Here is a 70,636-nt window from a genome sequence, read left to right as displayed (position 1 = left end):
GGTAGGCTAGGAATGTTATGATGAGATTAGCATTAAGATGGCCATGAACTCACTTTTTTTGTAGGTTACTGTGATGGATCTTCTAATATTTGTCTTTAATTTCACAAAATTATGGAATCAATTATCCAGGCCCCATTAACATTTGTTGCCAGGTCTGATGGTTCAGGCTCTAATCTCAGCTTGGGAGCCTGATAGAGGAAGATCACAAGTTCAAGGCTTGCCTGGACTACTCTGAGTTCAAGACCAGCTCGTAAGCAGTCCGTTTCCCTGTTGGTCATTCTAATTACTAGAAATTAAGCTGAGCCAAATTCTGCCTCCTTGTCAGTTTTACAATTAGCTTCTAGTTCTGTCTTTCCAAGCAACACAACATAATTTTTTATCAAATACAAATTTAGAGAACATTTTTTTTAAAGATTTATTTATTTATTATATGTAAGTACACCATAGCTGTCTTCAGACACTCCAGAAGATGGAGTCAGATCTTGTTACAGAGGGATTTGAACTCAGGACCTTTGGAAGAGCAGTCGGTGCTCTTACCCACTGAGCCATCTCTCCAGCCCCCTAGAGAACATTTTTCACTCATAGCAAAATCAGCTCTGTTATTTCCCCTCTGATGAAGATTAAACCCAGTGTCTCATGCTGGCTGGGAAAAATTATGTTCCTCAGCCCCATTGTTTTTCGGTGTGTGTATTCATGCATGCACACACATAGTTGGTTCTCTTGCTACGTGGGTTTAAGGAATGAAGCTGAGGTCACCAGGCCTGGCAGGGGCAAGAGTCTTTGAGCCATGTGTCTGACCCACGAGGGATTTTTGTTTTTTTTTTGTTTTGTTTTGTTTTTTGGACAAAGTTTCTATGAAGCCCTGGCTGTCCTAGAACTCACTTTGTAGACCAGGCTGGTCTTGAACTCAGAGGTCTGCCTGCCTCTGCCTCCTGAGTGCTGGGATTGGGTGCACCACCACCAACTGGCTGGATTGTTTCTTTTTAGCAAACAATACAAAACAAAAACAAAAAGAAGGAAAAAAAGTTGTTTTGCTTTTATTTGTGTTTGAGGTGGAACCCTGCTATGTAGCTCAGGCTAGCCTTGAGCTCAATCCTACTGCAACCTTTCCAAATTCTGGAATTACAGGTTAACCCATCATGACCAGTTAAAGATAGTTTTAAAAAGTTCTCCAAGGAACTATTTATGTAACTCATTTAGACAGCTGGGTTTTCCCCCTCAATTTAAAAAAAGAAAAAGAAAAAGAAAAAGAAAAAGAAAGAAAGAAAGAAAGGCCCAAAGGCCAGAGATGTAGCTCAGTCTGTAGAGTACTCGCCGCACTCGCTAAAGCCCTAGATTTGAGCTCCAGCACTGTGCTAATTGGGCATGGCTTAATTCTAACACTTAGGAAGGTCAGGAATTCAAGGTTATCCTCAGTTACATGTGTTTGTAGCTAACCAGAGCTACAAACCCCTCCCCAATAAACCATAGATTTTAGATAGGTACACTATTTAAAATGTCAGTGATGAATGGGAAATTGTATAGACTATCCACACAAAAAACGACTAGAATAGTTTGTCCTAAGATAACAGTTGTTTTGCTTTTTCTTCAGATTTTATTTTTATTTATCTTTTGAATTATGGGCCCGAGGAAGCTGTTCAAGGGCACTCGATCCCATGGAGCTGGAGTTACAGCTGTATCTCACATGGGCTCCCAAATGCCAAACTTGGATCTTGCAGAACAGTATTTTAGTAATTGTTCTATGCTACACCGTGGCGAAAGCAACTGTTATAAAAGAGAGCACTTAATTGGGGTTTTACTTATAGTTTTAGAGGGTTAGACCATGACCATCATGGCAGGAAACAGACAAGCATAGCACTGGAACAGCAGCTGAGAGCTTTGTATCTTGATCTCTAGGCAGCAGCCAGGGACAGGGGTTGGGGAGTACTGTGACAGAGAGAAAGGAGAGACAGGTCTTGGCATGGGCTTTTGAAACTTCAAAGCCCATTTCCGGTGACACCTCCAACAAGGCCACACCTAATCCTTCCTAAGAATTCCCTGGGGACTATGCATGCACGTATATGAGCCTCTGAGTGAGCCACTCTCATTCACAGTCACCTGATGGCCTCCTGTCCAGCCTAAGGATGATAATTAGGACTGACTACCCACTGAGGCAGGTGGCAAACACGGGAGTTAGTCCAAGTGTATTGTGTGATTCCTCCTCATCCCTACAGCTTCTCAGTCAACATCTGATCCACGCCTTCTTCCATATTCTCATGACTCCTAACTTGGCCTTGGCCTTTGGTTCCAGCCTCACAGTGAATCTCTGCAGTCTCTTTTCTCCGTACACTCTTCCTACCTACATGTATTAGTTACTGTATTGTCATGGCCAAATAACTGACATGGATAAAACATCATCCATGGGTAAGCATTAATGTTGGCTCACAGTCTCACAGATTATAGTACACACTTTCCCCTTCTCCAGGTTATTCGTTTATTGTACAAATTGAGTATGACACAATGAATTGACACTTCTTCTACAGATGTGGAACTTAACAGATGAAGTCAGACGTTTTAGAATCCTGTTGTTGCTTTTATAGCTGGAGAGTTTTTAGACTTTAAATAGACGTATAAGTAAGACCTTCAAAGTATTTCCTTGTCTGTGGTCAATACACAATTCTACCTGTGAGACTCTAAGAACTGGATGAAATACAGGGCGGGGGGGGGGGGGGTGAGATGGCTCAGTGACTCAGAGTGCTTGCTGTTCTTCCATAGGACTTGAGTTTGGTTACCAGTACCCATTGTTGGGCAGTTCACAGTCACCTCTAACTCTAGCTGCGGGGGATCTGATGTCCTCTTCTGGCCTCTGTTGGTACCTGCACACACATGGTGTACACATACACAAATAAATTTTAAAAGTTGAAATACCTTTTAAGAATTGGACTTGGGTATCTGTTTCTGGCTCTGCCATGACTTCAATGACTTAAGGCTTCCACAGGAGGTGGTAGAGGAGATCATTTACTGAGTGGAGTTGATGTTAGTCCCTGGTGAGCTTTGTAATGCTAGAGTCTACTTCTTATATCTGAACAGATAAGATTTGAATAAACAGTAAAACCAAAAAAGTCCTTTACCTAAACAAACCACAGATCCACAGCTAATGTCCTCAACAAACCCAATTACCTGCTCAACCTTTCCAGAAACCAATCAAGGCTGAACATCATGGTTGTGGGAATGTGTGGAGAAGGCTGTTAGCTTCGTGACAACCATGAAAAAGACACAAAGGGTCCGGGACTAGGTATCTTCTAGGGATGGACCCTACCACCCATTTCCTCCAGCTAGGTTTTAGCTCCAAGTAGCCCCACCAAGAGGAGACCAAACATCGCACCACACGAGCCCATGGGTAGTTTTCACACTCACTGTAACATTGTTCATGACTGGATGTGTATGTCAGCATATTTCTGTGTCTCCTTCCCTGGGAGAAAAACACAAATTACTTTAAATTTATTTATATTTATTTCTTACATGTATCATAGGAGGTCCCATGTAGAGGCGAGAGGACAAGTTTCAGAAGTATTGGTTTGAGGGACCAAACTTGAGGTTGCTCTATTTGGAAATTAAGTGCCTTCACCTGCTGAGTCCCTCACTGCTCAGAAGTCTAAATTTATCATGCTACAGGGTAGTTTATTTTCCTTCACTTCACAGTCCTACCTACGTCCCTGCTCTCTTTTTTTCTCCTCTGTGTAGCTCTGGCTGTCCTTTGTAGAGCAAGTTGGCAAGAGATTGGACTGCTACTGCCTCTGCCTCTGCCTCCACCTCCCACATTCTGGGACTAAAGGCATGTGCCACCGCACCTCTGCCTAGCTCTACTTCCCTGTTCTTACTCTCTTGGCCCCCCTTCTCACTTCCTCACAGCCTTTCTCTCTCCCATCTCTCCCCTCCACATTGCTTTGATGATACAAAAGCAGCGTCGTTACAAGACCACCATGTAACGCCTCTTCCTGGGTGTCCTTCCACTCTACCTACCCAAGGAACCCCTGGGAGAGTCTGACCATGCTTGTTTGTTTGTCTATGGAGACTGAACCCAGCCTCATGAATGCTAGGCAAAGAGGCTTCTACCTAGCAATAGAGCTTTCACCAGCCCCTTAGAGTTGAGACAGGGTTTCTGGAATGGACTGGCTTTGAATTGTGTAGATGACCTTGAACTGATCGCTCCTGCCTCTGGCTGGGCAAGCATTGCTAGGTCCTTCAATTGCTAGGCAGGTCCTCTTACCACCTGAGCCATGGAACTGTCACTCCCACCTCACATTTCTGTGCAACTTTTCCCAATTCACTGTGCACACCAGTCTCCATTGCTACCAAGTTAATAATGTCTCCCAAGGTGGTTCCGCAGTCACTGAGTGACAGCGTATGTCCTCGTACTTACCCAAAGAATGCCCACCCTGCAACCATGAAACCAGGGTTCTATATGTCTGAGTCAGTCACTGTGCTGGGGTAATTTCCCCTTTAATCTCCATCTATCCTACCACGACTATGTATTACTCTCACAATTGGAAATAAGTAGTGGTAATGTGTGCTTAGGATATGCATGACTCTGGGTTTGCCTCCCTGCCAAAATTACGTATTAAGAAGAACAGGGGCCGAGGAGTGGGTAAAGGCACTTGCCACACGGTTTGTAGTTCAGTTCCATGAACCTGTGTCAAAGGTGCATAAAGGCAGTGTACATTTGGGACCTGGCAAGTGAGGCAGTGGTAACAGGGAGAACCGCCTGCAAGCTCACAGTCTGGAATCGAGACCCTGCCTTAATGTAAGGTGCAAGACTGGAACTGACTCCTGAAAGTTGTCCTCTGCCTGCCTGACAAGTGCAAACCCGTAGTCAGACATTATACAACCTTACAGGAAAGAGCTGAGTCTGTAGCTCAGTTCACAGTGCTTGCCTTGCAACCATGAAACCAGGCTTCTGTCTGTCTCTAGCATAAACTAGGTGTGCTGGTTCATGCCTGTAATCCCAGCACTTAGGAGCTGAAGGCAAGAACTTTTAGTCACCTTTGAACGTAAGTTCAAGGCCAGCTTGGGCTATTTAAGGTGCTGCCAAGAAAAATGGACTTTAATAACCCAGGTAGACATTAGTTTGTGAATTCTACATTTCTGTATTATATAATGTTTATCAACCAGTTTCTGCACAAAGTATAATACATACTACCACAATTATGGATGTTTCCCTCTTAGTTATCCTTTCATTTTTTATTATATATATTATTATATATATATCTATTCCAGACTGTGAGCTTGCAGGCAGTTTTCCCTGTTACCACTGCCTCACTTGCCATAAGAGTATTGGGGTCCCAAATGTACACTGCCTTATGCACCTTTGACACAGACAGGTTCATGGAACTGAACTTACAAACCGCATGGCAAGTGCCTTTACCCACTCCGAGGCCCCTGTTCTTCTTAATATATAATTTTGGCGCAGGGAGTCAAATATATATATAATATATATATTACATATATATATTTTTTGTTTGTTTGTTTGTTTTTCGAGACAGGGTTTCTCTGTATAGCCCTGGCTATTCTGGAACTCACTCTGTAGACCAGACTGGCCTCGAACTCAGAAATCCGCCTGCCTCTGCCTCCAGAGTGCTGGGATTAAAGGCATGCGCCACCATGCCTGGCTACATATATATATGTGTGTGTGTGTGTGTGTGTGTGTGCACTGCCACTCACGTCTGCATTGTCCATTTAAGCCACAAGAGGGCATCAGATTCTTTAGATCTGGACTTACATGCTGTATAAGTGTTAGGAACCTAACTCAGATCCTTTGAAAAAGCAAGGAGTGGTCTTAATCCTCTAGCCATTCAGGACCTTAATTTTATTTTTTAAATCATTGTATGTTGGTGGACACATATATCCTATGTGGAGGTCACAGTACAGCTTTTGGGAGTCAGTTTTCTCCTTCCGTCATGTGAGTCCCAGGGATTGAATTTAAGTTGAGCCACCTTACTGGCCTTCTGCCCATCTTTCTAGCTTTTGAATACGCACTCTTTTGTGTGTGTGCGCATGAGTGACGGCTGTGTGTAGGTCAGAGGATAGGCTTTGGAAGCCAGTTCTTGCCACCTTGTGGAGACCCCAGTGCCCACCCCCACCTCCTTTAACGTGAGATCTCTTCTGTTTCTGCTCTCAACTAGCTTGCATGTGAGCTTCTGGACACTGTCTCTGTCTGCCCTCTTGCTATACTGCATATGCTGAGGTTGCAGATGGGCGCTTCCCCATTGGACTCCACCCAGGGTTCTGGCTGTGGATGGTACAGTGATTGTTTTTACCCAGAGTCAACTTCACCATGTCTTTCTTATCTTTTGAGGCCAGCCTCCTAGATATGTGCTGCTCTAAGACTGGCATTTTCCTGGTACACTGACTTTGTCTTTGACATTGTCTTCTGATCATTTTGTGAGGTATTAATAGACCTGCACCAGCTTCCTTTGGCTAGTATTTATTGTATACACACCACACACATGACCACTGCTTGAAGTCCAATTCCTCTGTGGGCCTCTTTTATCAGGAAATACAAACAAGAAAGGTCATTATTCAGTGTGCTGAGTTTAAGGTTCTGGGAGGACACCCAAATACACTTCTCCCAAGTTACTGTAACAATAAGAAAAAAATAGTTTTTATTTTCAGTGACCCACTCCCCTTATTTGGCTGGTACATGACTTAGTGAGTGTGATTTAACCTACTCCTTGATTCAGAAATAAAAGATGCCACGTTCAGAGATTGGAATCTGGGAGCTCTCCTTCTAAAGAGCCTTATCAGGAGAGTGGTCATGGTACTGGGGTGGGGTGGGGGTGTTGTGGGAAATATTAAAAAGAACAGCAAGTTCCATTGCTACACTGGGCATCATCGGCAGGCCACATGGCTCCGGCAGGGTTGTTCTCATCTCAGCAGACTCTCTGGCCTGGAGCTCCAGAGATGTCTCCACCCGACTTGCTAAATTCCCTTGACAGGTCAGTCAGCCCCATGCAATGACTGCCTACCTCGCAGTTAGCTATTACAATTCCCAGTAACCCGGTAGAGCCAAAACTCTAAAAGCTTATAATTAATCAGTCAGATTTATATATAAATAAATTCTCAATACACAAATGCCCACACAATAAATTCAGAGCCAATTGATACGGGTACAAGCTGCCCACCTAGATTAAACAAGTTACCCACAATACTCTATCACTATAAGATATATATATACCTGTGGCTTTTCAAAACCACACGGTGCCCGGCAGTGGTGGCGCATGCCTTTAATCCCAGCACTTGGGAGGCAGAGGCAGGTGAATTTATGAGTTTGAGGCCAGCCTGGTTTACAGAGTGAGTTCTAGGACAGCCAGGGCTACACAGAGAAACCCTGTCTCAAAAAACCGGAAAAAAAAAAAAAAAAAAAACACAACCCAAAAAACCAAAACAAAACCCCGAGGAATCTGAGTCATCCTGTTCGTCTTCCATCTTGCTTCCTTCTCCCGTCTCTCCCTGTCTCTGCAACTCTTAGTGCCACCTCCCCTTTCCCTCTTGCTGCACTCTAAATTAATTGGACAGGGAAAATCCTGCCACAGAGGGGTGGGAGTGAATGAAGAGCCTTCCATTCTGCAGGACAAAGGGAATATTACAGACTTCTGGGGGAAGGAGGGCCATAGCCTGCTGGCATGACTTAGCCTACATACCAGGAGTCACAAGGGTGAAAGGCATTAGTTTAATTATTTAGAGAAAAGTTAAGGGCTGAGGAGATGACTTAGTGATCAAGAACATGTGCTGCGCTCGACAGAATACCCAAGTTTGGTTCCCAGAATCTACATCAGGCAGCTCCTAACTGCCTGTTAATTCTATTTCCAGGGTATCCCACACCTTTGGCTTCTATAAACACCTGCTCTCATATGCACATGGATACACACATACACATAATTTAGAATGAAATCCTAAGAACAAAGTAATGTTGGACAGGGTATGGTGGTGCACACCTTCAATCTCTCAGAATTCAAGATGCAGAGGCAGGGGGATCTCAGAGTTCAAAGGTAGCTATGGTTCAAAGCTATGGTTTAAATAAGTTCCAGGTCAACTGGAGCTGCATAGATCCTGTCTCAAGCTGGACGTGGTGGCGCATGCCTTTAATCCCAGCACTTGGGGGGCAGAGGCAGGCAGATTTCTGAGTTCGAGGTCAACCTGGTCTACAGAGTGAGTTCCAGGACAACCAGGACTAGAGAGAAACCCTGTCTTGAAAAAACCAAAAAAAATAAAAAATAAAATAAAATAAAAAATACTGTTCTTAGAGAGGACCTGAGTTCAGTTCCCAGCACTCATGTCAGGGGGTTCAGAGCCATCTGTAACTTAAGAAAAAAAAAAAAGATTTATTTATTTATGTATATGGGTGCTCTATCTGCATGTACACTTGCATGTCAGAAGAGAGCATCAGATCCCATTATAGAGATGTGAGCCACAATGTGATTGCTGGGAATTGAGCTTAGAATCTCTGGAAGAGCAACCAGTGCTCTTAACTACTGAGTCATCTCTCCAGCCCCCATCTGTAACTTTAATTCCATGGGGAATCTGATACCTGTAGCCTGCATAAGCAACTGCACACAAGTATGCATATCTGTGCGTGTTTACACACATTAAAAATTTAATTGTCTTGGGCCTGGGTATAGAAGTTTGGAGGGGGCTGGTGCCAAGGCCACAGCAAGCTTATCAACCCTCTTGTCCACAGGTGATGGGAGGAGGCGTGGCTTGGTTGCTGGGATGTAAGTAGAGGTGTGTACTAATCCTCAGGTCTGGCACTCCACAGGAAACTCTTACTACCCAGTTCTTAGCATAGCAAGGTCATCAATAGGTACAAGCACTCAATTAAAGAGAAAATCTTCACAATATGAAGATCAGCAAGTGGCGGAAGGAAGGCGAGCAGACAGGTTTCCAGGAAGTGCTACGCTCTCCGGTCGGTCGAGTCAGCTGGACAAGCCGAGAGGCTTAAAAGTCACTCATGAGGCAAGAGTTTCAAGGAAGCTCTCCTCCTGGAGTCTAGCGTTCCCTACTCATACAGTAATTTTTCACTCCCGAGTTAGTCTAGTATATGGATCCACGTGCCCTCCTTCAATATTTTCCTATCATAAGTGCCTTTTAAGATTGAATTCTGACATAGCTAAAGCCGTCCGCCAGTGTTCCAACAGTCCTAGTTCGTCCTTAGCAAGACCTTGGGCTTGGAATTCAGTACTGCCCCTGGTATTACACTATCTCTTTGAGTAAAAGTTAGGTCACTGCCCTTCACAGGAATCTACCATCACCTAGGAAGAAAGAAGTTTCTGACTGTAGGAGAAACCAGAATAGATGCTTAGAATTATAGCTGAGTTACACCTATATACAGGAATTTACAATGGTTTAGGAAGCAGATCGGGCTGTGGTTTTAGAGTATTGCATTATTCATGAGATGGTTAGCTAGAACAGAACTCCCTAGTTAGAACCATGACTTGGGTGTGAAAGCCCTTGCCCTAGGAGTGAAAAGTTCTCACACCTGGCTTCTAAGACTATAGCTGACCTTAGATAGGGCTGACTTTGTCTCAGTTATTTTATTGCCCAGTTCCTGCCAGTCTTTGCATTTTCATTCCTCTGTTCTGTGTAAGAGTCATTAAGCATCCCGTTACCTCATTTGTACCTTGTGGCTATGTCACCCAACTTCTTTATTGTCTTCTGTATAAAAAGTCTGATGCTCGAGTTGTAAAATTACATTCAGATTCTACACACAACCTCTCCTGTGTGCATCTGTCATTCATCCACGCTTTGCCCACCCGCGTTGAGAGACCCCGTTCCACGCAGACACAGGGACCCAGAGGGTCTGTGGCAAGGTAGCAGTGGGCAGAAGAGCCAGGACATGTCTTACTACTGAAGAGGCCACATTCAGATGCTGCCAGGAAAGATTTAAGGTAATCCTGTTGGGTTTCAATTTCTGGAGTTTTCAGAAGAAAGCTGATTGCAGAGAACTGATTTTCATACAGGATTAACAAAATCACAGGCTGACATATGGTCAGAATAATGAAAATGCGTGCTCCTTATGTCAAGACACAGCACAGTGCAACCATTAGGCACCTGCTGCCACACTCTTCCATGCCTTTCTCACACATACTCACAAATGCCAGGCTGGACAGTTGCTCTTTCCTTCTCTCCCCTGCCCTCCCCTCCCTTTTCTTTCTTTGAGACCTCTGGGTAGCCTGGAACTTATGATCCTCTCTCAAGTGTTGGGAGTATGAGAGTGTACCTCCACGCCTGGCCAATGCTTTACCCAAAAGAATGTTCAATAACTCTGGCCAGGGACAGCTTCAGTAGGTACGCCCCGAGTTTGATCCCTGGGATCTACACACTGGGTGGAAGGAGAGTCTGCATCTTCAAAGCTTTAAATCTTGGGGGTGGAAGAAAGCTGTCCTCTGGCCTTCTTCACACATGTGCCAGGGATATACACATCATCCACTCACCCAATAAAATACATAAACAAGTTTTATAGCAACATCATTTATCAAAATAATAGTTCTGAGACGCTACATGATGCTACACGTTTATTCTGAATCAGACTGTTCAAGGTGGCTCAATTCTTTACAAACTACAACTGTGAGATACATGTTAAAACAGTTAAACAATTTTAATGTTTCTTCCTTAACTATACTGGACACACAGTACACTGGGGCCTGGAGTGTGTGGAGCTCCCTGCTCCTCTGTAGACCTCCTGTCTGCTCTATCACTGTGTCACTGTCCCTCCAAGGCACCCTTGATGGCTACAGCAAAACCTACTATCAAACATCAAATGCATTACAGAGCTTCTTCCTAGCATTCACATTCTAACGTTTACAACGAGAACAACAGACGAGAATAGACAGTTACTGGACTTCTCCCTCTGCAGTGTGGACTCTCTGATGCTTGGAGAGATTTGACTTGCTACAGAAGGTTTTCCCACAGTGGCTACACCAATAGGGCTTTTCGCCAGTATGAATTCTGTGATGCTTATTAAAATTTGAACTATGGTTGAAGGCTTTGCCACACTCCTTACACTTATAGGGCTTCTCCCCTGTGTGCAGGCGTTGATGAGAACTGAGACCTGCATGCTGACTGAAGCTCTTGCCACACTCATTACACTGATAGGGCTTCTCCCCTGTATGGATGCGATAGTGTCGAATGAGGCTGCCCTTCCCACTAAAGGCTTTCCCACAGTCTTTACACTGATAGGGCGCCTCTTCCGTGTGCATCCTTTGATGTTTAAGGAGGTCTGAGCTCTGCCCAAACGCTTTCCCACACTTACAGTCATAGGGTCGGTCCACCAGGTGTGTTCGGTAATGAAGGGTAAGGTTGGAGCTGTGGCTGAAAGCCTTCCCACACTTTGTACACACATAAGGCTTCTCCCCAGTGTGTGTTCTCCGGTGTTTAGTGAGGTTTGAGCTATTGCTAAAGGCCTTCCCACACTCTGCACATATGTAACGTTTCTCTCCTGGGGCAGGCCTAGTAGACGCTGGTTCTGCCCCTTTCCTGGAGCCTGTGTCTTGAAGAGAGGCTTTTGTCCCTCTCTCCCTCTCCAGGTTGTTGGCCCACTGCCTTTCTGACCTCGATCCATACTTATTGGCAGGAATCATGGGGATGACGGTTCTTTTGAGTCCGTCTGCATGAGACTCTTCTTCAGAGCTTCTCTGCTCGTCTGCTGAGTTCTCCTTCTGGGGATTCGATTTAAAACCTGGAGACAGGTGGGTTAAGGGTGGTTAGTTATCCTCTTCTGAGGAAGCAGCTGTTGCAGGGACGCAGGATCGCCAGGTGAGGCAGTAGATGGGTTTGAAGGAATGCTGACCCTTGTGACATGTGAGTGTGAATGGCTCTAACAGCAATAAAACCATTGTCCCATCTAGTTTATGGTCTCATTCACATGAGACCTCTGCCTCCAATGTCAATCACCTGATTATTTTACAATTCACAGTTTCTAGAAAGGCTGTTTCTACTCTCTCCTCCTGTATGCTTGAAACAGTCTAAATTACACTGTGGTATTCTGTCTGTGGCTTCACATACGCTTCTGCAACATACTCAGAGCCAACAGTTATGTGAAGAATTTCTGGTTTGAAGGGTTTCTCAGTCATGCAGATAAAAAAGAAAGTCGGAGCTCAAGTTCTAGCAGGGTAAATACCAGGTTTCAATGCCTTAGGGATGACTGAGTTCCACTCAGAGCTCATGCAGATTGGCCAACTTCCCCCTGTACTTTGTGCTAACGGCTCACTCTTCCGGTCCAGCATACCTTCTTAGGGTATATAAGTTTCTTTGAGATTTTAAGCAAGGCTATCATTGCCAACTCCTCTCTCTCTTTTTTCTTTTCTTAATTTTTTATTAGGTATTTTCTTCATTTACATTTCAAATGCTATCGTGAAAGTCCCCTATACCCTCCCCCTGCCCTGCTCGCCTACCCACCCACTCCCACTTCTTGGCCCTGGTATTCCCCTGTACTGGGACATATAAAGTTTGCAAGACCAAGGGGCCTCTCTTCCCAATGATGGCCAACTAGATCATCTTCGGCTACATATGCAGCTAGAAACAGGAGCTCTGGAGGTACTGGTTAGTTCACATTGTTGTTCCACCTATTGGGTTGCAGATCCCCTCAGCTCCTTGGGTGCTTTCTCTAGCTCCTCCATTGGGGGCCCTGTGTTCTCCTCTCTCTTAAGAGAACTTAAAAGCCTTTTTTCCAAACTGGGCACTAAAACTTTAGTGGCGCACACCTTTTATCCCAGCACTGGAGAGCCAGAGGCAGGCGGAGCTCTGTCTTTTAAGGCAGCCTAGTTTACATAGTTCCAGGCCAGATAAAGTAGAGAACAAAACAAAAAACAAAAGACAAAAACAATCAAAATCAAGCCAAAACCAACTCACAAACACAAAACAATAACCAAAACAACCCCATAACAACCCCAGCCTATTTCCAGATCTGGTAATACTTCTTCTTGGCTCTCCACTTTGTGTAGAACTGACAAATGACTATGAAAAGGGCAATGAATGAAAGAGGAGACAACTTATCCTATTTTAATTGTTTTTCTTCCAACTGTCACAATTTTACTCCTAAGCCTTTACAGTTGAATATAATTCCACTGTGTGTGTATACATTTTCTTTATCTGTTGACTCGTAGCCTGGTTCCATATTTTGGATAAATTTTTGGGAATAGAGCTGCAGAAAAATTAGCCCAAGTCTCTGTGATACACTGATTTACAATCCTCCAGAAGCACTTGGGAGGAAGTGGAAGCAGGATCAGAAGTTCAAGGTCACTTTCTCTTACAAAGCACTTTTAAGGCCGGTATTGGTCTTTGTTTATTTGTTTGTTTTTCAAGACAGGGTTTCTCTGTGTAGCCCTGGCTGTCCTGGAACTCACTCTGTAGACCAGGCTGACCTCGAACTCAGAAATCTGCCTGCCTCTGCCTCCTGAGTGCTGGGATTAAAGGCATGCGCCACCACACCCGGCTCAGTATTCTTCCTTAATTAAGAAGTTTTTTGTATCGCTGGGCGGTGATGGCACACACCTTTAATCCCAGCACTTGGAAGGCAGAGGCAGGCAGATTTCTAAGTTCGAGGCCAGCCTGGTCTACAAAGTGAGTGCCAGGACAACCAGGGCTACCAGGGCTATACAGAGAAACCCTGCCTTGAAAAAAAAAAAAAAAAAAAAAAAAAGGATGTTAAACATTTGCCGGGCGTGGTGGCGCACGCCTTTAATCCCAGCACTTGGGAGGCAGAGGCAGGCGGATTTCTGAGTTCGAGGCCAGCCTGGTCTACAAAGTGAGTGCCAGGACAGCCAGGGCTACACAGAGAAACCCTGTCTCGAAAAACCGAAAAACCAAAAAAAAAAAAAGAAGTTTTTTGTGTGTGGGTGTTTTGTCTACACATGTAAGCATGCTGCGTGCACGCCTGGTGCTTGTGGAAGCCAGAAAAGGGTGCTAGATTACCTGGAACTGCAGTTCTGGATTGTTTTAAGCTGCCGTGTGGGTGCTGGGAACTGAATATGGTTCCTCTGCAAAAGGAGCAAGTGACTGTAACTGCAACGCCATCTTTCCAGGCACATTTATCCCAGTCTTTAAAAAGATTTACTTTTATGTGTGTGTCTCATTTACTATTATGCCCATTTATCTGCCACACATGTGGGTACTTGCAGAGGCCAAAAGAGACCAGTAGGTCTCTTAAAGTGGGAGTCACAGACAGTTGTGAGCAGCCTAATGTAGGTACTGGACTGAAACTTTTGTCCTCTGTAAGAGCAGCAATTGTTTATCTACTGAGCCATCTCTCCATGAAGGAGAAAGGAGAAGCCACCACGGGTTAGGAGTCACAAGAAAACGTGGCCCTGAGGGCTGGCCAAATGGAGTTAAGAGCAGCCCAAATGAAACATAGTAATAACTCGGGGTTATCTACAGGAAAGTAGATTTTAATAGCACAGAGGGTGGATATCTGCCCAGCTCTTCTGCTGTTAAAAACTTATTGTAAATAATAAAAGTTGTGTGTTTTTTACCTGGGAACTAAATGGTCAAAAGTAGGGTAGAAACCCCTGGATTGGGATTAAAAATTTCTACAACAATCCAGTCTCTAATTCCTATCTACAAATGTGAAAAAGTACCGTAGGTCCAAAATCTATTGATAATGGTTCAAGGTGTCAGGAGTATATATATGCCTATCAACGATCTCTATTTTGCACTCACTCCTGTGGTGCTGGCAAGAGCAGGGGTTTGAGTTGGGAATGATTATATTCTAAATAAAACTGGGGACTGTGGAGGAATGTTTTAACATGCAAGAGGGAGGGTATCTTAGAGTTTCATTGTTGTGAAGAGACACGATGACCAAGGCAAATCTTATAAAGGCAAACATTTAATTGGGGCTGGCTTACAGTTTCAGAGTTTCAGTCCATTTTTCATCATGGTGGGAAGCCTGGCAGTGTGAAGGCAGACATGGTACTAGAAGAGCCACAAGTTCTACATCTTGATCAGCTGGCAGCAGAAGGGGACTGTCTTCTGGAGGAGGCTCTGATTCCACACTGGGTGGGACTTAGGCATAGGAGACCTCAAAGCCCACCTGTGACATACTTCCTCCAATAAGGCCACACCTACTTAAACAAGGCCACACCTTTTAATAGTGCCATTCCCTGGGCCAAGCATTCAAACACATGAGCCCATGGGGGCCTAATCTACTCAAGCTACCAGAGGGTCTTCCTTTTTTTGGGGGAGACAAGGTCTTACTCTGAAGACTCTCCTGGAACATACTAGGAACACAACAGTTCCCCAGGCCTTAGCATAGCTGAAGCCATGATGGAAATGCCATTCAGGCTTTAGAACTCAACATGCAGGCAAAATACCTGCCGAAACAAGAACAAGCATGCACTCCATTACAGTCTGGAGTTCTGAGAAGTTCCCCTTGCTTTTTGGCTGGCTAATGTTCTCTTCTTGCTAACTGAGGGGTCAACCCAGGATGTGTTTTTATGCTTAAAAGCGCACCATGAGAAAGGCTAGGGCTGCACCTCAACATAAAGACTTGCTCTTGGTTTGAACCCATTTCTCAGTGCTCTTCTCTGGTGGAGAAGGTAGGCCTAGGGTGGCTTTAAACTCATGGCAGTCCTCCTGCTTCAGACTTCTAAGAGTTATCAGCAGTTATGTTTTTAGTTTTCTTCATGTATAATTATAGCCCAGGGAAGATGGCATTAACAATTTTAAACAATGAAAACAGTTTAGGTTTTGTTTTTTTTTCTTTCGAGACAGGGTTTCTCTGTATAGCCCTGGCTGTCCTGGAACTCACTCTGTAGACCAGGCTAGCTTTGAACTCAGAAATCCACCTGCCTCTGCCTCCCGAGTGCTGGGATTAAAGTTGTGCGCCACCATGCCTGGCTGTTTTTTTTTTTAAACAGTTTAGTTTTTATGTTTATCAGAGTATATGATTTCTTTCTCTGAGTTTGAGGCCAGCTTGGTCTATGTAGTGAGTTCTAGGCCAGCCAAGATCACACAGTGGGACCCTGCCCAAATGAATAAGTTAATTAATAAATAGAAATAATTATTGTGTGTATGAAGGCATTCCTGCAACTGAGCATGTGGAGGTCAGTTCTCTCCTTCCATCATCTATGTTTCAGGGATGGAACTCAGTTCACCAGGCTTTTAGACCAAGCATTTTAACCGCTGAGCCATCCTGTCAGTCCCTAAGATGTACATTTTTTTTTATAAGATTTATTTATTTTATGTGTATGAGTATGTTGCAGCTGTCAGACACACCTGAAAATGCCATCAAGTCCCATTACAGATGGTTGTGAGCAACCATGTGGGTGCTGGGAATTGAGCTCAGGACTCTGGAAGAACAGTCAGTGCTCTTAACCTCTGAGCCCTCTCTCCAGCCCAAGATGCTCATTTGTTTTAAGTAATCTTTTTGATTTATGGGCCTGCCTGTCTGAATGTGCATCACATATGTGCAGATGTCTTTGGAGACTAGAAGGGGTGCTGGAATCGTAGGAACTACAGTTAAAGGCAGCTAGCTGTTAGTCACTCAAGGTGGATGCTAGAAAGAAAACCAGTGAACCAGGGTCTTCTGTGAGAGAGGCTACTGCTCCTAACTGCTAAGCCACATCTCCAGCCCTAAGAATAGCTTTTTGTTTGTTTTGTTCTTTTTGAGACACTACACATCACGGGATGTTTTGAAACACACTCTATAGACCAGGCTGGCCTGCATAGAGGTCATACCTGCCTCTCCTGAGTGCTGGAACTAAAGGTATGTGCCATCATGTCTGGCACGAGAATGTATTTTCAACAGGGCTCAAAACTCAAGTGTCTAGGAAATTGTAAGTAACTCAGGCAATTTCTCAGGGCTATGGCTCTGCTCATGAACATACTGTATCCACGAAAAATGGTAATAACAAGATTTGGAACAATGTGCTATATTTTCAACAACATGTAAATGTGATTATTCTTTGCAGGTATTTTTATTCCAGGTAAATGAAGGTATTTAAGAGCAGAAACTAAGCCGGGCAGTGGTGGGGCACGCCTTTAATTCCAGCAATTGAGAGGCAGAGGCAGGTGGATTTCTGAGTTCGAGGCCAGCCTGGTCTACAGAGTGAGTTCCAGGACAGCCAGGACTACACAGAGAAACCCTGTCTCGAAAAAAAAAAAAAAAAACAAAAAACAAAACAAAACAAAAAAAAGAGCAGAAACTACTAGTATATAATAAGGCTGTTAGCAAATCATGATTTGTGGAGATCTGAGCTGGGGAACAGCTCGTTGTCCTAATGTACTTTTTTTGAGTCTCAAGAAACCCAGACTAGCCTTGAATTCTCCATGTAGCTAAGGCTGACCCTGAATTTGAGTGCTAGGGTTGCAGGTGTGCACCACCACATATGGTTTAATTGGTCCAGGGCATGGAAGCCAGGGCCTTCTGCATGCTACTCCAGCACTCTACAAAGTGAACTGCATTTCCAGTCCCTACCCTAGCTTTTGACTTCTGAAGTCTGCAGAGGTTCGAAAAGGTCCCAACGTTTCCAGATCTAGTCTGTCCGTCCTGCTCTGTATCCCAGGAAAGTACCCTCAAGCCTACACACTTTTCATGTTGTCTAGCTGTGCTTGAGTCTGCTGCCCGTGGGTACACCAAATGATGTAAGGGCAGGGACAGTGTAACAATGAGGCTATTCTATTCTCTCTCTCTCTCTCTCTCTTTTTTTTTCCTTCGAGACAGGGTTTCTCTGTGTAGCCCTGACTGTCCTGGAACTCACTCTGTAGACCAGGCTGGCCTTGAGCTCAGAAATCCGCCTGCCTCTGCCTCCCAAATGCTGGGATTAAAGGCGTGCGTCACCACGTCTTACCTGGAGCAGGGCTCCTGGCATGTGACTCTTTCCTTCCCTACCAAGGCTCAGCTCTTATCTGGTTCTGGTAATAACAGGTCTTCCTTCTTGGTCTTTCAGGCTCATAGGCAGCCATACCTTGCCACTGTCATCCAGCTTAGTGCTACATTGGCTCATCCAACCTGTCCATCTCTCTGAATCAGTCTCACTCCTTTTAAAAACTGAGCTCTTTCCACTCAACCCTCTGCAAGCATGTTGCCTGGCCTAGTGCTGGGTAACTGTCCAAGGCAATAGGGTTTGGGAGAGGAAAGTGCATGCCTTCTGCCTAGTCTACTCTACCAGTCAGGTCAATCAGAGGTAAGTTACCTCTCAACTGGAGCTATATATTTCTCTGAACACTGAAAGGGGTCCTTACCTTGGCGCTTTCTTGGATCCTGAGTAAAAACCTCCTCCTCACCAGTCTCTTGGATGTACAGGGGCCCCCAAAACTCATATTTAGGGCTGGCATCCACGGGTTGGGTCTCAGTACTGCTTAAGGACTCCATTGCCATTCCTGAAGTTGACATTTTCTCCCAAGACTGCTTCTGTTCATTTGGAGGAGATGAGACCTAGAGACAATAAGAAATGGCTAGGTGTGTGCACAGCTGACTCAAGAATGAGAAAAATCTCAGGAGCACTATGCAGAACTTTTAGAAGGGAAGGAAAACACCCATCCCACTTGGTTCCCAAGGTTATTTCAAGATAAGAGCAGACAATAGGGAGAAACATATCCAGGTCCCTAGAAACTTCTGTCTGGTCGGTTAATCTTGTTGGACAGCGTTGAATAACAGTTTCTGCCTTCCATCCTATAGAAAGGTAAACAACTTAAACTAGTTTCAGGAAGTCCCTAAAACTGACCAGATTCACTAGGCTCCTTCCTACCAGAAGAAGCAATAACAGCTAGAATTCCTCTGAGACTAGGAACAGAGCTGCAAAGGAGATGCAGACCAGTTGAGCCACCTGAAACAGAATACTCGCCAACTCTCTCCCTGTTGAGCAGTGAGTATGCTCCAGATATCCAGCTGATCTGTGATCTGTCACAAATGCTGGGGTGGGCTATGGTGATGCAGCTTTGAGTCATTTCTGCTCCTGTTAAGTAATCACCTACCCATATTCCTGTAAGTAATCCAAATAAAACCCCAATCAAAGTCCAAGCTTACCAAGTTGGACTTTAGTGGTATCTGTACAGTCTGCCATAGATTCCCTATCTGGGGTGAGTTGATGTGTGTATTATATCTCCCCATGGACAATTTGCATACAACAGAAGGACAAGCCTCAATTCCTGCCTAGGATTTTATATTCCGGGTCTCCTAGCATCTGATGGCCTCCCGCCCACCTGCAGTCCTGGCTCATCAAGTTCTTGCTCCAGGTCTTCCAGGAGAGTGACGGCCTCCTCTGCGCTTTCAGGGCAGTGCTGCTGTACCCAGGTCTGGAGCTCTCGGGGCAGGATGGTCAGGAACTGCTCCAGAACCAGTAGCTCTAGAATCTGCTCTTTGGTGTGGATCTCGGGCTGTAGCCACTCACAGCAGAGCACCCGAAGCTGGCTCAGTGCCTCTCGGGGCCCAGGAGTGTCATGGTACCCAAATTGCCTGAAGCGCTGTCGGGACATCTCTGGGCTAGGGTGGCCCTTATCCTTCTCTTCATCTTCTTCAGCTTTAATGGTCGAAGGTCCCAACTGCTCAAGAGTGTCTTGGTACCCAAACTGCTTGAAGCTCTTACGGGATATCTCTAGGTTAGGGCGGCACTTGTCCTTGCTTTCATCCTCTTCAGCTTTAATGGTCGAAGGTCCCATTGGCTCAAGGGTATCTTGGTTCCCAGACTGTCTGAAGTGCTTATGGGATAGCTCTAGGGTAGGGCGGCACTTGTCTTTCTCTTCATCCTCTTCTACTTTAATGGGCGAAGGTCCCATAGATTCCTGAGGTGGCCTGGGGCCCAGAACTGTGGCCATGCCCACCACCTTAGTCATCACACAGATTCCCGAGCCAGCAGGACTCTTAGGAGTAGACCTGGTACCTTTGGGTTGCTGGTTCTTAAAGTGCCACTCTTCAAACCTACAAAAACATAGTTGCCATAAAATTATCAAAAAATGAAAATATATGTTTCTGGTTTTTATCACAGGGGCCACCAGACAACCACCATATAAAAAGTATCGTTCAGAGGTGGTAGGATGGCTCAGTGGATCAAAGTGCTTGCTGGTAGGCCTGGTTTGGCCCTTGTGGCCCACACAGTGGTATATGGAAAGACCTAACTTGTGCAAATTGTCCTCTGACCATATGTGCACCTCACACACACAAATACATATAAAAACAGTTGTTCAGAAACGTGTTTTATAGGAAAATGGAGGGACATGGAGATGATCATGCCAAGCAAGATAATCCAAACTCACCAGAATAAGCGCATTCTCTCTCCTACGCAGAATGTGAGGAATGGGACTAGACATCAAAGTCCAGGGCGTATGAGGGGGACAAGAAAGGAACTAAGGACTGAGTATGATGGAAACAGTTCTATGTGTTGTGACTGTATGAGTAAGAATGGCCCTCTAGAGACTCGGAGGCTGGACTATTTACAAGAATTAGAAGGATTAGGAGGTGTGGTCTCATTGGCAGAAATGTGTTATGGGGGCGTGGACTTTGGGGTTTCAAAAGCCCACACTAGACCCAGTGTTGCTCTCTCTGCCTACAGATTAGAATGCAGCTCCCAAGCTACTTCTCCAGTGTCTGCCTGCATGCCACCATGCTTCCTGCCATGATGATAATGGACCTAACCTCTAAAACAGTAAACCAGCTTTTAGTTAAGTACTTTCTTTTGTAAGAGTTGGCTTAGTCATGGTGTCTCTTAGAGCAATACAAGAGACTAAGAAGGTATACACGGAAGTATCATAATGAAGCCTATTACGTTGTATAAGTAATACACACAAAATACTATTAGTAAAGTATATATTGTTTGAAATCACTCTGGAGTCAGCTTAGACCCTACTTTCACTTGACTGAGATATGTCTATTTTCCCTAAGAATGGCATAATTTTTTTTTTTTCGAGACAGGGTTTCTCTATATAGCCCTGGCTGTCCTGGAACTCACTTTGTAGACCAGGCTGACCTCAAACTCAGAAATCCACCTGCCTCTGCCTCCCGAGTGCTGGGACTAAAGGTGTGCGCCACTATGCCCGGCTAAAGTGGCATAATTTTAAAACTAGATCTTTGCTACAAAAACTGTTTCACATCTTATGACTATAGGTATCTTAGTTTCTATGACTTCAGCAATTTATCTAATACTGTCTGAACATAAAAAAAGTAGAGTAGTCAAATGACTGTGTTTGTCGGCATGAGCATGTATGTTCCAGGCTGGAGTTATCTAGCTTGTTAAAAATAATGGAGTATAAGAGTTAGGAAGATAGTTCAAAAGTTTGCCTTGTAGATACAAAGCTTTGGGTTCCACCCCTAGCACCAAATAAATAGATGAACAAAAATTTAAAAACAAAAATAGTGAAAACCTAATTAGGATGCACACTGAATCTTACCTGACTTACTTTAAGGAGAACATATTCAATTTTTTTTTCTTTTTGGGTTTGGGTTTGTGTGACTGTGTGAGGGGTGTGTGTGTGTGTGTGTGTGTGTACATATATACAGGTGAGCGTGTCTGTGCATGCAGGTCCTCCTCTATCACTACTCATGTCATTGTTTTGAGACAAGGTCTCTCATTGAACCTGGAGTGCATGAACCAGCCAGGCTGGCTGACTGGCCAGGGAACTCAAGTCTCTGCCAGTCTCTGCCCTTCCATTACTGAGACTTTAGGTACAGGCAGACAGAACTGGGCTTTTTACCTGTGGGCTCAGGTACTCACACCTGTACAGACCACACTTTACCGACTGAGTCACTTCCCAAATCGCATATTCAAGTTTCTTTTATGTGTCTTTAGGTGAAAGTGGAAATTAAAAAAAAAAAAACCAACAAAACTTGTATGTGTGTGTATATGTGTGCATGCATGTTGTATGTGTGCATGTACGCACAGCACACACCCTCGTGCATTTGAAGAGGTCAGCGTGGGAAAACCGAGAGATACAGGCTTTTGTGACCTGCCCACCATGGGTGTTGGGAACCAAATGTGAGGCCTCTGCCAAGAGCAATCCATATTCTTAACCACGGAATCATCTCTCCAGTTTCTTCCCTTCAATTGTGTGTGTGTGGAGGGGAGGGGAGGGGAGGGGAGGGGAGGAGGTATATATGGCATAGTATGTACAGAGGTTAGAGGTCAGAGCTCTCAGTTCTCTCCTTCCACCATGTGGGTTCCAGGGTCAAACTCAGGCCAGCATGCCTGAGAACAGCCTGTTTATGGGCTGACCCATCTTTTGTGGCCCTGCAGCTACATTTTATTTTATTTTAATTTTATTTTTTTTTATCTATAAGAGTACACTGTAGGACTGGTGAGATGGCTCAGCAGGTAAGAATACTGACTGATCTTCCAAAGGTCATCCCAGAAACCACATGGTGGCTCACAACTATCTGTAATGGGATCTGTTGCCCTCTTCCGGAGTGTCTGAAGACAGCTACAGTGTACTTACATATAATTATAAATAAATCTTTGAAAAAAAACAAAAGAGTACACTGTATTTGTCTTCAGACACACCAGAAGAGGGCAAAAGACTCCATTACAGATAGTGGTGAGCCATCATGTGGTTGCTGGAATTGAACTCAGGATCTCAGGAAGAGCAGTCAGTACTCCTAACCACTGAGCCATCTCTCCAGCACCCCCTAGATTTTTTTTTTTTTTTTTTTAATAGAAGAGTGGATGGGAAAACAAGGTCTCACTGCATAGCCTTGGCTGGCCTGGAAGGCATAAGAGACTGGCCTACCTCTCCTCCTGAGTGATGGGATTAAAGCTGTGTCACTAAGCCCAACATACAGTTATTTAGTCCGACAAAGATACATATCACTGAAAAAAATTTCATAGAAAACTTCAATCAAAATATGTGATACAAACAAAAATGTTTAAAAATATTTTTCTTCTAAGTTGTGAACATTTGGTATTTCCCAGTTGATTCCTTAGAATACCTTCTGACTAACTGACAGCTGCCACTTGACCACTGGGTGTACCCTGCCTTCCTGCAGCTTTCTACTTAGTGGGAGATGAGAAGCAGAGAAAGGTGGGTTTCTTCCTCTCACTCTTGGAGTATAGTTAGTAAGTGAACGCAGACGTGAAATCTTTTATGCTTGCAATGGGACAGCTGGCTGCCATCCTAGCATTCTGAGACAGGTCAAAGCCAGAACCTTAGCTGCATGGTGAGATGCATGGCAGTACCCTCTCTCTAAAACAAACAAACAAACAAACAAACAAAAGAAAATAAAAAAATAAAAAGGAGGTGGGGAGAAGAACAGGGTGGAAGATAGGCTAAGAAGTAGGAAAAAAGAAAAACTTCTACATGACTGACATGTTGTGTTTTGCTTTGTTTTTGTTTTGGCAAGATTTAAGAAAAAATCTGGCCGGGTGTGGTGGTGCACACCTTTAATCCCAGCACTCGGGAGGCAGAGGCAGGGGGATTTCTGAGTTCGAGGCCAGCCTGGTCTACAGAGTGAGTTCCAGGACAGCCTACACAGAGAAACCCTGTCTCGAAAAAAAAACCAAAAAAAAAAAAAAAAAAAGAAGAAGAAAAGAAAAAAAATCTGGTACTAAAGCATCTTGGCATCCTACTCCCTGCACACAAAGAAAGCCAATGTTTCACATTTGGTAATGCTGAGCTTGCCATGGGAAGAGGCCCTCCAGGTCTTGGTTTCTGAAAATTCCTTAAATAGTCATAAAATCAAAAAGTATGTGGGTAGAAAAACAGGTCTAATTTAATACTTTCATAGAAAAAAATAACTTTAAAAAGGCTACCTAAAGCAGGGTGTGGTATGTACACCTTAATCCCAGCACATGGAAGGTAGAGGCAGGAGGATCTCTGAGTTAGAAGCCAGCATAGCCAACAGAGTTCTAGGATAGACAGGGCTACACAAAGAAACCCTGTTTTGAAAAATAACAAAAAAGCAAAAACAAAGCTATCTAAAGGTTTTTTTTTTTTTTTAAGATTCATTTATTATTTTATGTCTAAGAGTACACTGTAGCTGTCTTCAGACACACCAGAAGAGGGCATCAGATGGCATTACAGAGGGCTGTGAGCCACCATGTGGTTGCTGGGAATTGAACTCAGGACCTCTGGAAGAGCAGCTGGTGCTCTTAACCACTGAGCCATCTCTCCAGCCCCTATCTAAAGGTTTAACTCAACTGACAAGATGGCTCAGTGGGTGACAAATGCAACGCACCTGCTGCCGGTTTTGAGACTGGTGTCCCTATAATGGAAGGGAAGAAGTCAACTATGCCAACTGTCCTTTGACACACACACACACACACACACACACACACACACACACACACACACACAGAGTAAAAAATAAAAACCTAACTCTCCAAGTCTAGCAGCAAAAGCATAAGATCTATTCATGACAGGCTTTTGGTCACTTCCCAGATTTTCCCTCCTTTATGCGAGTTCTGCAGTTTATAAGTCCCTCCCCCCATTCCCTTAATCAGCCTCAAATTCATTCTGTGCAAGACGAAGTGTAAATAAATCAAACTATCGCAGATTGCAGCAAATGAACAGCAATTACTACGTTGTAGTAGATAATGCCCTTAAGACACTCTGCACTTGGAAACTCCAAGCTGAAGTCGTGGTGGTGCATACCTGTAATTACAGCACTGAAGAGAGCAGAGACAGGAGGATCACCAATTATACACCAGTGTAGGCCATACAGTAAAACCCCGTCTCAAACCCAGCAAACTAATTTTCAAAAAGCTTCTAGGCAGGCCAATAATTCTGAAGAGCATAACTGCTGAGCAGATCAGAGTGAGCCAAATTCTGCATCATTTCAATAGCCCTGAACCAATACTCAGTTTCTCTTCAGAAGCCTTCCACCACTTGAAAAACAATTTTCCTGTATTGATTTTTTTGTTGTTGTTCACAATTCTTTTAAGTGTCCCCTTTCAACAGATTTCCAACTATGTCAGCCACCAAATAAATCAATCACCTTTCTATCCTACACGCGTTTTACAAACGATCGTCTAAAAATCTTTCCAGACTTGACAAATCCTTGTCCTGTGCGCACAAAGCCCACCGGGACTAATTCCCCGCCTGGATTGGACATTTCTCAAGACTGAGGAGATTCGGGTTTTCAGCGGTTTCTACACTTGGGCTTATTCTTAACAATTAGTTCTGAGTTTAGATCTCAGGGCTCTTGCTGGGGAAGAAAGAAGGCAGTTTCCGTCAGGTAACAGACAATAACGGAGAGACTAGAAATGCGATTCCGGAAGCAAAAGAATCAGGGTTTTGTTCCAGGGAGCCCTCGGGGGTGGAAAAGCCTTTCCTTAGAGCGGGCGCCGACAACGGCTGGGCGGGGCGCTCCTCCTCAGACAATCCCCCCAGAACCACCATGGAGGAATTCCCCGAACCAGAACCACAGGCGCTAAACCCGCCCCACCCTCTCGAAATCTTTTGGCCAACGCTCCCCGACCGCTAGGCTAACCTGGGACTCGCAGGCTCACCGTGACTCAGAACCGCTTTGGAGTCTGGAATCCTCACAGCGGCTGAACGACAGCACCACCGGAAGCGCGTCAGAGCCCCGCCCCTCTGGAGGGGGAGCAGCCGCCCCTCTAGGAATCCGAGAGTTGTCGGTATCCTGTTTCACCGGAGGCTGCTACTGTCCTGGTTGTGATGTTTCCCCCCCTATTTCTTTTTTATTCTCATTCTCTCTTCCTACCCCCTCCCTTTTCTTTCTTACGTTCATTCTTTTTTTGAGGGTGGGTGGTTTTTGGAGGGTTATGCGGCCCTGGCTGCCCTGAAACTCACTCAATAGACCAGGCTGGCCTCGAACTCAGGGATTCACTTGCCTCTGCCTCTTGAGTGCTGGGATTAAAAGCATGAGCCACCACTGCCTTGTTTTTGAGACAAACATGTCATTAGCCCTAGCTAGCCTGGAACTCTATGTATACCAGGCAGGCCTCGAGCTCTATAAACGATCCACTTGCCTCTAGATCAGAGAGTAAAGAGCTCAAGCGTGAAGACCTACATTTGGATTTCCAGCACCACATAAAAAGACTATGGTACATCACATGCCTGTAATGCTGTTGTTTGGGCAGCCTAGCTCCAGATCAGTGACCCCTTGTCTCAAAAACAAGGTTGAGAAGCAATTGGAGAAGACAGCTGACATTAACCTCTGGCCTTCACATGTTTGCAAACACACCGTGTACATGAGCACTGTATTAGTTGGGGTTCTCTAGAGTCACAGAACTAAGGGAGTGTCTGTCTATCCTGAGTGAATTTATTGTGATAACTTACAGTCTGTACCCCAACAATGGTCCAAGAATCTAGTCGTTGCTCACACCCACGAAGCTAGGTGTTTCAGCTGGTCTTCTGTAGAAGTAGATTCCAATAGATGTGCTGGCAAGGAAGTGCTAGCAGCCGAAGAAGAGGGACTCTTCCTTCTTCCAATGTCATTAAGCAAATCTCTAGCAGAAGGTGTGGCCCAGATTAAGTGTGTACCACCATGCCTGGATCTGAGAACTCAGAGATCTCTTTGCCTTAGTCTCCTGGGATTAAAGGTGTATACTACCTTTCCTGGGCCTAAGTTTTTCATTTTCTTTTTCTTTTTTTTTTTTTTTGAGACAGGGTTTTTCTGTGTATCCCTGGCTGTCCTGGAACTCACTCTGTAGACCAGGCTGGCCTTGAACTCAGAAATCCACCTGCCTCTGCCTCCCAAGTGCTGGGATTAAAGGCATGAGACACCATGCCCGGCATGGACCTAAGTTTTTCATGGCCACTATGCCTCAAGATCTCCATGCCAAGATCCAGGTCAGAATCTTCTTCAAGATCTGGATCACAGGTGGATTGTAGTTCATTCCAGATAGAGTCAAGTTGACAATCAGGAATAGCCATTACAATCAAAAACACAGAGAACAATCTGCCTGAGTTCTTGTTTATATATGAAGAAACCAGTGTCTTGACAGATCAGATCCAGTGTGTACTAGAGTGTAAATTGATAGCAAAGCTGAGACAAGATTTTGATTCTCTATTTGTGTATGCTTGTTCTACCACTATAGATTTTTCTTTCTGTGCTGGGGGTGGTGGTGGTGTAGAACCCAATGCCTTATGCAAGCTAGCACTTCTCTCCATCATCAAGTTATTTCCCTAGCTCTGAAGAGATTTTATATATATTTATATTTAGAGCTAGGTATGCCAGTACGCAATCGTAGCCCCAGCACTTCTGAGTTGGAGGTTGGGTGATCAGGTGTTTAAGGTTATGCTCAGTTACATAAATCCAAGGCCAGTTTGGCCTACATGAGACTCTGTTTAAAAAAACAAAAAACAAAAAAACAACTTAAAACCATGGCTGAAGTGATGGCTCAGTTGTTACCAGCACTGGCTGCTCTTCCAGAGGTCTCGAGTTCAATTCCCAGCACCCATATGGTGGCTCACAACCATCTATAATGAAATCTGACTCCCTCTTCTGGTGCATCTGAAGACAGAGCACTTACATACATAAAATAAATAAACAAACCTAAAAACTAAAGCAGATAAAAATATGAGGTATGACAATAAGTTGTTCATTCATATCATGTTAAATCAAGCAGTTTTATGATGGTCCATTCTTTTTTTTCATTAATATAACCATGACCATATAACAAGAACGGAAACAAGGAGACATTAGTTGCTGTGATATAGAGTCACTATGATTTAGCACATGCGTTTCCTTTTCAGAAATAGTCTGATTTCCAATGAGTCCACTGAACAAATTCTTCTCAAGAATGTGCACTATATCAGGTATGTATTATGACACAAGTGTTTACAAATGGCAAATACACAATTTGGGAGCTGGACAGACGGCTCAGTGGGCAAAGTGATTGACAAATATATGAGTTACTTTTCTATTGATGTGATAAAACACCACAGCCAAGGTAATTTGCAGAAGGAAGGGTTTACTTGGGTTTACGGTTCCAGAGGGGTGAGGGCCCATTATGGTTGAGAGGCAGCAGGCCAGGCATATCAGCTGGAGCAGCAAACTGAGAGCTCAGAACTTGAACCCCCAAGTAGGAAGCAACAGAGCACACTGCAAATGGCAAGTCTTTGAACTCTCAAAACCCATCTCCTCCAGCAAGGCCAAACCTCTTAAGTTTTCCTAAGCTCTGCCACCAAACAAGGACCAAGTGTTTAAATGCCCAAGATTATGGGCTATATCTCATTCAAACCACCACTAAGCAAGCCTGACCCTGAGTTCATCTATCCAGAACCCACATGAGAGCCAGATGCAGTCACAAACATCTCTGTAATCCCAGCACTCCTACAGAGACTAGAGGGGTGAGGTTGAGAAAGGAGACTCTCTCAGTATTTTCTTGTGGGGTAGCCTGATGTGTATAGTGGGAAAGAGATCCTGTGTCTATGGAATGTGAGGACCAATATCTGTCCTTGAACCTCCATACTTGCAGTATGGCATATGTTGGTATTTATATGCACACACACACACACACACACACACACACACACGGGTGAGGAGAGAAAGAGAGAGAGAGAGAGATTGAGAGAGAGAGAGAGAGATTGAGAGAGAGAGAGAGAGTCAGTGATAAGGAAGAAGAGCCAATCGTGGCTGAGCCTGACCGTGTTGTCTGGGCACCCACAGGCTAACCTCTTACAATGCCCTTATTCTTGCTACCGTGACCTTTACTTCTGTGTCCTTGGCCAAGAGCTTGCTTGGTTGCTTATCTTGTTGCTGTGTCAAAATACCTGACAAAAACAACTTAAAGAAGAAAGGAAGGGGTTTTTGTTTGTTTCTTTCTTTCTAGCTTTGTTGTTGTTGTTTGTTTTCTCTGTTCTGCTATTTTTTCAAGACAGTGTTTCTCTATGTAGCCCTGGTTGTCCTGGAACTCACACTGCAGACTGGAACTCGCAGAGATTGATAGACCTCTGCCTCCCCAGTACTGAGATCAAAGGCATGTACCAAAACCACCCAGATGGAAGGATTCTAATGTCATAATTTGAGGTTGTGGGCACACTAAATTTACAGTCGAGGGACAGAGAGGTGAATGCTAGTGCGCGGCTCATTTTCTCCTTTTCTAGCCTGTGAACCCAGTCCAGAGAAGGACTGCTCACATTTAGAGTCGGTAGTCCCATTTCAATTCATCTGATCTAGATAATCCCTCTCAGAGATGTTTGTTTGTATAGTAATGTAAACCCCATGAATTGACACTCATGATGTACTATCACAAAGAAAGCTCCTTAGTTGTAAAAACGTTCTTCAAATTAAGCAAAAATATGCTTTTCTATATTTCTAATTAACTACTCCTGGTCCATTTGTGCCATGAAGGGCATGGTTTCTTTCATGTCTTGAGATGGGTCTTGATATGTAGTATGTGCTGGTTGCCATGAGCTTGTCAGCCTCCTGCCTTAGTTTTAGGATTCCTGGGATTTCCAGCTTGCACCATCACTCCAAACTAGTCACCCTTCTAAGTTTAGTTGCCGGGGAGGTTTTAAATGCTTTAAAATGACTGAGTGGGTACAGCAGTGTGAGGACCACAGGGTGAATCCCCAGCAGCCTTATAAAAACCCACAATGGCCATCCAGGAGACTGGAACCAGGTTGAGTGAGAGACTGTCTCAAGGGAATAAGGTGGGGAGAAGAGCAGGGCACCTAATGTCCTCATCCGATCTCTGAGTGCATACACTGGCACAAACATTTGCACACACCACACTCACATTTGGAAAATTAGAATTGCCCTAAAAATCCCCCAAAGCACTCCATGATCATGTCAGTAAATTGCTTCTCAACCTTGGATTATAAAATGTAAAATGTAAAGTGTGGACTGGAGAGATGTGTTTGGAAGGCAAAGATACAACCAAAATCTGATGGCCTGAGTTCCATCCTTTGGACCCACTTTCTAGAAGAGAGCCAATGTTTGCAAATTGTCCTTTCCTCTGACTGCCACATATTCTGTGGCACACACACACACACACACACACACACACACACACACACACACACGTAATATGGTTTTAAAATGTGGTAAGCTTAGAGACTTGGACTCATTTCTATGACTTCTGGACTCTCCTGTTCTCTATATCACTCTGTTCTTTATAGTCTTCAGAGACTATTTGATTCAACAAAGAAGATGGATTCCCTTCCCTGTGTCACAGAAATTCAGATAGGGAAACCCCAGCAATGTTTACTGTAGTTCCTGACTCCCTTCTTTTCTGCTGAAGTGAGTTCTCCCCTCTTCCTTTCCTCCTCCCTCCCTCCAAAACTATCCTTCTCTTCCTCCCTCCTCTCCTGCTTTCCCTTCCAATCATCCGTTCCCCACCTACCAGGTTCTCAGAATGTAGTCTAGACTGCTTTCAAACTTAGCCATCCTGCTCAGCCTCTGAGGACATGGATTGCGGGTGTGCTCCATCAAACCCAATGGCGTTTTCATGTTGCTCCCCAAAATGGTTGTTAGTCTGTCCTCTCTCTCTCTCTCTCTCTCTCTCTCTCTCTCTCTCTCTCTCTCTCTCTCTCTCTCTCTTTCTTTCCTTCTCTCTCTCTCTCTCTTCCTTTCTTCCTTTTTTTTTTTTTAAGATTTATTTTATTAATATATGTAAGTATACTGTAGCTGTCTTCAGACACTCCAGAAGAGGGAGTCAGATCTTGTTGTGGATGGTTGTGAGCCACCATGTGGTTGCTGGGAATTGAACTCTGGACCTTCGGAAGAGCAGTCGGGTGCTCTTACCCACTGAGCCATCTCACCAGCCCTCTTTCTTTCTTTCTTCTTTCCTCCTCCTCAACCCTGAGACAGAGTTTCTCTGTGTAACATCCCTGGCTGTTCTGGACCTCACTTTGTAGACCAGGCTCGCCTTGAACTCAAGAGATATATCTGCCTGACTCTGCCTCTCAGTGCTGGGATTAAAGCATGTGCCACTATGCTTGGCAGATGGTTGTAGTTTTTTATGTATTTAATGTGAGTACACTGTAGCTGTTTTCAGACACATCAGCACATCAGATGGCATTGGATCCCATAACAGATGGTTGTGAGCCACTATGTGATTGCTGGAAATAGAACTCAGGACCTCTGGAAGAGCACTTAGTACTCTTAACCGCTGAGCCATCGGTTCTCCTCCTCCTCCTCCTCCTCCTCCTCCTCCTTCTTCTTCTTCTTTTTTGTAGCCATATGAATGTTTGGTCAGTAGGGGTGATCAAGATTCAGTTTCTCTTAGATGACAGCAGGCTTCCCATTCATGACCATTCTGGTCATGTCCGTCCTGGAGTTTCCAGGTGGGTGAACACAGGTGCTGGGAAGCTTGCTCAAAAAAGGCATGAGAGCCCACCTTATACCTTGCCCCATGTTGTCTTCACCTGGCTTGTTCATTTCTCTCTTCTGGTGCTAAGTAGTTTTATATCAACTTGACACTGACTAGAGTCAACTGAGAGGTGGGAACCTCAATGAGAAAATGCCTCCATAAGGCAAGCTTGTACTTATTTCATGTGTGATGAGTGAAGGCCCACATCATTGTAGGTGGGTCCACCCCTGGCGTGGTTGTTCTGGGTTCTATAAGAAAACTGGCTAAGCAAGCCAGTAAGCAACATTCTTCCATGGCTTCTGCACCAGCACCTGCCTCCAGGTTCCTGTCTTGGCTTCCCTTAAATGGACTGTGATTTGGGACATGTAAGCCAAATAAACCTTTTCCTTCCCAGTTTGCTTGTGGTTATTGTGTCCCTTCACAGAAATAGAAAAGTAATTAAGATATTTATCCTTTTTGCGGGGGAGGTTTCAAGACAGGGTTTCTCTGTGTAGCCCTGGATGACCTGGAACTCACTTTATAGACCAGGCTGGCCTTGAACTCAGAAATCCGCCTGCCTCTGCCTCCTGAGTGCAGGGATTAAAGGCGTGTGCCACGGCGCCCGGCTCCTTTTATTTTTTTAAACAATTTATTTTTGGGTGGGTGTTTTGCCTAAATGTATGTTTGTGTACCTCATCTGTGCCTGATGTCTCTGGAGGCCAGAAGAGGGGGTTGGAACACTCCAAACTGGAGTTATGGATAGTTGGGAGCCACCATGTGGGTGCTGCAAATTAGACCTGTGTTGGTTTTGTTTGTTTGTTTGTTGTTAGCTATTTTATTGGATTTTTATCTTTACCTCCCTTCCAACCTTTATTCCACGCTAATCCCTTCCAACCCAACACTAGGTAGGAGAGAAACTAGGGGTTAGAGGAGAAAGGGGGCATAGATCTTTCACTCAATCAAATAACTGCTTTCTGCAGATTAGGGATGTCGGGTTTCTTGGGGCAAGGCCTGTCTTCGTCATCAGGGTATCTCCAACTTGTCTTTACTCAGAACATTTGAGAAACCACAGTAACAGCAAGGAGTGGCAGCCTCCACAGGCTTTTTTGAGGCTCTCCCATTTATACCCTTTTCTAGAATTAAAAACTCTCTGACGCTGGCAAATATCACACCCCTGGTAGTGCACAAGGCAAGTCATAATCTCCTGCTATGAAGCAGCCTTTTATCCCACGCCTGGGATTAAAACAAAAACATATTCATATAACATAACTGGGGGTTTAAAAAACATTTTAAAAGATGTATTTATTTATTATATGTAAGTAACCTGTAGCTGTCTTCAAACTCTCCAGAAGAGGAAGTCAGATCTCATTACAGAGGGTTGTGAGGCACCATGTGGTTGCTGGGATTTGAGCTCAGGACCTTCAGAACAATCAGTGCTCTTAACTACTGAGCCATCTCTCCAGCCCATAACTGGGTTTTTAAAGAAAACAAAATTCTCACTATAGACCTGTGTGTCCTCTGGAAAAGTGTCTAATACCATAGGACCATTGTCTGATTTTTTTTTTTAGTAAGTAAAGCGTTCTCTTGAGTGCTGTGAGTCACTCATTCTAAGAAGGAGATAACAGCGATAGAAATCACTGATTACAGCTAAACAGCTAGCAGAAATGCAGCTGTGAACTGGACACTCCTGCCTGCCACCTGAAGTGAGAACAGTTTTGTGTGACTGAGTCCTTCAGCCTGTGGAGTCTTCAGGCAGTGTCAGAATTGACTTGACTTGCAGGACATTGTCATAGGTGTCCAGAGAACCAGGAAACCCAACCAACCAACCACCAAACCTGACATCTGATGTCACAAGTGTCTTAAGTAGAAAGTCCCTGTCTTAAGTAGAAAGTCCCTCTTTTGAGTTTGACTGTCTGATCTAGAACCTGCTTTGTAGATCAGGCTGCTCTTGAACTTGCAGTAAATCTTTGCTTCCTAAGGGCCAGGATTACGAGTGTAATGCTCAACTTTTTTTTTCTAAGATGTTATTTTGTTTTGCCTGTATGTATGTATGTATGTATGTATGTATGTGCAGCGCATGTGTGCCTGGTGCTGCTGGAGGCCAGAGAGGGCACTGGTTCCCTTGAAGGTGGAATTACAGACATTTGTGAACCTCCATGTTGGTGCTGGGAACTGAAATGGAGTCCTTTCTAAAAGCAAGCACACTTTACCTTTGAGCCACTTGTCCAATCCGTGCGTGTGTGTGTGTGTGTGTGTCTTACCTTTTTGTCTACTCCATCACAGCCCACAACCCTGAAAAGAAAGGAAAGCAGGAACAGGTATACTGACTCAAGTAGTATGAAAACCAAGCAAACCAAGATTGGAGCACGTTCAACCTTGTTCAGAGTTTCTGAATAGGAATTATTTAAATGGGACAAAGTAAAACAAGACAAATGTCAATTTTGTGTAAGAATTTAGTGGATTGTAGTTCTATTTTAAAAAGTCTTTTCATTTGTGTGCTTGTGTGCACATACCCTGGAAAGGCCAGAAGAGAGTGCAGGAACACGCCAGAGTTGAAGTTACAGGGGACCATGAGTTGCCTGCATTGGTCCTCTGAAAGGGCAAGTACTTTTAAACCAATGAGTCACTTCTTCATTTAAACGAGACAGTAAAAAAAGAAGAAAGAAATCAATATTGAATTTTACTCAAGGTAAAATGTTCTGGGCCTGTACCCAACACCTGCATTTGGATATGTGATCAGATACATTTGTGCTCAATGATGCAAGACCACCTTGGGCATCATTTCTCAAAAGCTGTCCACTTTTTCTTTTTTTTTAATTTTTTTTAAAAGATTTATTTATTTATTATTATATGTAAGTACACTGTAGATGTCTTCAGACACTCCAGAAGAGGGCGCCAGATCTTGTTACAGATGGTTGTGAGCCACCATGTGGTTGCTGGGACCTGAACTCTGGACCTTCGGAAGAGCAGTCGGGTGCTCTTACCCACTGAGCCATCTCACCAGTCCCCTTTTTTAAATTTTTGACACTGGGTCACTATCTTGGCTAGAACTAATCAAGCCAGGTGACTAGCCAATAAGTCCTAGAAATCTTCCTGTGTCTACTTTCCCATCCCACCCTTCTTTGCTTCAATTCTGGTATTTAAGTTAGGTCTTCGTGTGTGCATGGCAAGCATCCAACTGAGCTATCTCCCCAGCTCTGAAAACCTACCTTTAAGACACAAAATCAATCACTAGTATTACCTGCTGGGGATGGCAAGTTATTCTTTACCAAAATCCAGATCCAGAAGGCAACAGGATATTTGCTACGCATCTTCAATTTTTTCCAACTTTACTACTTTCACACCTCATTGGATCTTAGATGCACTGATATCCTCTTCCTCTTCTCCCTCCAGGATCTCACAGAGCCCAGGCTGGCCTCAAACTCACCACACAGCCAAAGATGACCTTGAATTCCTGATGCTTTTGCCTCTCCTGCAGCAGTGCTCATTACAGGTGTGTGCCAGCGTCCCTGGCTTAGATGGTACTGGGGATAGAACTCTGGACTAAGGACAGCAAGTACTCTACCAACTTCACTACCTGCTCAGCCTGCCATTTCTCTTTTGAAGATTTATTTATTTATTTATTATATGTAAGTACACTGTAGCTGTCTTCAGACACTCCAGAAGAGGGCGCCAGATCTCGTTACGGATAGTTGTGAGCCACCATGTGGTTGCTGGGATTTGAACTCTGGACCTTTGGAAGAGCAGTCGGGTGCTCTTACCCACTGAGCCATCTCACCAGCCCCATTTCTCTTTTGAAACTTTCGTTCTCAATAATGCTTTAGAGCTCTTTAGCTTTAAGGGAAACAAAGGGGGAAAAAAAAACAAAAGACCTACTTTTCCTCCTAAACCCATTTACTAAAAGGAACTTTTGTAGAAAAAACAAATGAGGATTTAAAACAAATTCCATTTAAAAATTATTTATTGAACATCTACTAAACATCTGGACTCTTCAGAGGCTGGTCAAATCAAAGTTCCACTTTTTAACAGCAATGATTTTAATCCTGCTGGCATACAAAGTTTCTTCTTTGGGTCTAATTTATTCTAGTATATGCTGGGAATGGATAAAACAGGATGGTTTATCTAGCCTATGAACAAAAAGACAGTGCCTGAGTTAACTCTCTATATAAATGTAGGCTTATCATGTTGGCCTGGTTGTAATAATCCTTAACTGAAAGTTTATAAAAATACAACTTAAAAATTTGCTTGCACAGCCACCCTAACCCTTAACACTGGAATTCCTAGGACAAGGATTTCCTGTCTAATCACAGTCTTCCTCCCGTGAGAAAGTAAGAACTCTTTTTGGGCAGGGGCAGTGCTGGAGATTGCACCCAAGGGACTTGCATGTGGTAGGCAATCACTCCACTCCTGAGCCACATCATAGCCCACCCACTAGTAGGGTATCCTAGCAAATGCTCTATTTGGTACCATGTCCTGTGGCCACTCACATTCACATTCATGGGTTACTCTATGTAAATGCTCTTAACTGAGCCACACCCCTCACTGAGGGATTCCAGGTCAGTCCCACTCTTTTTTTCCAGGCAATGTTTTATTTCATGAGCTTGTCACCCCTCACTGGTTCACTTGTCCCATGATGAGAAGGACTCAGCCACCCATAATAATGTTATTAATAGGGATATGGATCTGTTTCACGAAGAAGCCAATGAATCTCATGATAGCAAATCCTATCGCTGTAGCCATGGCAGTCTTCTGGAATTCTTTCGTCGGGTTTGGTGCATCTTTTAACCAGCCAAATTGAGTCTTTTACAAACTGCCGACTTGGCTCTACAAACTGCATTACTTGATCCATGTTTGTGGGATGTCGGTTTGAGAGTGGAGGAGAGAACTGAGCCCAAGTCTCACACTCTCAGTCCAGCTAGGGCTGGCTGGCACTTCAAGCTGTTACCAATTAAGATGGAAAGGAAGGTGAGCAACCACCTGCCCACCCCCCAATCAAGCTTCTCTGGCCTCAGCACTTTCTTAGCAGATCATGAGGCTGCTAGACCTCATTTGGCCATTCTCTTGTAACATGCTGGAGACTTCAGGATAAATGACTCAGTGTAACTGGTTGTCCTTTTGTGGACCAACAGGACTTAGCCTCAATGTCAAACTGCAATGAAGGTCCAGCCTCTTCTAGTCCTTCACAAACCTGAGTGCTTGTGAACTGAGACCATTCCAAGGATCAATTAATTTGGCTAATGATCAAGTAATTTGGGTCAGTTAAGTAAATTGAGTCAGTTTTTGTAAGGGGGTGTATCACAACCTCCCAGGTTAAACAAAAATAAAAAAATCAATTCTTAATTTCATAGCAGACTGTGAGACATTTTTCATTTGGAACCACAGCTTAGAGCTGAGCAAGCTTCACTCTCTTCATTTTGCTGTTTAGATTATTATAGGATAACATGGGATTGGGTTATCAACTAGGAAACAGAACCAGTTAATAGAAAACTACTAGAACATTAGTATTATGGGATATCAAAATAATTTCCCAAACTTATGTTTGACCTGCAGTATTGGTGATGGCTTACCTTACCTATAACTTCAAGTTTGTTTTTACAAAGTTTTAAGTCAGGTATTTTCAGACATAAAAAAAATATGAATAGCAAAATAAGTAACTTCTTTAAAACTTACAGTAGTGTTTCCATGCTAAGAGCAAAACCTAGATCTGTTAGGAAAACTTTTCCAACAATGCTCGTTGCCTCCAGTAGTAGCTGAAATAAAACTCTACTCTGACTTCCATGTAGTGATCTATTTACAGCATTTAAGGTTGCTTCTCTGGTTCTAGATTTCATACAAGTCACAGGCCTAATGGGAAATACCTGCACATTTCTATTTCTTTGGAAACAGGCTGGCTGTGAACTTGTGAACTGTTTCAGCCTCCTAAGTGCTGAGATTAAAGGAATGTACCACCTTGCCTGGCTCCCTTACAGATATACACATACATAGTTATGGGGAGAGGGGGGTTGTTTGTTTTTGATAAGATCTCTTGCAGTTCAGGCTGGTCTCAAACTTGCTGTCACAGAGGATGATCCCAAATTCCCGATCTTCTTGCCTCTACTTCCTAAGTGCTGGGATCACAGGCATGTGACAGCACAGCCTTTTCATGCAGTGCTGGGGATGGAATCACACCCCTAGTCCTTCTTCATACAGACTTCTGAGAGTTGCTCATAGTGGAACACAGAAAATGGCTCTGTGGCAAGCTTGCTGTCTTGAGTGTCTGTCTCAGCACTGTCACTCCAGTGACAAAATTAGTCTTCCAGGAGGATGGCAAGATGAGCCTGATTAAATTCCCTTTTGATAACAGATCAGCATTGCCTACTGGAAATACAGTTGGCAATTCTAAGATAAAATCTTAAATCAACAAATATTCACAGCTACGAATCTTCAAACACTGTCTCTTAAGCACAAATACACCAGAGACTGGGAGCAAAGATAGGAACTTGCAGTAAAGCAAAAGCAAATCTTGCAATGCTTTGCAAACTCTGAGATAGCTCCCCTTCCCTGCAAGACCTACTTGTGTTTCCTGCAAAGTAGTCCTTCCTGTGGGCAGAGTCCCTATTTGTCTAAGCATAGAGGATTTACGAGTGGGAAAACTGAACTATGATACCATGGTTCAAAGAATCTGGGCAAACTAGCTTTTCCAGTATACTTCCTAGCCTCTGTTGATTATATATTCCCCCAAATATATTAACAATGGAGAAGTCCCTCAGCCCACCTCCAAGCCAGAGCCTGCCCATTCCCTTTGAGTGAGAGACAAGGAAGGGGCATGTACAATTATTCCACTTTAGTGTTCTACTGAGCTCTTTTCACAGACTTTTCTCGGTTCAACAAGCACCAACCTAAGAAGTTTCTCCCACACCCCTAGTTCTGAGACCTAATCACGTTTATAACTACAGTTTCTTAATTACTCCAAAACTTCACTTTCTCCCCCCTCCCGGGTGATGGGCTCTGTTCAACGGACTGGAACATGTTTACGAGGAATATAAAGAATGACAGGAGGGGTGAGGTACAAAGACATGACCTTACAAAATACATCGAGGTACTCAAATTTCACCGTTTGTAAAAAGTACGTTTTTACTGTTTCTTTAGCATTCCCCACACTTGGGTTCTCCTGTGGATCCTCTGGAGTTAAGACTGAGCTCTTCTGGCAGTTTCTGGAACTTACTGCATGATTGAGATGGACAATGGGAATTTCCTGTCCAAAGCAATGAGTACTATGAAGCTGGCCTCACAGAAAGAGTTTATTTACAGTGTAACCTTTGCCGGGCGTCACACTCAGACTAGGTCCCATTCTGGAATCAATTCTCTGATGTATATAAGGCATGGGCTGCCTCACATATTTAACATGTCAGTCTCTCTATACATATTTAACAGTCTCAGATTATGCCTTTAATATCAAGTGCTTTACATATAAAGTTGTCTCACACATCAATGCTTAGCCTTGCCTGCCAGGCTCAAGTAGAAAGTTCACAACTTGAAGAACCTGGCTTTTGTTGTAAAGTACATTTAAAAAAAGCCTTAAAGTTCCATCATGTCAACTGGCATGCTGATGGTTAACTAATAAGCACTTAGGCTGTTAACTAGCCTGAGCACTAATGACAGATGTCACCACGTTTGACCATGATGCAGTGACACTGCTGAGCATCTAAGAAATTTGGATAACCACCTATAGTCTGTTTTCTAAGTAAAATGTATCTTCAGGTGGCTGCCTCCAGGACTGCATCCGTGGAAGATCTGGAGCCATCCCAGTGACTATCTAATAGTAAAATGTCCCAGTAAAATGGAAATCAAATGAGGGATGGGATCCCAGGTCTGTCTTGTTTGGATTTTTTTTTTTTCCCGAGACAGGGTTTCTCTGTAAAGCCCTGGCTGTCCTGGAACTCACTTTGTAGACGAGGCTGCCCTTGAACTCAGAAATCCGCCTGCCTCTGCCTCCCAAGTGCGGGATTAAAGGCATGCGCCACCATGCCCGGCACCAGGTCTGTCTTAATTTCACTTAAGAACAAAGAATAATGGCTGAAGTGCATCAGCATGTGGTTAATTGTCTGTGTATAAGCAGCCAACAGGGAAGTGACCAAAGTCCTTTCTTGGGATCAAAGCCAGTGTCTCGATGTGCTCCTGGAGTCCTGTACCTTATTTCAGTTGCTTTAAAAAAAAAAAAAATCAACACAAAACAAAACAAAAAACCAAACAGGCCAGAGCTCTGACACAAAAGTCCACCATTAATATGACTGAATCCTTTAAGAGAACCTTAAAAAGCATCTCTCAATCTCCACCTCACTCCAGAAAGTGAGTCAGGGGCAATCTTCAGAGTAGCTCTGCTGATCTTCAGCTAGATGGATAGTATACTCACTGGCAGCACTAAGCAAACAGCTCAGATGCCGCCAGAGATGTAGGATTGGTCTAAGAAATAAAGTCAAACAAGAACCAGTGATTGCTTGTAGGATTCTAGTCTGACTTGGAACAGAGGTCACAGGTACCAACCTCATGAGACCTGCTGCTATTGTGTCTCACCGACTTTTGCTGCTGGTCACCAGCGAACAACTGGTGCAAGATGATTTTAGTTGTTTCTTGAGGGGAAATCTCAACCATATTTGGGGTGTCCATGTCAACAGTCTTCAAGTTTGTCTTTAGTTTATGTTTCTAGGGTTCTGTAGGGCTTTCCACACTATCTCAATGCTTCCTTAAATAAAGCTGTCTGTTCAAGATCCCAATACCTACATAGCTTGATACTTGGGGTCTCCTGTATGTGTTATGTCTCCATCAAGAGCTTCTGGGAAGCCACCTGCAGAGATGACAGGAAAGGCTAAAGTCCCCTAACCTCACTTCCTCACTTTAGTCTTTCATGAGAAATAGAAAAGACACTGTGTGTTATTAAAAACAATGACACAGCCAACCACACCGGTGTGGAGGTGAACTTCTCAGAGCAACAGGACATCTTAAGTTACTGCTGGCTAATGATGACAGATGCTTCTACAAGTTTCTGGTTAAATGTGAGGGGAAAAATGCTCCCTTTAGCTTTCCCTTTCTCTGAGAAATAAATAAAACAAATTAAAAAAAAAACCACTTTAAAAAAAATCAAACAAAAGAACAACAAAAACCCTTCACATCTTTTGAACAGGATTGGCTAAGTGATGAACAACTCAGCAAGTGCTCAAAACGCCACCATTCAGCAGCTCACTGAAAAGAACTCTGGCCAAGAACAAGAGCTTTGCTGTGGAATGATGTCACACAAACAGAAACTTCATAGTGTTCATAGTTGTCTTCTGTACGTGGATGACAAGAATCCTTTCTGACACTCTGTGGTATTTACTTACTGATCCATATTTGCAGTCTCTGCAGGTAGCTGACCAACCTTTGTTTATACTTAGGAGAAAATAACATTGAGCCCAGAATACATTATAGCATGTCCTATAGGTCTGAAGGTACCATAGTTCAGGTACTCACATGATTCACAGACCCTACCACAAATATGACAGTGCTGTTAGAAGTCCGTCCTAAGGAGTGCCTTGGGGTATTTAGTACTACATCCAGTGCTGTGCTGTCTGGAACATAACTATATTTCTTGACAACTGAAGCATCTTTTTGGGGGAGTGGTGATTTGATAAAAGCTTCCAACACTGAAGGATGGAGGATTAAAAGACGGTATACAATCAAGTGCTAATTTGTGGAGAGTGCATTTAGGCGTTCGAGTGCTTTAGGGATGTTGAAGAGGAAGAGAAGCATCCGGAATTGGTGCTATTTCAGTAGGACTGATCTCACTGATGGGGGCAGGCCCATCCACATTTGTTACAGTCCTTGGAACTATAAACTGGTGCATATGCCCTCTTTCAGAAAGAGATAGAAATCTTTGGTTTGATTCTGACCAACACAGTCCTAGATTTCTATAGCTTTGGCAGGCTACCAGTGATCAGATATAGAACTCTCTGGATATACAGCTTGCTCAAGCAGCATGTCCCAGTGTAGTTTTTGCATGAACTATCTCTCTTTGTTGTGAAGTACATGATGTCTAATTAGGGTTTGTTTGCAGCAAGTGGCTTAACCAGTATAATATTCACAGAGCTGATCTTGACTCAACTATATGGTGTGGTTGCTGGGAAGCAAACCTTAAAGGTATACCCACGACTAGAAAGCTTGACAGTTTACTGTGCATGCTTTTATCTTGAGTGCAAGAATATCCACACGGCCAGCTTTCCCTTACAAGGACTTTAAGAATTGCATGCCTACAGACTTCCTGACGGCAGGACATGGTTGATATAACTGTTAGGGATCCCGAAGTGTGACTTCTCAAACAATTTGATGGTGCTATTACTTTTCCCTCGATGGGTACATAGGTCTGACATAATTCCAGAAACAAAAGGGGGGAAATGGCTTGATGATACACTCCTGCTTTACACACAACTTTTCAGGAATGCTCCAAAGGCATCCAGAGAGGCTGGACTGTATTCTGACGCTCTCTCTCTGGCATGGATTCTATGGTGCAGTGTGAGGGTCGAGCTCCGGGTGAAGGCCTTGCCACACTTAGTGCACTTGTAGGGCTTTTCTCGGGTGTGAATTCTCCGATGCAAAATAAGGTATGAGTTTCGGTTGAAAGCTTTTCCACATTCGCTACATTCATAGGGCTTCTCTCCTGTATGGATTCTCTGGTGCTTTGTGAGGTCTGAGCTCTGGCTGAAGGCTTTGCCACACTCGTTACATTCATAGGGCTTCTCTCCAGAGTGGATGCGCTGGTGCAGGATGAGATTTGAGCTATGGCTGAAGGCTTTGCCACACTCGTTACATTCATGAGGTTTCTCTCCCGTGTGGATTCGCTGATGAAGGACAAGGTTTGAATTGAGACTGAAGGCTTTGCCACACTCGTTACATTCGTAGGGTTTCTCTCCAGTGTGGATGATTTTATGGCGGATAAGGCTTGAGCTTCTTGTGAAACATTTCCCACACTCATCGCATCTATGAGTCTTGGCTCCCGACGGAGCCTCCTCTGGGGTGTTATTAAAGTTTGCGCTCAGGCTAAAGCTTCTCCCCAAACCTTTACCCTTCTCCCTGGGGCCCCGCTCTCCTGTGCTGGGCTTTTTTTCCTTGGCTGTAGGTGGCCCAGGCTCTTTCTTCTCTTTGCCAGTTTTCTCTTCAGGATTTTTCTGTTGCCTTTCGACTACTCTGCCCTGCTGTTCCCGTTTCTCTCCAAATTCCTTCTGGAATCTTCCTGCTATCTCCCCGTGTGAGGTGGAACCTTCTTTGCCTTCAGCCTTGGAGGTTGACTCGTTTCCATTCCTGTTCTCAGAACCTGGCATGATAAATAAGAAATACAAATAGCATCATTTTCTTTGAATGCAGGTGTTCATACAGTGACATTTTCTATTAAGTGTCTGTGTACCTGGGAGAACGCCTTCATAGTACTAAAGATAAAAGTAAAAAAGGGGAAAGATTTAACAACACCAGGAAGAAGAGCTGGGATGAAAGTGGAAAAAAAAAATCACAAAGAGCACAAAGAAGGCCAGGCAGAGTGGTCTATTCATAGTGGTGCACACCCAGCATTCAGTAGTTAAGGCAGGAGAATCAGCAGTGATGGACCAGTTTTGGTTACATAGTGAGATCCATCTCAAGAAAACAAGAGCCAAAAGAATTCGAATAAACAAGCATGGTGGGACTTGAACAGAGAATGGAAGGAGAGGATGAGGAATCGAGAGGCTTCAGGGTTATTCATTTATATAGTCACCTGATAACTAATTTGAAAGAAAACATATTTAACAAGTCACAGCTCGGCATGGTGGTACATGCCTCTAATTATAGCACTCTGGAGGCAGAAGCAGGAAGAGCTCCTGAGTTCAAGGCCAGTCTGTCTATATGGACTTCCAGGACAGCCAGGACCACATCGAGACGCTGTGTCAAGAAAAAAAAAAGCAGTCCCACTAAAGGTTTAATTCCAGCATGAGAGGAACAGGCAGGCAGATCTACATAAGATCAAGACCAGCCACAGCTACACAAAGAGACCTTGTTACAAAACTAAAACTAAAATGCAGTAAGAAATAAGTCACATTGCATTTCCAGCAAACACTTGTCTGTCTCACAGAGAGAACCAGCAGGTCATTGTGAGGACTTGGTTAGTGCTGTCAGCCGGAGGGAGGGAAGCAGACCTTCCAGTTCCGTCATGTTTTATCAACAAGGGCGCACGCAGGTAACAAGGAGCCTGCACCTGGTATTACAGGGCTCCTTGACACAGAACGCAGTTTTCCTTTACCAAGAACAGCACAGAATGACCTGAGCTCATGTAACAGGGAAGGGATGAAGGAACTATCTGGGGATTCATTACCAAAATAGATAAAATCTCCACCAACTGACAGTTGAGACTTACAGGAAAGAAACAATTCCTGAGATTTTAACCAGAAAACAAGTTTACAATGTAATCTCTGCATCTTAGCAACCAGCATATTAAAATACTGAAGTTTAAATTTTACTGAACACTGCTATACCCCACTGAAGGAAAAAAAAATCCTCCTGGGTGTGGTGGCTCTCTCCTTTGATCTCAGTGCTTGGGAGTTAGAGGCAGTTGGATCTCTGTGAGTTCAAGGCTAGCCTCATCTAAAAAAGAAGCTGGGAGGGCTGGTGAGATGGCTCAGTGGGTAAGAGCACCCGACTGCTCTTCTGAAGGTCCAGAGTTCAAATCCCAGCAACCACATGGTGGCTCACAACCATCCATAAGGAGATCTGACTCCCTCTTCTGGAGTGTCTGAAGACAGCATCAGTGTACTTACATATAATAATAAATAAATCTTAAAAAAAAAAAAAAAAGAAGCTGGGCCCCATCTCAAAAACAAACAAAAAAATCCAACAATTAAAAAAACTTTTGTGTTTGTATGGGTGTTTTGCCTGCACATATATGAATATGTACCATGCCCGTAGAGGTCAGAAGAGGGCACTAGATCTCCTGGATCTGTAGTTATAGATGGTTGTGAGGTATCAAGTTGGTGTTGGGAATTGGACACAGGTCCATTGGAAGACCACTCAGTGTTCTTCACTACTGAGCCATCTCTTTTTTGGGGAGATGGGGGTGGGGTGGGGGTTCAAGACAGGATTTCTCTGTGTAGCTCTGGTTGTCCTGGAACTCACCCTGTAGACCACCACGTTGGCCTTGAACTCAGAAATCTGCCTGCCTCTGCCTCCCAAGAGCTGGGTTTGAGCCATCTCTTACATCCCTAACAAAATCTTGAAACATTTATTTATTCATTTTTTTAGAATTTAGTGTGAGTGTGTGTGTGCGCGCATGTTTTTACCATGATACATGTGTGGAGGCTAGAATACAACCCTTGAGACTTGACTCCCTCCTTTCAATACTGGGGACAAACTGGTTGCTATGCTTGGCAGCAAGTGTCTATACCTACTGAACCATCTCACTGGCCCTGCATTTTGCTTTTAAGTGAAGACTCCAAGAGGGTCTGCTCCATCTCGTTCAGTAGGCTCCCGAATGCTGTGACTAGAGGAAGTGGTTATAGCTAATCTCTGACTTATGGATGGGATCATCATAATCACTGAACCAACTGCAGAGAAGAAAAAGCTGCTCAACTTCTGAGTTCCAAACAGAGGTCCTTGACCAGCTGCTAGACAGTTCTCAAGAGTGTTCATTCCATCAAAGGTTATAGTAGTGATGGCTTAGAAATGAAGACCAGTTCTTAATTTCTATTCAGCATAAAGTACAAGTACCTAAGCACCATTCTCCCTTTTATGCCTGTTTCTAAACCAAACCCTAGCTTCTCCACACCCACGCTATTCATCCTCCCCCTGCCCACCCAAGGTCCAGTAGTTCTTTGCTATGAAATTTTCTACTACTGCACACATCTTTGGGCTTCTTGGTGACACTGTGTCCTAGGACTTAAGATCTAGAAGAGACCCATGCCACAGCTTCATCAGCTGGGTAAGACATTTATCTAGCTGATGCCCTTTCAGCTTCATTCTTCTTACACTCTCAGCACTAAGAGTTCTTCATAGAAGATCACCATTGGGTTTGGACCTGGGAACCGAGTGCAAGGCTATGGAATCACAAAGTGCTCACTGAACAATCCCTAACAGGATAACAGGATAAAGACAGACATCGAAGGAGGATGGATATTATGGTAGGTTTAGGAACATGGTAAAAAAAAAGGGTGGTGGTGGTGGTGGAATTAGACTAATGGCCAGTTTGCCTTGCTATCTCTACTAAGAAAAGGAGATTTCCCCTGACAGAGGCAAGCTGAAGTATACTGCACCAGAGCAGAAAGAATCCTCCCAGGTAACTGAATGGTTGTTGGGGAGCTGAGAGAGACTCAGAGCAGAAGATCTGATTTCAAAGAGCAGAAATTACCTAGACACACCAAGCCTGCCAGGAATCAGCGAGTTGGAGCACTATGCCTTTGAAACTCAACAAACACAGATGTTTCCCTTACTAACCAGCACAGAAGCAAAAAAAAAAAAAAAAAAAAAAAAAAAAAAAAAAAAAAAAAAAAATCTTAGCAGACAGGAATTCTGCGTTAGTCTTACCCTGGGGAAACACATTCCCCAAATTCATCTGCCTGCTGTCCCTATTGAGATTCCTCCGAGCCAGGTTCTGACATCCCCATTCCTCCAGGATGAGGGACACGGCCATGTCCTCGATCTTCACCATTGCCTGAAATAACAGGAGATCCCCATACTCAGCTCCCTGTAGCATCAGGGACAGTCATACTGCCCAAACCTGAGGTCAAGACAGAGCTGAGGGCAGGACTGTGGGACACTAGGAGAGAACACATGAGCAACCCTGATAGACTGAAGGGTTATGGTGGAAGAGCCCTAACAGTGAAGGGAGTGGGCTTTTCTGTGGGCTGGGCACCATAAGCAAGTGACCTGGTTGAGATCATGAAAGATGCTCCAGAATGGGGCAAATCCATGGTCTCAGGAGGGAAGAGGGGCCCATGGCTCACCTGGGAATCTGCGGTCAATAGTGCAGATGCCATCGCCTGGTCTCTGGGATTCCCCTCATGATGAGGGGCAGGAACATGGGTGGCAGGGAGAGCTGAGAAGGAGAAAGGGGCTGTGAGTAAAATTGGCTCTTCTTTGAGCCTCCCTCAGTGAAGAACCCCGGCATTCTCCTTCCTACACCAGCATATTCACTGTTTGATAGTTAGCTACTTAAAAAGATAGCTCCAGCCGGGCGGTGGTGGCGCACGCCTTTATTCCCAGCACTTGGGAGGCAGAGGCAGAGGGATTTCTGAGTCTGAGGCCAGCATGGTCTACAGAGTGAGTTCTAGGACCAAAAAACCCCCCAAAAAACAAAAACCAAAAAAAAAAAAAAAAAGAAAAAGATAGCTCCATAGGATACAGCTGACAGGAAGCAAGACTTAAGCTTCCTCAGGACCACTACTCTTAAATTGGAACCCCATGGAGCTCAGAAAAGCTCATTAAAATCACCAGGTCCCTGTAACTCCTTCCATGGGTGTTTTGTTCCCAATTCTAAGAAGGGGCACAGTGTCCACACTTTGGAGCTGTGATGAAAGGATGGACCATCTAGAGTCTGCCACATCCAGGGATCCACCCCATAATCAGCTTCCAAACGCTGACACCATTGCATACACTAGCAAGATTTTGTTGAAAGGACCCTGATATAGCTGTCTCTTGTGAGGCTATGCCGGGGCCTAGCAAACACAGAAGTGGATGCTCACAGTCAGCTAGTGGATGGATCACAGGGCTCCCAATGGAGGAGCTAGAGAAAGTACCCAAGGAGCTAAAGGGATCTGCAACCCTAAAGGTGGAACAACATTATGAACTAACTAGTACCCTAGAGCTCTTGACTCTAGCTGCATATGTATCAAAAGATGGCCTAGTCGGCTATCACTGGAAAGAGAGGCCCATTGGACATACAAACTTTATATACCCCAGTACAGGGGAACGCCAGGGCCAAAAAGTGGGAGTGGGTGGTTAGGGGAGTTGGGGGGAGGGTATGGGGGACTTTTGGGATAGCATTGGAAATGTAATTGAGGAAAATACGTAATAAAAAAATATTAAAAAAAAAAAAATCACCAGGTCCAAACTTTAAAAGGAGAAAACGAGTCCCTGAAGAGGCTGATGACTATGTAGTGTCAGTTTAGAATGCTAGGTTACCATTCTCAGCTTTAGGATTAGCAGCTCTGCATCTGGCTTGTACTTTATTCCAGCGCAGAAACAACACCAGGGCACTAGACTCCCTTTCCTGCCTACACTTGTGAACAACACATCTTCAAGCTCACAGAACACTGAGAAGGACAGGGAAGAAAGGGAAGCTTCGCACTTCTAAGTCCATTTCTGCCATTCTGACCCTTGTTTCCCTGTTTGGTCACAGTTGCTGTTTGATAAAACACACATTGTTCAAATGTTGATGAGACATGCAAATGTAGAAATGTACGGGCAGCCATAACATTGTAAATGACTACCAACCGTATGCAATGAGTAATGAGAATAAAGAAATTCAACTGTAAAATTAAAGTTCTTCCTTTTCCTTCCTTTGCCAAGAATCTTAGATTTGGAAATGTTACTGATAGACAGAGGATGGGTCCGAGCGGCCAAAAACCACAGAAAGAGACCACTTAATCACTGTATCGTCTACCTGTTACTACCTGCGAGGCAAAATAAAGACAAGAAGAAGGCCCTAGCACTTAGGCCTTCTCAGAGTTAGGAAACAAGATAGAACAAGATAGAGAGGAAATTGAGAACAAATCCATTCAATAACAATTTAAAAAATAACTCTATTTGCAGTCTCTAAAACCATTTCCCTAGCTACCTGAAGCAACAACCTGGGGCTCAGATGCTGAGTGTCCTCTGCAGCTGACACCCAATGATACCACTGCAACTTCTGCTTGTGGAGGAGGAGATCGACACAGGTGGAGTTAAACCTATAGAGTGGCTGTACCTGCCTGCTGGCTGTCTTCCAGGATGCCTGGGAGAGAGAACGCTACTTTAAGCTCCACCCTCTAATATTTCTCTTCTAAATGACCTCACAAATAAAAGACACTGGTGAAGGAACATACTTTAACTTTTCTGTAACTCTTTTTTTTCTTTCTTTCTTTCTTTCTTTTTTTAAAATTATATGTTTTCTTTATTTACATTTCAAATGTTATCCCCTTTCCTGGTTTCCCTTCCGAAAATCCCCTATCCCCTCCCCCTTTCTGTAACTCTTTTAACAAACTTAAAAAGAAAATAGACTCTGTGTGTGTGTGTGTCTGTCTACTTATATGTGTATTGGAGTCAAGAAAAGGAGTTACAGGCAGATCGGAGTAGCCTGAACTCTGGTCCTCTGTAAGAACAGCAAGAGCTCATTTGCTGAGCCCTTTGGCAAGTGTTCCGATGTGCTATGTGGTTGCTTTATTTTAAATCCTGATAAAACTATTGTCTATTTCTGGAAAGCCGTTGGAGAACAAACCTAATGCAACGCATTTTTATGGAGACAAAACCCCAGCTATTACTCTTCTCATTTCCTCAGACTAAAGGGGAATTGTTCTCATTCCCTTCCCTTTGGAAGACTGAAGAGAACGGTATAAAACATTTGATGCCAGGAGGTGGTGGTGAACACTTTTATTCCCAGCACTCCAGAGGCTGAGTGTCTACAGAGTGAGTTTCAGGACAGTCATGGGGCTACACAGAGTCTCTGTCTTGAAAAAAAAAAACAACCAAAAAAACCAAACATACATATGAAATCTTTAGAAAGGCTTACAATGCCTACAAAAATTATATAAGAAATGCTAACTAAAGTGTTTCAAAACCCAGGCTGGAAGCTAGGTCTGGTGGTATACACCTATAATCCTAGATATCAGGAGGCTGAGGCAGAAAGACTGTGAGTTTGAAGCCAGTCTTGGGCAATAGAGCAAGATATTGTCTGAAAACACACCATTCAAGCTGGAAATAGTATACCACACTCAGAGCTAATCCCCTACACTCCGAACTCTGCTGGACATCGGGACTGCACACAGTTTAACACATGATGTAATGTTCGGCAAGTACATGGTCCACAGTAAACACTCAGCTAGGACTGCTCTGTGAGCATCTAAGCAAACAAGCATGCTGCTGTGTGGCGTTAGCTGGTAACACAGAGCTATCACTCTACCTCGGATCATTTACTTCCCCACCTTTCTTTTGGGGGTATGGGGCAAACTCTTATCCCATCACCAACCTGGGCTGCCTGAATTGACCTCAAACTTGCTGTGTAGATCAGGATGACCTTGAAATTCTGAACCTCTTGTCACCATGTCCCGAGTGTTACAAGTTTGTCTTTTTGTTTTGCTTTTGAGTCAGGGCCTCACTAAGGGGCTATGGCTATCCTGAAACTCATTATGCATACTAGGCTGTCCTTGAATTCAAGAGACCCACCTGCTTCTGCCTCCAGAATGCTGGCATTAAAGGACGGTATCACCATGCCTCATCTTATGCAGTGTTGGGATGGAATGGGTACAACAGCAAGCACCCTACCAACCAAGCCACCTCTACCCTGAACATTTAATTCTTTTCCACAAGTGAACCCAGCTTCTTACCTCGGGATAAGAGACGAGGCCTCCTAGATGAATGCTTGAAATGAGACTGGGAAGTTTCATGATGGTCAAAGCTTGAGGACTCCTGAACTGGATCCAGAGGCACCACACCCCTGGCAAGCATCTCAGGCCCATGAACTTGACCTGGGACCTGAGGGGAGAAAATGTTTTCTAGGTAAAACTTCTGATTGGCCTTGAACTCACAACCCTCCAGCTCTAGCATGTCAAGTGCTAGGACTAGAGGCATGAAGCACTATGTCTCATCCAGCAAATCACTTTTAAAGTAGGAATTAGAAATTTTTGTTTTGTTTTGTTTTGTTTTGTTTTGAGACAGGGTTTCTCTGTGCAGTCCTGGCTGTCCTGGAACTCACTCTGTAGATCAGGCTGGCCTCGAACTCAGAAATCCGCCTGCCTCTGCCTCCCAAGTGCTGGGATTAAAGGCGTGCGCCACAACGCCTGGCGGAATTAGAAATATTAAAGAAAAGCTTCTAAGTATTCCAGTGGATATTGAAAGGAGGAACCACCCCCCCCCCCAACACACACATCCTTTCTATGGTCAGCCACTGAACCCTGAGCCTCACAAATGCTACGCACATGGCTCTAGAACAGAGTGAGCTATATTGCCAAGCCCTCAGAACTCTCTGAAACAACCCAGAAGAGCGATAGGCAAGAAGAACTGTCCCAAACACTCCCCACACTCCCCTCTGAGCCTAAGTCTGTGTCCTTCTTACACACATAGATGTCATCTCTTTTTACCTGCTGTCCCGATAGATCAAGTTCCAAGTCTTCAAGAAGAGTCACGGCCTCTTCCCCACTGTCAGGCCGGTACTCCTGCAGCCAGACTTGCAGCTCCTTGGGCAGGATGGACAGGAACTGCTCCAGTACCAACAGCTCCAAGATCTGTTCCTTGGTGTTGACTTCTGGTCGGAGCCACTGATGACAAAGTTCCTTTAGTCGATTCAAAGCTTCTCGAGGCCCAAAAGTGTTCTGGTAGCAGAAGCGCCTGAACCGTTGGCGGAATACCTCTGGGTCGGGTGGTGGTGTCTCCTGCAGGCTAGAGTCCTGCCCCCACATGTGGTCTTCTTCATCTTCTTCTTCTACCTTCACAATAACTATACCATCTTTCTCCTGTGCAGCCTGTGGGGATAGACCTGTGGTTTCCCTTGACTCAGCAGTCATCATTCAGGCTCAGTGAACTGGTGGGGTCCAACAGGGTCAGGCTGCAGTTTCAGTCCTAGCAACTGTCTTCTATTGGTTCCTCCACTATTCCTGAAGTTAAAGGGGGAAGGAGGGAGAATTAATAAAAAATTTACCAGGAAGCAGAAAAAAGTGGGTCCCTGGGCTCAAAGGCCTGCCAGTCTAGCATTCTCTGTAAGCTCTAGGCTAGTGGAAGACCAAAGTAGACAGCACCTGAGGAATAGCCAACACCCAAGGCTGTCTTCTGGCCCCCTGTATGTAGGGGCACATACAAAGTGACCTGTGCTACTAATCCTTCATATAAGGATGCACATTAAGATGCTAAGAATGTCTAAAAATAAAGGAGAAAACCACTATAGAGCTGCACTAGCCTTGATGTCACTTCTAATATTAACTTGGAACTATGGGGCTGGAGAGATGTCTCTGTAGTTGCAAAAACCTGCTGTACCATGATGAGGACTGGGTTTAAATTTTGACACCCATATCACAAGATGTGAGTTGTGTGTATCTGGCATACACGTAGACAACAGCAGGCACAAAAAAGCCTTTAAAAAACAAACTTGGAACTATTCTATACCTCATTTAAAAATTCTTCCAAATGAAGAATGTCAATGGAACTTTGTCTTTTATTTTATTTTATTTTATTTATTTATTTATTTATTTATGTTTAACATGTACTCACACTCACGAATGCCACAGTACATGTGTGGAGGTCATAGGACTTCTCTACCATAAGTGTCCTGGGGATTGCTCAAGTTGTCAGGCTTGGTGGCAAGTATGCTTACCTGCTGAGCTACCTCCCTGGCTTCAAACCGAAATCTTTAGTAATAGCAAACTTCAACTTTTTGGTTATTCTGCAAAAACTAGTTAGGATTTTTGGAAACCTTACATGTTTTATGACACTTTAAATTTTACATTGGAGGGGCTGGTGAGATGGCTCTGTGGTTAGAGCTCTAATTGCCAAGCCTGAGGATACAAGGAATCTTAACTTGTCAGGGGCACTGTGATTGGATCTGTCCCCTCTACTATTAAAAGTAGGGACAACTGGGCAGGAGAGATGGCTCAGCAGTTAAGAGCACTGACTGCTCTTCCAAAGGTCCGGAGTTCAAATCCCAGCAACCACATGGTGGCTCACAACCATCCGTAGTAAGATCTGGCGCCCTCTTCTGGAGTGTCTGAAGATAGCTACAGTGTATTTACATATATAATAAATAAATAAATCTTTAAAAGATGGGCTGGTGAGATGGCTCAGTGGTTAAGAGCACTGACTGCTCTTCTGAAGGTCCTAAGTTCAAATCCCAGCAACCACATACATGGTGGCTCACAACCACCTGTAATGAGATCTGACGCCCTCTTCTGGTGTGTCAGAAGACAGCTACAGTATACTTATGTATAGTAATAAATAAATCTTTGAAAAAAATCTTTTTAAAAAAATTTTTATTTGTACTTAACACTCACACTCACCATAGCATTCCATGATTTTATTACTTAAACTTTTTTTTCCCAATTTTTTTTTTTTTTTTTTTGGTTTTTCGAGACAGGGTTTCTCTGTATAGCCCTGGCTGTCCTGGAACTCACTTTGTAGACCAGGCTGGCCTCGAACTCAGAAATCCGCCTGCCTCTGCCTCCCGAGTGCTGGGATTAAAGGCGTGCGCCACCATGCCCGGCCCCAATTTTTTATTAGGTATTTTCTTTATTTACATTTCAAATGCTATCCCCAAAGTCCCCTATACCCTCCCCCTCCCCCAACTCCCACTTCTTGGCCCTGGTGTTCCCCTGTACTGGGGCATATAAAGTTGGCTAGACCAGTCTTTAAAAAGAAAAAAAGTAGGGGCAATTATGTGATTTGTAATCCCTACCACCATGTTTGTTGTAACACTATCAGAAGTATTCAACAGATATTAATTGAATTGTTTTAAGAAATCATGGAAAATGAAAATAGACTTGTGGAAATTTGAATCTTGATAACAACTCCTTAGCATGGAGCGTAATTCATGAATTACTGAGCATGGTAACGGCAGGTCTCCCCTCTGAACCCACTGGTCTTTACTTCTACAGCCACCAAAACCAAGCATCTTGGGGCCAGCAAGATGGCTCAGTGGGTAAAGGCATCTGCCGGTCTAAGGAGATCCCTGGGACCCACATGGTGGAAAGAACAGGTTCCTGGAAGCTGCACTCCACACACTCACCTGACTGCACACAAAGAAATAAATTAGCATGACTTAAAACTAATTGAAAAGCCCAACAAAGCAAAACCAAAATGTTTTGTAAATTGACCATCTAACTGTTTCACAAGGAGTTAAAGCAAGAGCTTTTTAGGTTAAATTAACTTTTATGCTACACAAGGCTGGGGACCAGAACCAGAGTACATGCTGTAGTACTGAGCTATATCCTCAGAGCAAACCAATACTTTTAAACTAGGAAAGCATCTATAATTTTATGGTTCTCACTTAAAAATACTGATTACACTTGGTAGAAATGGGATCATGGACTATATTGTAGTGACAGTTTTGGAGTTTTGGTTTCTTTAGAAAACAGAAATTTGGGGCTGGAGAGGTGGCTCAAGAGATTAAAAGCACTGGCTGCACTTCCAGAGCTCCTGAGTTCAATTCCCAGCAACTACATGATGGCTCACAGCCATCTATAGTGAGGGCTGGTGTCTTCTTCTGGCCTGCAGGCATGCATGCAAGGCAGCATGCTGTATACATAATAAATATCCCCCCCCCCCACACACACACACAGACAGGGTTTCTCTGTATAGCCCTGGCTGTCCTTGAACTCAGAAATCCACCTGCCTCTGCCTCCCGAGTGTTGGGATTAAAGAAAAGAAATATGAGAATGTTTTTGTTTAATCCCAGGTATGGAATATGGGGCTGCTTTAGATTTTCCACACCAGCTATTATTTGACTTGTATTCAGCACAAGTGTGATACTTTCTGCTGACAGTGTGATGCTTGGAATTCTGGGGACCTTTCAGAAGCCTTATAAAATGCTAGGGCATAAAGAGGTGGTATGGGTTGTTGGTTGTTTGCCGTTGGTTGTTGTTGGCCAGGGTTTGTTATTTAGTAATTTGCAACAGAGAAACAAGAAGAAATTAGATATCCTGACAGTGAAGATTGGCCCAGGGAACTTGATGCCCCTAATGAGTAGGAAGTAGTCTAATTTCAATATTGTCCACTTTTCCTCCTCTATTGTCTTTTCTCTCCTATCTTAGGGGATTGAAAGGGTGGAAAAGGCATGGAAGAAAAAAAGAACCCACAAAGCAGCCCAAGTCTAACTTTCAGTAGTAATATATAAAACATCAAGAACAGAACAGGTATGCAAGTTTTGGGACTAGGTTTAAATAATTTTATTTTAAATGATATTTATGTGTATTCATACATACACATACCACAGTGAGCTACTGGAAGTTAGAGGTTAACTTTTGAGATTTTCCTACCACGTGGGTCTGGAGGACTGACCTCACATCCACCAGGCTAAGGCAGCAAGTACCTTTACTTGCTCAGCCAAGGCACTAGACCTCCGTGGCAGTTTAGACAATCTCCCCCACAGGCTGTTGTTTTCGGTTGTTTCTGTTCAGTGGTGATTTCTTTCCATCCCAATATACACACACAAGGGTCAGCGTAGCACTGCTTGGAGGTGATTCTGGTTTTCCTCAATTACTGTTAACGAATCTCCAATACACACTATTTCAGCATTCAAGGGTTTCCACCTTCAGGACACATTCTTCTATTTTAGCCCTGCTGCATTCTTCCTGTTAGTGGTGAATTTCCCTTATTTCTAGTTATCTGAACCTAAGCGTGGGCCATGACCAATGGACTCCACTCTCGCCGTGAACAACTCCCACTCCCTTTATTAACTCTGTCGGTTAATGTTTTACTCATCCTTCAAGAAGACATTGCCTTCTGATTCGTCCAGCTTTACCTGGGAGAGGAGTTAACTATACCATGGGAGGAACCGCCCTGCTAGTTCAGCTCTCTCACCCCTCTCTTCTTGAACAGTGAGTAGCTCAGGGAGACATTCCTCTGGTATCTCACCTGCACAGGCTTAAATTAATATCTTGCCTTCTTTGACTCTCCCTCCTCATATGCACCGAGTCTCCAAAAACCAGAGTGAATTACTTAAGACAGGGTCATACTATGTAGCCCTGGGCCTCCAACTCAGTGGGTGAGGATGATCTTTAACTTCTGATTCTCCTGCCTCCACCCCCTTAGTGCTGAGATTCCAGGAGTGAGCCATCATACCTGTCGTATGCAGTGCTGGGGAGGGAACCCAGGGCTTCATGGATGCTAGACAGTGCTCTACCCACTGCTACATCTACAACATCCTGAGTGAAGTAACTTTGTTCATATTTACTGTCCAATCTGAGCTCAAGTCTGGCTTCTTGGTTCTCCACCCTATTCTCTCCCGATCCACACACGGTCTACTTACTACCTTACTCTGATTATTTCTCCTAAAACTTTACAGCCCTACTCAGTGGGTTCCATTTTATTTCCACTTTCCCGTCAAGCTTCATTTCCCATCAACCTTTGCACTCCACAAACCCTTCCCCACTCAGCAAAATGACTCCAAATCCAGCACCTCAGTCATGCCTTGGCAAACATAAGCTAAAGCACCACGTGTCCATCAATGCTCAAGAACATTATAAAAGGAGAGTAAGAGCCAACATTTCTAGTTGCCACAGAATACACTCAGCACTTCACTGGACCACATACCAACAGTCTTCCGAGGTGCTTAGGATTATCATCTTGCTTTGTAATGTTAATGCAGTTAACAGACAGTAAATTATTTACCTAAGCTCTCAGAGCAAGTAAATGCTAGACCAAGATCCAAAACTAAACTGCCATATCTCAGGGCAAGTTCTTGTTTTGTTTTTCTTTTCCCAGCATGAGTGTGGTGTGTTTGTGTGTGGAGGCCAGAGATTGACGCTAGGTGTCTTTCTTGATTGCTTTCTACCTGTCTGAGGCAGACTCTCTCACTTGAACTCAGAGCATGCTGACTGAGCTAGGCTAGTTGATCAGCTTGCTCTGGGAATCCTGTCTCCATTTTCCTAAGGCTGAGTTATAGGTGCATGCCCCTCATCTGCCTGTTTACGTGAATGCTGGGGATCCAAACCCACACTCTCATGCTTGTGTTTGTAGCAAACACTTTACCAACTGTGCCATCGCATTATTCCTGTAATGTTGTGGGGCCTGGTGCATGCCATGCCATGCAAGCGCTCTACCTTTGAGCTACCCCCTGCCTAAACACTCTTTTAAGAAAAATGTAAGACAGAAAGATCAAAAGTTCAAGATCTGTTTAGATTACAAAGTGAGTTCAAGGCCAACCTGGACAACTTAGTGAGACTCTGTCAAAGATGAAAATATGAGCCAGGTGTGGTAGCACAAACTTGTAATGCCAGCACTTAGAAGATAGAAGCAAGAAGACGAGAAGCTCACTGCCATCCTGGGCTATAAAAAGACATCTTAAAAGCCAAAACCAAATCAAAACAACCAACAACAAAACCCCCAAACATCAACAAAACAAATAAAAAAATCCAAAAAAGGCCAGGGATGTTCAGTGGCAAAGTACATGAAGTCTAAGGCCCTGGCTTGAGTCAAACAACACTTGATTGAATTTACCAAGTTACTACATTTGTGTGTGTGTGTGTTCAGTGTGTTCAGTGTTTCATAAATTAAGCAAATTAGTTTATGAAATCCTGAAAAAAGTTTCTGGCACTTGGTAGACACTGGGGAAGGCTTACTTTTTAAAAATGAACTTAAGGGTTGGGTGGCATAGCTCAGTTGCAGTGTACTTGCCTAGCATACATAAGGCCCTAGGTTCAACCTCAGTACAGCAAGATAGTAAACACAAAGAAGCCAGGTGTGGTGGAGCAAGTCTGTATTCCAGGCACCTTAGAGGTGGAGACAGGGGTATCTAGACTGTAGTGTCAGTCTTGGCTACATAGTGAATTTGAGGCTCAACAGGGCTACTTGAGATCAGAAAATAGGGGGAAAAAAAGAGGAAAAATTAAATTCAAGAGATATAATTGTGCATTACAATTTTCAGCAGTGGAAGAAATCCAGTAACACAAGGGCAGCATGAGCTGGAACAAATGAATTATGTCCCCTGCAAATAAGTCACACATCCCTGAACCGTTTCCAGTATTCTTATTAGCAGTGGAGTAGGGACAGAGGAAGAGAGGCAGAAAACCACCTTTGGGTTCCCTCTCAAACGAAACACATTCTGACATACCATCTCCTTTAGAAAAGATCACTGCCCAGCAACCAAATCTCACCAAAGAAAAAACAAATGACTTCTGACGAGAAAAGACTCCAGACTCCGGGCTGCAAGCAGGGTTTATTTCAAAGGATGTTTTCTCAAAATCCAGTCTTCCTTCTATGGCACAGTCTTGCAAGTTTAAATAAATGATCCTCTACTCCCTTCTTCAACAGAGACATAAAATGCTTTATAATATGAAAAACTTAGTCTTAAAAGATACCTAGTGGTCTAGAATTGTGTGCCTCTAATTCCAGCACTCTGGAGGCAGTGGCTAGATTTTCAAGGTCAGCCAGAACTAGAGAGACCCCCCCGCCCCCTCTTTTTTTTTAAATCTATCTAAAGAATATCAATACCAACACAGAATGAAAAGTACCCTGGCCTGGTTGTATCTAAATATAGTATAATGCACTTGAAAATTTTCCTAATGGAGACATGAAGTAGAGGATCAACAAAAGAAAATAGCACTCAGCAGCAGGCATTTCTGTAAGTTAACAAAGATGATCCTGAATAAAATAACAAGAATCTTGTGTGGTAATTGAAAGAGGACACAAACCTGAAAGAAAAAAAAAAAAAACAAACATCTGGATAATTCTTCACTACGGTTTCCTTATACTAAAGCTATTTTCCCACATTTGGCCGGCTTTTCTAGTAACTTCACTTGTTGATGTGGTTACAATGAATTCTTCATAATTCCAACAAGTATTTATTGACTGCTTTCAATCCGCCTAGCACTGCCCTGTACAATAAATGCTTTCTTTGGTCCCAGGCCATGGAACAGCCACTCTCTATAATCAATGTGTGTGTGTGTGTGTGCTTCGTGTGTGTAGGGAGGGGAAGGAAGGGGGAATTTCAAACTAAATGAGCTGTCTTTTTTTTTTTTTTTTTTTTTTTAATTACAATTACATTTACCAACGCCACTCATTTCAAGTTTGAAGAACCGTTTTGAGCAAAGGTAGTTAATTTTATGGATAATAAAACTGACAGTTGGCAAACATCTAGTCTCACCTAAGGTCATTAAGCTGATCGATCTCCTACTGGCCCAGTGTGGTTTCTCCCAGATACTCTTCACGTCTCCCCCATTGCAATCAAGCAAGGTGAACTAACACTCCACTAATCTCCCAGGTAGCACAGTTAAACAGGCTTAAACCAGCAAGAGCTTTTGAAGCATTGCATAAAGCTGACAGCCGGCTGTTAATTTCTACTAGATCTTTTAACCACCGTCAAGCTGCCAGCGCTTTCGCTCAGTGTTGGGACATGGAAAGACAGAAATGCAAGTGATCGGGAAATGTTTTCGGAACCTCAAACCTGTACAGAGCTCAAGGTCTTCCGCGTCGTTTATCTCAAGATTCTCAAGGACCCAAGACGCCCGGAGAAGTAAACGACAGCAATAAAACGAAAATCACACAAAACACTTTCCCCTGCAACCACAGCAAATGGCGACAGGAGGAGGGGGAGAAGAATCCAGACATGGGGATCACGTCCATTTGTGATCTTGTCCTCAAAAATGTTATACAAGGATGATGACATGAAAGAGCTCCCCACTGACCCCAGAGATTCGAGCACCGCCGGGACCCCGCAGGGCTCCTTTCCAAGCACCCCCCGGGTGGTCACACGGTCCACCCTCGCGGCCCGCCCGTCCTCCGAGAGTCCGCCATGAGACTCACCGTGAGTCTCCGGAGCGGCCTGGGGACGCCGGGCGACCAAGCACGGCTTGCTCTGGGTTCAACCCGACCGAAGGGCACTGCACACCGACCTAGGCCCTCCCAATACCTCGCCACAGACACAATGAGTCACAAAGACCGGAAGTAGGTCAGCACATCATCTTCCGGGATCGAGTTGAGCTTCCGGGTCTCCTCTAGGAACACGGGAGGACTTTGCATCTCGGTTTCCGAATCTCTTGTTCCGAGTCTCTCTACCCAACACACCCCCAGCCCTGATTGCCTGTCTTCAATTCCAGAGGTGACAGATAGAGATAAAGTGATCCTGTTTTTTTTTTTTTTTTCCCCTGATGTAGTATTTTTCAGCTCTATATTTGTTACTTTCTCCCCCATCTTTTTCATCTTGGGCAGTTATCAATAATAGTAATTGTATGTCTGTGGCAGAGAAGCTGAAGCAAGGGTGTAGATGGAGTTAGATCAAAGCCAGGCCAGGGGTGTCTGGTTTCACAGATCAGCCCTGGTGAGGTTTGCCCAGTTGAGTGCATGGTGTTTCCAAATATGTGGCCTGAGGATAAAAGCCTATCTTTCGGTAAACAAGCTACTTACACCGGTTCTGTAGAGTATGCTCTTACAGCACTTTAAAAGGATTTTTCAGAGGAATTACAGACGCTCAACAATTACTGCCTTTATCTCTTTGCCTTGTGGGCAATACAGAAATTAGGCTCCATCTTATAGAAGGCTCTATATCAAAGACAAGTCCCCAAGAAAGAGACCATACATCATGGAGGGGGGGGGGGGGGAACTTTATAAAACAATACTCCAAAATTAAAAAGCAAATGAAGTATTGTTTCTTTTTTTATTAATTAACTAATTAATTCACTTTACATCCCAATATTAGACCCCCTTCTCCCAGTGATAGGTTATTTCTCTGCCAGTGAAATGAGCCCATTCAGGCCAGATTATATATATATATATATATATTTTTTAAAGATTTATTTATTTATTAAGTACACTGTAAGTACACTGTAGCTGTCTTCAGACACTCCAGAAGAGGGCGCCAGATCTCATTGCAGATGGTTGTGAGCCACCATGTGGTTGCTGGGATTTGAACTCCGGACCTTCGGAAGAGCAGTCGGGTGCTCTTACCCACTGAGCCATCTCACCACAGGCCAGATTATATTATATTAAAGGCAGGTTTATTGGGAAGCTGCTCTTGGTAGAGTTCACTGGCCCCAAGGATTGAGGCCAGGAGAGTTGCAATGGGAGGGGAGGCAGAAAGATAAAGGGCTTACATGCAGAGAAAGAAGAGAAGGAGAAGGAGGAGAGCAAAATGTTTGGATTATATAGGGAAGAGTCTCTGGGGAAGGGCAGCCCAAGCCCTGGGATGGAAAGTTCAAGGTTGGGGGCAGGGTATACCAGGTAGGATCTGAGGGATGCTGGGAGAACCTGAAGACCAGGTCTGTTTTGAAATGTAAAATATTCACCTCAGTCCCCTCTTCTGGGATCCAAAACCAAACACCCAAGACCATCTTAGGCAAGTCGTCCCCCAATTCCACCTTTCCCTATTTGCAGTATTGTTAAAGGAATATTTCACCCAATAAGGAGCCACCCATTCACTTGGAGAAGTAGGAGAAACCTTTATTCATGCATGGACTAGAAACCACACTTGTGCTTGAAGGGTTCAGTCCCCTTGGCAGTTTCTTACAGCTTTTTGTAGGTCAGGTAGTGGGGTTGTCTTCCCTGTCTTTGAGACAATCTTAGAGTGGACTCTGGTCCCCTTAATCATTAAAGGGAATTTAGTTAGGCAAGTTTACAGGAACAAATAGCTATCTAGGTAGATAATAATACACAAACACTTGGCAGGTAGCAATAAAATATACAAGCATTTGCAAATAACAACACCTTTTGGCTGGTAAAAGATGTTTATCTTAGCAAACATAAATGGTATCTGCAACATGACCTTTGTCTGCTGTGACAAAATTTCTTTTAGACAGCTTCTGGCAAGTGTTTGTTTTCCCCAGATAAGAAGTAAGGGTTTTTGTTGTTGTTGTTTTTGTTTTTAATAAGCAAACAAGGGGCTGGTGAGATGGCTCAGTGGGTAAGAGCACCCGACTGCTCTTCTGAAGGTCCGGAGTTCAAATCCCAGCAACCACATGGTGGCTCACAACCATCCGTAACGAGATCTGACTCCCTCTTCTGGAGTGTCTGAAGACAGCTACAGTGTACTTACATATAATAAATAAATAAATCTTAAAAAAAAAAAGCAAACAAACTCCTCTAAATAAAAGTTTAGCTCACATACAGCTTTTAGGCTAAGGTTTTTGTTTGTTTAGTTTTTGAGACAAAGATTTCTCTGTGCAACCCGGGCTGTCCTGGAACTCTGTAGACCAGGCTGGCCTCGGACCCACAGAGATCTTCCTGCCTGAACTTGGCTGTCTTGACCAATAGTTACTCAAGTTTACCTGCTGGGGTTGGTCTCAAACTGCTGAGGCAGGAGGATTGTTAAGTTCAAAGTGAGTTCAAGGGCAGCTTGGGAAACCTAAAAAGGAGGTGGGGCTGAAGAGACTGTGGCTCAGCAGTTACACAGTTAAGTTCTCTTGCAGAGGACTGGAGTTCAGTTCCTAGAATCCACATTGGGTTGGTCACAAACAAGCTGTAACTCCAGGTCCATGGGAGTCAAAGCCCTCTTCTGATCTTGAAAGACCCCCGAAGGGAGACCCTCACTCAAGTCTCGGGACAGCCGCGAACCCAAGAAGACGCTGAGACCGAACCCAAGATGTATAGAGTAAGATTTAATAAAGCAACAACAAGCAAGCACATGAACCAGAGCTCTGGGGCCGAAACTCATACACCAAGCAAGGTGCAGAGGAGAATCGACGCCCGGCCCAAATTTTTCACAGGCTTATATAGGAAAAAAGCCAAGGGGGGGAAGCAGGGCAGGGAAAGTACAAGTTTACGTCATAAGGGGTTCTGCCAAGGGTTTTTCCAAGGGGCTTTCCATAACCAAGGGGTCGTGTCCTATATTTTGGCAATGTACCCGATCTTATTGGAACATTCTGAGGTTTGTTCAAACCCTTATCTCAAAAATGTTCTTGGCACAGTCCTCAGTTGGGAGGGGTTGGACTAGGTTTGTTCCAGGAGACCCTTATCTAAAAAATGTTCTTGGAACAGTTTTCATTTGGGAGGGGGTCGGACTCTGGGGTGAAGAGTTCAGGAATGTACTCTGGGGTGAGAAGTTCAGGAGTGTTCCGGGAACAATCTCCAGATGGGAGGGGTAGAACTCTGAGTTGAAGAGTTCAGGAAAAGTTCAGTAATTTTCCTCCTTCAATCTCTTTGGGAACCTCATGTCCTCATGTGCATAAACCACACATAGACATACATGCACACATGAAAATTAAAATGAATTTTAGGAAAAGAATAGAGAGCTGTTGTCATAGAATCAGCAGTCAACTTGGCACAGCCCGGAGTCACCTGGGAAGTGGGATTCTCACCTGTGGGATTTCGTCTATTACATTGGTCTGTGGTAATGTCTGTGGAACTTGTTTTGTTTTGTTTTGTTTTGTTTTTCGAGACAGGGTTTCTCTGTGTAGCCTTGGCTGTCCTGGGACTCACTCTGTAGACCAGGCTAGCCTTGAACTCAGAAATCCGCCTGCCTCTGCCTCCCAAGTGCTGGGATTAAAGGTGTGCGCCACCACAGCCGGCAGAACATTATTTTTATTGTTGTGGGAGGATCTAGCCCACTGTGGATGGTGCTGTCTCTGGGCTGGTGAGTCTGAGCTATGTAAGAAAGGTAGCTGAGGACTGAAGAGATGGCTTAAAGGTTAGACTCACAAATAAAAAGATAGGTAGCTCAACAAGCCAGTAAATATAGTGTTGTAGAATTAGTTATGCGTCTTGTGTCTGCTCTGCCACAGGGCTCAGCTGCTCTGGGAGGCGGAAGTTGACTGCGCTTACCCACACTGTCAGGGCAGGTGTTGGGCTTTGGGCTTCGGGCTTTGGGTAACCCCGGGGGTGGGGAAGCACAGTCTGAGGTGCGGGGCAGCTAGAGCTGGCTCAGCGTGTGTGTGTGTGTGTGTGTGTGTGTGTGTGTGTGTGTGTGTGTGTCCCTAGGCCTCCAAGGAGGCTGAGGCTGTCTGGTTCTCAGTCTCTTAGGCACCCAGGTGCTGCTGGATGCCGCTGAAGAGCTGAGGATGGAATGGGAGCCTGCCGGAATGGGAGCCTGCCGAGCCCCTGGCCAAGGGGGAAAAGAGGGGAGCTCCTTGGCTTGTCAGTGGTGTTTGGGTTGAGCTTGACTTGGTGGTGGCCATGGCTGGGAGTGTAGACAGCGGCTACTCTCCATGACTCCCCACAGTGGATCTGGACGGAAAGAGGTAGTCCATGATTTTAAGGCATTTACTGTCATGGCAGAAAGTGGATGAGTAAAACCATACCCTCTTCTCAGGTCGGGCCTGCGGTTAAATACCTTCTGCAGGGAGGAGTCTCTGGCTAAGCCTCCAAGCTTTAGGTACCTCATTAAAATGGAGATCTGTCTTGAACCTATGTGACCACAGGTCATGTCCTCTACCTGTGGATGGGCTTGGGGCATTGCCCTTAGATGACTGATGGCCACAAATCTATGGGGGGCTGAGGCTAGTGACAGGGGCCTGGTGCCCAGGAACAGGCTAAACGCCTACCGTCCTTTCAAGGTTTCCGGAGTTTCCAGCCTTAGCTCAACTGGGAACCAAGCTGCCTTTCCTGGTCCCACAGTTCCTCTGTCAGTTTATGCTTCAAGCTCCTGCCTTGAGTTCCTGATTACCTATTCCTTTAGGTATGTAAACTAAAATAAGCCCTTTCCTTCACAAGTTTCTTTTTCTTTCTCTTTTTCTTTTTCTTCTTTTCGAGACAGGGTTTCTCTGTGTAGTCCTGGCTGTCCTGGAACTCACTCTGTAGACCAGGCTGGCCCTGAACTCAGAAATCCCCCTGCCTCTACCTCCCAAGTGTTGGGATTAAAGGTGTGCGCCTCCATGCCTGGTTCACAAGTTTCTTTTGGTTAGTGTTTTATCACAACAGAAAAGTACATTAGAATAGCTGGAGATGTAGTTCAGTTGCTGAGCACCAAGATTCAATTCCCAGTAACAAATCCTTCTAACACCATCACCACCACCAATCCACTTCTGGATATCTCCAAGGACATTTCCAGAGACCAAGAGGGCTCTCACCTAATTAATGGTTAACCCACTGATAATTATCAACCAAGAATTTTATTGTTAATTAACTGTAACAATGTATTAATATATCAATATTTATCCTTTACCAGAATAATTATTTTCACTTACTCCTCTTAGCTGCTCAAGAAAACAATAGAGTTTATTTCTGCGAGGTAGAAAAATAAGAAACATTCGTGGGCTGTTATGATGGCTCCATGGTAAGGGTACTTGATGTTAAGTCTGATGATCTGAGTTTGATGCCAGGAACCCATGGTAAAAGGAACGAAGCAACTCCTGCATGCTGCGCTCTGACTTCCACACTCATGCTAAGGCATTCCTGCACCCCTCCCATCCATCAGTAAAATAAACAAAAAATCTTTAAAAGAGACAATCATGCTGTAGATCACCAGGTGAGATAATTTTACACTGCTGTTCTGAGAAAAGCATGTGTGTACAGGCTGGGTTTGTGTGTCAACTTGACACAGGCTGGAGTTAATCACAGAGGAAGGAGCTTCAGTTAGGGAAGTGCCTCCATGAGATCCTGCTGTGGAGCATTTTCTCAATTAGTGATCAAGAGGGAAGGGCATTGTGTGTGGTGCCATCCCTGGACTGGTAGTCTTGGGTTCTATAAGAGAGCAAGATGAGCAAGCCAGGGGAAGCAAGCCAGTTAAAGAACATCCCTCCATGGCCTCTGCATCAGCTCCTGCTTTCCAGTCCTGACTTCCTTTGGTGATGACCAGCAGTCTGGAAGTATAAGCTAAATAAACCCTTTCCTCCCCAACTTGCTTCTTGGTCATGATGTTTGTGTAGGAATAGAAACCCTGACTAAAATAGACATGTTTACACATGATTCTATAATTACTACTACCACTACTACTTATTCACTTTAGATCCCACTCACTGCCTCCTCCCAGTCATCTCCTCCCACAATCCTTCCCCAATCCCCGCCCCCTTCTCCTCTGAGTGGGTGGGCCCCTCTGGGTATCTCCCCCCAATACTGGTACATGGAGTTTCTGTCAGGCTCAGCACATCCTCTGCCACTGAGTCTGGACAAGGTAGCCCAGCTAGAAAAATATATACCACGGACAGGCAACAGCTTTTGGGATAGCCTCCACTCCAGTTGTTCGGGTATGTTGCACATGATTCTTAATGACATTTCTGTTTCCTCAGGATAGAGAATAAATTGCTTGTTCCCACAAATACTCAAGGTCCTGCAGGAAGTAGTGTTGGTAACCCTGAGACTATAAAGGTGTTGACAAATGGGCTCAGCTGTGACACCATGAGGTTTCCAACCAAGAGTTTTGAAAGAGCCTCAAGGTGAAAGTGTAGAATTAATGAAACATAATGGCTTACAACCACTGGGACATTGGCTGGCACCCAAACAATTCTGAGTTCCTATAGGCAGTTTTGCAAATGCTGGTGGAGGCAATAGCAAAGGAAAGTGTTCCTGGCTTGTGTGGTCAACACCATGATTCTCAGTTGTGTTTGTCCAAGTATTCAGTCACCTTTCCTTACTCCATGAGTTCCTTGAGAGGTCTCTCCACAGAGCTAGTTGAGTTTTGGATTTAAGATGAATTATATAGGGAAAAAAAATCTGTATTTAATTCTACTATGATCATAGAGACATGAAATGTTAATCTTTTTTTTTAATTACAGAGTTTCATGTTCAGGCTAGCCTTTAATTCATTAGCCTACACACATACTCACACACACACACATACCCCGAAACACTTGTGCCCAGACATACACACAAACATACATAAATACAAGATAAAAAATAAAAAAAAGGAAGATTATGCATGGTGGTTTGAATATGCTTGGTCCAGGGAGTGACACTATTAGGAGGTGTGGCCTTGTTGGAGGAAGTGTGTCACTGACAGGGTGGGGTTTGAGACCCTTCTCCTAGCCACATGAGAGACAGTCTTCTATTTGCCTTAAGAACAAGATGTAGAACTCTCAGCCCTCCAGCACTGGTCATTGTGCCTCAGCTTCTGACATTGCAGTTGAGATCAGGTGCCCTGGGAGCCCTCCCTAGCCTGAGTCAGTGATCTCAAGTCCAAGTCCCTGCTTCCTGGTTTGTAGTATCAATGACAGAACAGATTCAAGCCAGGGGAGCTGTGAACATCATGTAGACCTTGTAGTTTGCATTTAATGGGGACTGTTTATGACAGGACTAGGCTAGGGCTGGAATCCAAACTCCCTTCTCCCTTGAGGCCAAGGGACACTGATCTTTAGCTAACTCCAGGCTCTCTGATCTTACATAGGCAGAGTCCCTGGGATGCAACTCACGCCGCATCTGCAGGATTCACAGGGTTACCGTGCTTGCCTGTGTGGAAGTGGGTCAAGCTGATGGTATCTAATGTTCTTTCTGGTCCTTCTGATCATGCTGCTGGCTCCAGAAGGACCCAACGTCCACACCCAGCTCCTATACTTCCCCACTTTATGTACCTGAAAGCTTGGTCCCTTTATAGGCACTTTTAATGATCTGGTGGTTTGGGCTGTGAAGTTATTCTTCCTGGGGCTTTTGAACACCACAGGAACAGTTTTCCTATGTAAAGAAGAAGCATGCAAACTATATATGCCCCAGTACAGGGGAACCAAGGGCCAAAAAGTGGTAGGGGATGGGTAGGGGAGTGGGGGGGAGGGTATGGGGGACTTTTGGGAGAGCATTGGAAATGTAAATGAGGAAAATACCTAATAAAAATATTAAAAAAGAAAGAAAAAAAAGATTAAGTTAAAAAAAATAAAAAAGAGGCAGGCAAATCTCCGAGGTCATCTTTCACAAACATGTATTTTATTTTCAGAGAAGGAGTCTGATTATGACGCTGGGTAGGCAGAGGGTTTGTCTCTACCAGCTTTGAACAGGCTTTCAGCCCCTGCTCTGAATGGTGATCCCGGAGGCCATCTGGGATTTCATCATTTGCTTTCTTACCCCCTGGCTGAACTCGGGGCTCTGAGTGAAGCACGCTGAACCGGAACATGATGCCTTTCCACAAGATTCCCTTTTGCAGGTCCCTGTCTATACATGGGTCCTTTACAATACTATCACTGTAGAATCACAGCATCCGGCATCCTCTCGTGATCTCCTAAAATGCAACAGCACAGGAGAGAGGGACTCTGAGAAACTCAGCTGCACAGGGCATCTCTCCAGCTGTGGTTACCCTGTTTCACACTGCTCCCCCAAGTTGCCTCCTCCGGTCTGAACCTCTTCCCCCCATCTCCTAGCTCCCACCACATACCACCACCCTCTCCTCCCTCAGCATCTCCTCCTCTTCCTTCTCCCACTTCCTCCCCCTAGCATGGTCAGTTCTCCTCCTTGTTCAACTTGCAGGGTACACACAGGGGATGCCTTCTGGGATGCTAGGTCTGTTGGCAGGTTCGCTGTAACCATCATACCACTGTGTCTAGACCTAGCTTTCCTGTGCATCACACCATATACATACACATAAGTATAATCTGCCAGTTGACACAGACATGAGTGACATAGATACATTCAAATACAGCAATGTACCTGGGCCTTGCCGGATGCTTGTTCTCCTGACACCCTTCCTGTGTCTTATGTTTTGGGGAGACTCTGTTCTGCCCCGGGTGAGATGTCTTTTTGGATGGGATACAGCAACAGAGCTTCCTCATCGCATTTCCTATCTTCCTCGTCCACCCCTTGATGCCTCTGGGCCAGCCCCTGCTGCGGACAGGCTTCTCCGCTGCTGAGGCTCTGGTGTGGCCTTCTGTGCTCTCATCGCTGCTGTTGGGCTGGATTGTGCAAAACAGTGAGTAAATGCAGGGTACACTCCTAGTTCGGGTGTGTGTGTTGTCCACTGTGGGTGTTGTGTGGCATGGCCTGCCAAGAACACCGTGCCAAGTGACTCTTCTGTATCTTTTCTTACTAGTAGTACTCTTGCCACAGACAGACCCTTGCCTATTGGCGGATAACCAGGGATATGAGGGTTCTGTCCCTCTCCTCCGAAGTCCGAGATGGGAAGTAGCAGTATCAACAAGGGAAGGGAATGGGGTCACGGATGGGTTCACGGGCTGAGCCCGGGTTGGCCTGTCACATTCCTTAAGAATCTGTTTTTTCAGTAGACAATAAGACGCCATGGTTTGGTTGAATTTTCTCTGACGTAATGAATCTTCAATGTCTTGAGCTTGGAACCCAATATGTCTCATTGCTTTTACAATCGCAGGATCTGGGTTGAGGGGGGTCTGTTCTTCACAAGGGTCTGGGAGCACCCCTGAGCCTTCTGTGACCCAGGGATGCACCATAACCTCAGCAACAGTGGGCCTAAGTTTGGGGTTGGCCATCAGTAAAAGTCTAATCAGGTCTCGCAGCTCTGCTGACAGTCTAGAGGGAACAGAATACTTTCCTGCAAAAATTCGCTTTAGCAGCTTTTGTATGCTCCAAGCATCAAACGGGATCTTTCCAGTTACCATGAAATACAGCACAACTCCAAGAGTCCATACATCGATCTTGGGCCCATCATAGGGTGTGCTAAGGAGCACCTCAGGAGCACTAAATGGGTAAGTAGCACATAATAAGTTGAGTTTTTGCCCTGGCTTCACTTGGGTGCCGAGTCCAAAATCAATGATCTTCACTTTCCCATCTTTTTCAACCATGATATTGTCCGGTTTCAGGTCCCTGTGAACTATACCCTGGTTGTGGCAGTAGTTCATGGCACTTAAGATCTGCTTGAATAATGCGCGTGCTTCATCCTCCTGCAGGTAGCCAGCTTTTCGGATGTGTTGGTAAAGTGATTTACCCTCGCACAACTCCATAATGAGGTATACCTTCTTCTTGGTCTCAATGACTTGAAGGAGAGAGATGATATTCGGATGATCGGCCATCTTCAGTAACTCTACCTCAGACGTGACAGGGTTGCACCAATGCTCCCTCTTTTGAATGGTTTTGACAGCCACGTGAGTGCCTGTGAGGCGATGCCGGGCCAGGTTCACCTTGGCGCAGCCTCCATGGCCGAGAGTCTCTAGTGTCACATATTGACCATGAAAACTATCCATGTCAGAGTAAGGGGGCTTGGATCCGAGCTTCTCTGACTTCTGTTGACTCCCAGAGTCCATTTGAGGTAACAATTATAAATGCTACCTAAGGGGGTTGGGGGGAAGAAATAAAGGGAAGAAAGACAGCTAAGATAAAAATTTAAATAGTGAAAAATAAGCAAAACAGAAAACTAAAACCCAACAAAAACTAACAACAGCAGAAACCCAGAAAAGCGAAACCACACACAAAGCCAAGAAAATCCAAATTCAAAAACCTAGCTGCAAGTCACTAGGAGAGAAGTGCACAGCTCAGCAACACTAAGTAGAAATATTACTACGTGTGTAAGAATAAATATGTACAAGGAACCGTGCATGGTGGCGTATGCCTTTAATCCTAGCACTTGGGAGTCCGACCCAGGGGGATTTCTGAGTTCAGGGCCAGCCTGGTCTACAGAGTGAGTTCCAGGACAGCCAGGGCTATACAGAGAAACCCTGTCTCAAAAAACAAAACAAAACAAAACAAAAAAATGTACAAGGAAATGTATAAATGATCAACATAACAAACTCATCAAAACTTCTAGAATACACAAAGAACTAAAAAATAAAAATCACGGAGAAAAGAACCTAATGGATAATTGGGAATAATTGGGATAGGGATTGAAGAGGGTTTTCTCAGAAGACGTGGAAACCGCTGAGAAATGTACATATATATGGCCGTCAGGGAGATGAAAACTAATACTAGTTTGAGATTTTATCTTATTCTAATCAGGTGGCTAAGGCACCAATGCTGGTGTGGTGGATGTGGGGGATGGAAACCCTCATGTAAGTTGTCCATGGGAGGATATAAGCTGGTATGGCTACTGTATTTATTACTACAACTCTCATATCTCAGAGAGATTACATTCATTAGTAACTCTCATATCTCAGAGGAATTTCCTTGTGCAGCGATACAGAAACTCACAACTGGTCAAAGACTAGAGAGTAAGTGTTAACAAAGTGCTCAAAAACCCGGGATGTCTACATTCATTGTACCTTCTTCTCTTTTCCTTCCTGCCTCCTCCCTCCTAACTTCCCTCCCTCCAGGCCTCAGGGATGATCACCGAAAAAGGGAATAGAGAGATTTCAAGAAACAGGGATTGGGAAAGGCCAGAGCAAAATATTATCTTCTTGACACGACAAGACCAGTGCACTCATGAATTCACAGCAGCTGTGGCCTCCAGCATGAAATCTGCCCCAAATCAAGCATTGCACCCTGCCTAACCCATCCCAGGAACATTGACAGTTGATGACATCCAGAAAAGAGAGTCATTCCTCCTTAAGGTTGTGGCTCCCGTTAGATCAATCACACTCCTGTGGATGCCCCACAGTCTTGAACATATAACAGCAGGTTAGTAAAAAAGTACATGAATTTTGAGGGTTGTAGGAGTGACTGTGGGGAGGGATCTGGGATGAGTGAGGGAAGGGCAGGGTGTGTCTAGGATCCAGATACATTTTATGGATGTCTGAAATTCTCAAAAAAATATAACTTTTCAAAACCATAAAAAAGTTGGGCAGTGGTGGTGCACACCTTTGCTCCCAGCACTTGGGTTCTGAGTTTGACGCCAGCCTGTCCTACAGAGTGAGCTCCAGAACAGCCAGGGCAAC

At 44.3% G+C, this 70,636-nt stretch overlaps 4 protein-coding genes and 1 pseudogene across 6 annotated transcripts in view; 1 reads left to right on the top strand and 4 right to left on the bottom strand.

The window, feature by feature from the left end:
- The window catches only part of Znf3 (zinc finger protein 3), a 14,888-nt gene extending 12,184 nt beyond the window's left edge, over positions 1-2,704 (top strand). The window contains exon 5 of the mRNA XM_021161908.3: positions 1-2,704. This exon is cut by the window's left edge and continues 2,661 nt beyond it. The gene's annotated coding sequence lies outside the window, so the exon portion shown is untranslated.
- Positions 2,705-10,537: 7,833 nt separating this feature from the next.
- Zscan21 (zinc finger and SCAN domain containing 21) lies at positions 10,538-25,472 on the bottom strand. Of its 2 annotated transcripts, none has more exons than XM_021161892.2 (4): positions 25,385-25,472; positions 19,174-19,888; positions 18,214-18,406; positions 10,538-11,713 (listed from the first exon to the last, which is right to left on the bottom strand). In XM_021161892.2, the coding sequence occupies exons 2-4, from the start codon at positions 19,801-19,803 to the stop codon at positions 10,869-10,871; spliced, it is 1,668 nt and encodes a 555-aa protein (XP_021017551.1). In that variant the 5' UTR covers positions 19,804-19,888; positions 25,385-25,472; the 3' UTR covers positions 10,538-10,868. The 2 variants fall into 2 exon arrangements, with proteins under 2 accessions (XP_021017551.1, XP_029333770.1); XM_029477910.2 differs by having other exon boundaries at positions 25,404-25,459.
- A 9,631-nt stretch (positions 25,473-35,103) lies between these two features.
- LOC110293986 (protein transport protein Sec61 subunit gamma pseudogene) lies at positions 35,104-37,990 on the bottom strand (annotated as a pseudogene).
- Positions 37,991-38,244: 254 nt separating this feature from the next.
- On the bottom strand, positions 38,245-58,936 carry Zkscan1 (zinc finger with KRAB and SCAN domains 1). 2 transcript variants are annotated; one of them, XM_029477912.2, is made up of 6 exons: positions 58,821-58,936; positions 50,456-50,968; positions 49,703-49,850; positions 46,127-46,218; positions 45,708-45,834; positions 38,245-42,480 (listed from the first exon to the last, which is right to left on the bottom strand). In XM_029477912.2, exons 2-6 carry the CDS (start codon positions 50,879-50,881, stop codon positions 41,588-41,590), a joined length of 1,686 nt encoding a protein of 561 aa, XP_029333772.2. In that variant the 5' UTR covers positions 50,882-50,968; positions 58,821-58,936; the 3' UTR covers positions 38,245-41,587. The 2 variants fall into 2 exon arrangements, with proteins under 2 accessions (XP_029333772.2, XP_029333771.1); XM_029477911.2 differs by lacking the exons at positions 45,708-45,834; positions 46,127-46,218.
- An 8,490-nt stretch (positions 58,937-67,426) lies between these two features.
- On the bottom strand, positions 67,427-69,028 carry LOC147005386 (sperm motility kinase 2B-like). Its single transcript, XM_085836392.1, has one exon. The coding sequence runs from the start codon at positions 69,011-69,013 to the stop codon at positions 67,427-67,429; it is 1,587 nt and encodes a 528-aa protein (XP_085692518.1). The 5' UTR covers positions 69,014-69,028.
- Positions 69,029-70,636: the final 1,608 nt, after the last annotated feature.

The sequence above is a fragment of the Mus caroli genome, unplaced genomic scaffold, assembly GCF_978045245.1.
Source record: "Mus caroli unplaced genomic scaffold, Mus_caroli_1 scaffold_4, whole genome shotgun sequence".
Taxonomy (NCBI): domain Eukaryota; kingdom Metazoa; phylum Chordata; class Mammalia; order Rodentia; family Muridae; genus Mus; species Mus caroli.
This window is presented reverse-complemented; position numbering and strand designations above follow the sequence as displayed.

What these genes read in the sequence shown, in the direction of transcription:
- Zscan21 (XM_021161892.2), bottom strand. Translation starts at nt 19,803, where the DNA reads ATGACTAAGGTGGTGGGCATGGCCACAGTTCTGGGCCCCAGGCCACCT. An exon ending in TTGATGAGCCAGGACTGCAG is followed by an intron (nt 18,407 to 19,173) that starts GTGGGCGGGAGG and finishes TATTGTCTCTAG; the next exon opens with GTCTCATCTCCTCCAAATGA. An exon ending in GGATCCAAGAAAGCGCCAAG is followed by an intron (nt 11,714 to 18,213) that starts GTAAGGACCCCT and finishes ACCTGTCTCCAG; the next exon opens with GTTTTAAATCGAATCCCCAG.
- Zkscan1 (XM_029477912.2), bottom strand. Translation starts at nt 50,881, where the DNA reads ATGATGACTGCTGAGTCAAGGGAAACCACAGGTCTATCCCCACAGGCT. An exon ending in TTGATCTATCGGGACAGCAG is followed by an intron (nt 49,851 to 50,455) that starts GTAAAAAGAGAT and finishes TTCTCCCCTCAG; the next exon opens with GTCCCAGGTCAAGTTCATGG. An exon ending in TATTGACCGCAGATTCCCAG is followed by an intron (nt 45,835 to 46,126) that starts GTGAGCCATGGG and finishes CTGTTATTTCAG; the next exon opens with GCAATGGTGAAGATCGAGGA.
- LOC147005386 (XM_085836392.1), bottom strand. Translation starts at nt 69,013, where the DNA reads ATGGATAGTTTTCATGGTCAATATGTGACACTAGAGACTCTCGGCCAT.